The sequence below is a fragment of the Jatropha curcas genome, chromosome 1 (genome assembly GCF_041381405.1).
Source record: "Jatropha curcas cultivar XTBG-Jc1 chromosome 1, XTBG_Jcur_1.0, whole genome shotgun sequence".
Taxonomy (NCBI): Eukaryota; Viridiplantae; Streptophyta; class Magnoliopsida; order Malpighiales; family Euphorbiaceae; genus Jatropha; species Jatropha curcas.
The window spans coordinates 15149799-15221887 of record NC_143151.1 but is presented as its reverse complement, the minus strand read 5'-3'; the positions used below and the strand labels follow the sequence as shown (position 1 = coordinate 15221887).

The following is a 72089-nucleotide window of genomic DNA, read 5'->3' as shown; positions in this document are numbered from 1 at the left end:
GAAGTTTTCCGAGGTCCCTTCCGGGGTTTGGGGATCTCAAAATGGGGGCGAAAACGGATTGACGACTCCGCTGGGGATTCTGCATCCACTAATCCCCGGTTATTTTCAATAATTAAGTGGTTGCAATTAGGAATTGACTCTAAAAGCCTACTTTTTCTATGTAAAATTGAATAGAAAAGCCAATGGAAAATTGTTAATCGCCCGTATGTGCTTAATTGTTTTATTTTCTTTTTTAGGATTTTTGCATTCATACCGCATTTCTCTCTTCTCACCACATTCTACCTGTATCACCCTTCGGTACTGGTGTTAACTTTGATGGTGGATCTAGCCTAAACCTCGCGTTTTAGGTGCATCCATCCGAGAATTAGCATTACTACCAACCGCAAGCCTAGTACCTTAAAGGTGCATCAAAAGGAGTGGGCCCAACAAAGCCCGAATCCTGTTTGCGGAACCCAGACTTTGTAAGCCTAATAAGACCAAAGCGAATGCATATAGTCAAAAACCGTAGTTACATCCCTTAAGGAAACACCCGGTTCTATTTGCTGTTGTTATGCCACATTCATTTCCGAGAGTTGATATCGTCAATCTCAAAACCCCCTGTTGGCTGTCGAGATTAGACCAATTCCTAGGAAACAGATGTCGAAATTTATACCAATGGAATCCGTGTGTGGGAGAAATAAGGTCGAAAGGCATGCATTTCCCAACTCCCGTTCCCCTGTATGTTATAAACTGTGCATATGTTGTGACATTCATGCACCATGTAACAATTTCTTTTTCAGCCATGCATCAATAAGAGCTAATTTTCGGTATGGACATTTGACCTTGGTCTTGAGACTGGACCTCAAATTCGTTTTGAATAATATAATGCAATTACTTATAGCGAATTTATACCCAAAAGAAAAGGGAGATATAAGGGGGTTGCAATTCCTTGGTATTTTTACATTTCTCGCATTATCTGAAAATAAGTGAGAGATTACAAAATTTGTAATAAAAATAAAATGAAATCCTACTTGGGGCCATATGTTCCAAGGCAAAAAGTAAGGATACAAAAAATACACAATGAAATAAAAATAATACAAAAATATCCTGCTCGAAAATTCTTTCATTCCGAGGCAAAAGTTAGGGATTCGAGAGAAAATTGTTGACCGTAAATCCACAAGGAACAGTCGACGACGGATAATGCCCGAAATGTTCAAATACAAAATAAGTTATTGTTGTGTTATTCATACCGAATTTTTGAGTCCAGTCGTTGAAATCGAGATCTTATTTCCATACCGGTCTTTGGCACATTAGAAATGCATTTCTCATCCTATGTGCTTTCATTTTCTCATGCATACATGCAGGACCTGCTTTAACTGAGACGTTTTTTGTCAGAATTGATTCTTCACGGGAAATTGCTTTGAGAACTTGGCACCGACACCCTGGTCAACGCTTAGTCAGAACATCCCCAATCCCCGAACTTACTCCAGTCAAATCTGTGAATTATTCAAGTTTGTCGAATTCAGATTCTGATTCAGACCGGGTAGAAATGGCTGATGATATAGAAAATGAGACCGGGTTCTCTCAAGCCCAGATAAGAACCATTGCTCAGATAGTAGCTGCTGCTCTCGCCCAAGATAGGGCACAAAATCAAACTCCTCCCGCGTCAAGCAGCCAACCTGCGGTTGAGGAGAGACAAATCCCAGAGCCTGCTTCAGATAATCAGGCCTCTGTGGGTAACACTATCCCAGTTGAGAATGATGTAATCAAGCAACTTGCAGAGCTAAAAGACAAAGTTGAGAAAATGTCTGTAGTGAAGAAAAAGGACCCGATCACTAACTTCCATATAACCGAATATGTCTTGCACCCAACCAGCTCCACTTCGTTCAAAACGTTCAAGCATACTGTGTTTGAGGGAGATAACGACCCCCGATCTCATCTGTCTGAATTCCTCCAGGTTTCTCAAATGAACCGATACAATGAGGAGGATGTTTTACAAGCATTCCCACAAACACTACATAAGAGTTATTGGAGGTGGTATGATGGTCTAGATATGGAGATACAGAAGAATTGGGTCAAGCTGCAGACCGCTTTTCTTAAGCACTTTAAGACTGATGATAGTGACAAATTTGGCTTGCGCGATTTGGAGAGTCTGAGATAGGAGAAAGATGAAAGCTTCTCAGACTATTACCGGAGATGGAGAACCAAATTGTTCATGGTCCAAACGAGGCCGAAGGACCAAGAATTAATCAGAATTTTTAGTAGAAGCTTATTGTCCTTCTTCAAAAAAGAGAATGTTGACCCAACCTCTCACTGATTTTGCTCTAGTTCAAAGAGCTGGTTTGAACATAGAGGAGCTGTATAAGGAGGAAAAGAAGAAGAGTCGAGGGTTTGGCAATTATCAGACCTCCTACAATGACAGGAATGTCGGAAGTAGCAACCAGAATCAGTTAGGAAGTAATAATATAGTGGAGGCAGTCAATGAAAGAGTGAGAAGATAATTCACCGACCTGGGAAGGCCCTTGAGTACAGTAATGAGGTCATGTATCAAGAATGGAGTACTTTCAAAGCTGCCGGTCGATCCAACTAAACCTGTGCGTGGAAGGTATATGGATCAGAACTGTGATTACCACCAATGTAAAGGGCATTCAACTAATGAGTGTTTCAAGTTGAGGCATGACATCCAAGATCTAATAAATAGCGAAAAGATAACCAAACCCTCCGAGAGGAACAAGCCCAGCACCAAGAACAATCCACTCCCTCAATACCAGTACAACTATCCGCCCCGCAAGTCTCAGTTGGGAGGATCAGTCAATGCAATCGAAAGTGGATTACCGGAAGAACTAGTGTTGGCAGAGGCTGAGTGGGAAGAATGAATGTGTGCCATGCTAAACATATGGGACGATTGTAGCAGCGATGAAGAAGAAGGCGAGATGCCCGTAAAAACAGAGATTGAGAAGAGCATTACTGTAAAGGTGGGCGAAGTCTCAGAGAGTGAAGACGAGCAGATCCAGCTCGCAATCCAGAAGAGCTTAGCCGATCAGGAAGAGCATTGGTATTATAGCAGCGAAGAGGATGTGAATGAGGTAGGCATCCAGAGCTTAACCCGGAGTGGGCTAGTATACAATCCCGATAGCGGTGTTCAGGCTAAGGGAAAAGAAGTTACTACTGATGGAATGAAAAAGAAGACAACAAAAAAGGGCGGAGAAGAGCCAAAAGAAAAGAAGAAGGAAGAGGAAGTAGGGAAAATGCAGAAGAAGACTGCTGAAATAGGTGAGAATTGTCAAAATCGAGCACCCAGTGGTATAACGGTAAACTCAGTATTGAGTCAGTTGCAGAGGACGAAGGCAGATATTTCATTATGGGATTTGCTGATAGCATCCAAAGAGCATAGGGAGTCTTTGTTGGAAGCCATGCCTTTGTCAGAGTGCTTGCCCGGATTCGGAGTATAGATATGATCAATGTGCTGCAGCGCAGAATTGGCGAAATCACTTTCTTTGATTCGGACCTCCCGCCAGAAGGAAGAAACCACTTCAAGCCCTTGTACATTCAGATTGCCGTTAATGGGCGTGACACCCGAAATGTAATGGTGGATAACGGGTCAGCCCTATGTGTGTGCCCATTGAAGATGCTATCCAAGTTCAAAATTGAGGAGTCAGAACTTGAACCATCAAACATGGTGGTCAAAGCTTACGACAATACAATGCGTAACGCAAAAGGAACTTTCAGAGCGAAGATCTCCACAGGGGCTGTAGAGAGCTGGGTGGATGTGGTTGTTCTTGATATTCTGGCCAACTATGCTCTGTTGTTGGGAAGGCCATGGCTACATGCCCTAGGTGCAATTCCGTCTACCCTACACAAAAAAGTAAAGATTCCATGGGGTACGAAGGTGGTGATCGTTAACGCGCAAGAGGACTTAAATGTGGCAACAGTGGAAGGCTTGGAGGTGGCAGTGCCGTTGTCCGGTTTCCAAGTGGCAGTGATTGATGTGCCTACTAATGAGAGTAAGAGTGCAGTAAACAGAATGAGTCCTTTTTCGAGGAAAATGATGAAAAAGATGCAGTGGCAGTATGGCAAAGGGCTAGGCCCGGACCTACAAGGAAGGTTTGAACCTCTCTCATCAGCATATGGACAACAAGATAGACGCAGGCTGGGATATGCAGAGAATAGAAAGAAGGAGAAGTATGAGATCCGGTCTCCGATTAGAGAGCCAAATTTGAATCATATCTTCTTTGTCCCACAATCTGCAGGAGAATTTCAGAGTAGGGGGAAGACCTACCCAGGCCTGGAAATATTCATGACAGACTTTGAGGAGAAATTGATCAAGTCTCCTGAACCTTCCTTAGAACAGCTGGTTGAAGGAACAAAGTTCATAGTGGGTATGACGCAAGCAGGCACTGAAGCTAAATGGTCGAAGAAGATATCCGAGTTTGAAGACTTCTTGGAGATTGGGGATGAAGCTTCTAAGATGGTGCAAGAGCAGAAAGCCAAGGCACGGATCCTCCAGTCGGTATTAGCTGCTGAAGATGCCGAAGAAGTAGAGAGGAAGGCGCTGAAGATGATAGAGCTTGAAGAGGAGGAAGAGGAGAAAGCAGAAGCTACCCCGGAAGAAGAAGAAGATGCAGATGCAGATGAAGTAATTCAGGCAATAAAGAACAATTGTGACGAATGTATTGAGCAGGCTATTAGTCCTGTATTTTGTTTTTCTGATGTTTGTTTTGAGAACAATATGGATGGTTTCCCTTTGTTGTTTCAATCAATGGAAGTGAACTTTGACTATTTGTTTTCTTGTTTTCCTGATTGTCACGTTCATGGCATTGATTATACCACGCGCATATTTGACATAAATGCATTGCATCATTTTGCATTTAATTTAAGCACCACTGAAGATCCTAAAATAATCAAAATCGGATCAGACTTCAAACCTGAGCTTAGACAGGATCTTCAAGAATGTATCTGAAGAAATTCAGAGGTATTTGCCTGGAGCTATGCTGACATGCCAGGAATTGACAGATCAATAGTAGAGCACTTCATTCCTACTGATCCAAGTGTTAAACCGGTGAAACAGAAAAGGAGACGAGTTAGACCAGAATGGCAGGATAAGAACAAAGCTGAGGTCCAAAAATAGTTGGATGCAGGATTCTTGGAGGTAGTACACTATCCGGAATGGTTGGCCAATACAGTCCCCGTGCTGAAGAAAGATGGGAGGATAAGGGTCTGTGTCAATTACAGGGACCTGAACAAAGCCTCGCCTAAGGATGACTTTCCACTTCCGCACATAGATGTTTTGATTGACAGTGCTGCCGGAATGGGATGTTATTCTATCATGGATGGATTCTCCGGATATAACCAAATATTGATGGCCCTAGTTGACAAGCACAAGACTGCCTTCACCACGGACTTTGGTACCTTTTGCTATAGAGTGATGCCATTTGGATTGAAGAACGCCGGGGCAACATATCAGAGAATGGCTACAACATTATTTCATGATATGATCCATAAAGGATTAGAAGAATATGTGGATGATATGGTGATCATGACAAGAACACAAGAAGAGCATGCAGAAATGCTAGAAAAGTTCTTTGCACGGGTTAAGCAGTACAACTTAAGACTCAATCCCAAAAAGTGCGTATTCGGAGTAACAAAACGGAAGTTGTTAGGTTTTGTTGTAGGACCTAACGGGATTGAGGTTGACCCCGACAAAATAAAAGCCATTCAGGATATGGAACCGCCAAGAATAGAACGTCAGGTGAGAAGCTTCTTAGGAAAAATTCAATATATCAGTAGGTTTATTTCAAGGCTATCCATCACTTGTGCTCCGATTTTCAAGCTACTTAAGAAGAATCAGGCAGTTAAGTGGAACGAGGACTGCCAGAAAGCCTTTGATCACATAAAGAAGTATTTGATGAATCCACCAGTGCTGAGTTTACCTAGACTTGGAGAACCTCTGATCCTGTATTTGTATATAGAGGGTGCAGGAGTTGGAGCAATGTTGGTACAGCCGGACGCTGCTGGAGTAGAAAAGGCCGTTTACTACATTAGCAAGAAACTATTGCCTATCGAGGAGAAATACAATTTAGTGGAGAAAACGTGTATGGCAGTAGTATGGTCGATAAAGAAGCTGAGGCCTTACTTTGATTCCTTCAGGGTCACTTTCGTTTCCAAAATTGATCCTATGAAGTATTTGCAGAAAATGCCTACTCTAGAAGGACGGTTGTCCAAATCGTTGATTCAAATGTCTAGTGTGGATGCAGAGTTTGTAACGAAGAAAACGGTCAAAGGTCGGGTTGTGGCAGAGTACCTAGCTGAAAAACCCGTTGCAGATGACGAATCATGGGAATTGGAGTTTCCAGATGAACACTTGCTGTGTGTCGAAATAGGGACTTGGAAATTGTACTTTGATGGATCAGCCAACAGAAATGGAGCCGGAGCTGGTATTGTTATAGAAGCACCTAATGGCGAGGTCACCACAATGTGCAAGAGATTGTTGTTTCCGGTCACTAACAATATGGCTGAATATGAAGCATGCATCATGGGAATGGAAGCTCTTCTTGCATCTGGTGCTAAGGAAGTCGAGGTAATAGGAGATTCGTTATTGGTTATTGAACATGCCAATGAGAGATGGACAGTAGAAGAAGAGAGATTGAAGCCCTATGTTGAGTACTTGTTGAAGAAGGCAACACTCTTTGATAAGATCACCTTCACTCACATAGGAAGAACCTATAACAGAATTTCGGATGCCCTGGCAAACTTAGCATCAGCTTGGCAGGATTTGAGTAAAGTCCCGAAGAAGCCGTTTATCATTACCGCAGCCAATATCCCGTGCTATGAAGAACGTTTTGTGAACCAAGTGGAATCAGAGGAAGAACCTTGGTTTACGGATATTCTGAGGTATATGAAAGACGGGACTTTTTCTGATGATGCGACGAAAGGAGACTGTGCAATTCTCAGAAAAATGGCTCTGAATTATGTCCTGGCTGATTGTGAACTTTATAGAAGAACTTGGGACGGGATGCTGCTAAGATGCGTGAGCAAGAAAGAGGGAGAAGAAATAATGAAGAAAATCCATGAGGGGGTTTGCGGTACTCATTTAAGCGGCATGAGCTTAGCCAGAAAAATCATGAGGCAAGGTTATTTCTGGATGCAGATGGAAGGTGACTGTGTTCATTATGTGCGTCATTGCAAAGCTTGCCAATATCATGATAATAAAAGCCACTTACCTACTGTTGAACTCCATCCGACAGCTCCCTCTTTGCCTTTTTCTGCATGGGGCATAGACATCATCCGTAAAATCACGCCAGTAGCTTCGAATGGCCATCAGTATATATTGGTTGCAATGGACTACTTTTCTAGATGGATTGAGGCTCAATCTTACAAGACCTTAACCGCCAAACATGTGGCTAGATTCATTGAACAGAACATTTTCTGTCGCTATGGTGTTCCCCATCACATAGTTACAGATAATGGTTCTCATTTTCAAGCAGATGTTGGTCAGTTGTTATATCGATATAAGGTTGAGCATCACCATTCTTCTCCTTATCGCCCTCAGGCTAATGGTGCAGTAGAAGCTGTGAATAAGGAGATTAAAAGAATCCTGTCAAAGATGTGCGAAAAATATAGAAGCTGGGCCGAGAAACTTCCTTTCGCGCTCTGGGGGCATCGCACTACCTTCAAATCAGTAAATGGAGCTTCTCCCTTTGAACTTGTATATGGAACGGAGGCGGTGTTACCGATAAAGCTCGAAAAGAAGTCTCTCAAGGTTTTGGTAGAAGCTGGTCTGACCGAGGAAGAATGGGTCAAGAAGAGGTATGAAGATCTAGTGCTTTTAGATGGAAGAAGACTAAATGCTCGATTCCAGGATCAGATGAGAAAGAGAAGGATTGCTCGTTTCTACAACAAATGGGTACATCCAAGGGCTTTAAAAAATGGAGATTTGGTATTGATCAGATTATTGGATCATGAAGCCCACAATCATCCTGGTGGGAAATTCAAACCCAACTGGCATGGACCATTCAGAGTTCAGAAGCTACTAGCCAAAGGTGCCGCTGAATTAGTTACCATGGAAGGGAAGCCTGTCAACCGGATTGTCAATCAGGACCAAATGAAAAGATTCTATGCCTGAAATGATGATTTCGATTAAAAAAAAAGAAGAAGAAGCTAAGTTGAAAACCCGAAAGGGCGGCTTAGGCAAGAAATGAGCTCGCTAGGTTGAAAACCCGAAAGGGCGGCCTAGGCAAAAGTTAGAGCATAAAAAAAAAGAAGAAAGTAAAGTATAATAATGATAAAAATAAAATTTCGGGATTAACGCGTGATACTTAATTTAAATGCGAAATCTATGCCATGCGTTCGTGACAGATTTGTGATTGATTGCTCAATGCCATCTACTTGACTTGAAGGAGAATAGGAAAATGAATAGTTAGAATAAATGACCATTGTATTAAAATAAAATTTTCTTTACTTCTGTATAATGTTGAAAAGAAGTAAGATTAATAAAGGGTTTGAATTTCAAAGATTTTTCTTCCTTTTGTTCCGGGGATATGGTTAAAGAATGCAACACCTTCCTCTTTGCTTATCTGATCAAGATTGACTCATCTATGTCGAAAATGTTCTGGCTGTTGGTCCTGCCTAAGCAATGAATTCTTTTAAACATTGATCAGGAAAGCGAACACCATTTTCTCAGTGATTTCCCTGGAAGGATCAATATAAAACCATGAATAAAACCTTAGTATGCATACATAAAGAAGTTACATATATTGTTTTTGTTTGATCTGTGCAGGTAATAAAATAGTCACCCCATTCTTTTTGTTTTCCTAGTGTAAGCTTCTGTTTTTTTTTTTACATAATAATTCATTTTTATAAGTTTTCATTAATTAACCTGGGGCAGGAGGCCCAAACAACTAACACAACAAATGATTTCAAAAGAAAAAGATTTGTTGTCTTTTGTTGATTCATGTGTGCAAAAAGCAGGAATTAATAAAGACAGAACTACCAGAGTCATTAATGGAAATAAAGCAGATACATTAATTAGGAGCTCGTGGCCCGAGAATAAGAAAGGACAGGGAAAGCAACAAACAATATTTTATTATAGCAGGGTCTATCATCAGATGCCGATCTTCACAGAACCCAGCATTATCATGGGGTGTAAAACCAGTTGACGTACTCAGGTGTCACAGCGTCCTGCATCACTCCTTCACCTAGGTACCTGGTGTTTCGATTTCGCCAACGGTCAGCCAAGTTAGTCAACAGACGCGGCGTTATGAGACCACTTTCAAAGTTGTGAATTCCAGGAACGCGCTGTATCATTCCATATTGACGACTGATCCTATCTAGGAAATAGGCCATGGAACAATCTAGACTGGCGTACAACACATAGTTGAGGTTCATACTTCCAGTAGTGACCAGTCTGATCCTCCACCAAGGACAAGTCCATCGACTTGTCGGGTTATCCCCAAAGTTGAAACTTCCTCGAGACCGAGACCGGAAGTTGGCAGGGCCATAGGTTGGAATCAAACGAGCCGGGACCAGAAGAATCAGGCTTAATTTGTCTAGAGCCCAGGCTTGCAACAACATTGGACAACCACGATGATGAACATTGAAGTTGGTGACGTGAAGGGCAATATCCCTAACCCAACACATCGTCTCTCCCATGATCATCATGAAGACAGTACGATGATACATTTGCATGTCACGAACAACTGTCAAAAGCCAGAAATCTCCAATTCTAGGTTGGCGATTCTTCATGGCATACACATTCAATAGCAAGAAACAGCAAGCTCGAATCCAAGAGGGATCTATATCCATGGATAAAACCTTACTCAGAAAAGGCTCCAAAGGAAGACCTTGATCCGTGTTTATGTCGTCAGGGAGGTAAACCGGACACAGGGCCATAATCTCGGCTAAATCGTACCTAGGGCCTGGGGGCAAAGCCGGAGTTTCATCTTGTTCAGGATGATGATCCATCACGGCACACATTTCCTCATAAGTCAAAGTTACTTCAGAGTCTTCAAACCGGAAAACCATAGTGTTAGGATTGAAACGTGTGACGAGCCAAGACAAGAAGCCATGGTCGGGTTTTAAGTCTTTGAAATATTTCAGCCAAACGAGCTGGTTCATAGGTGGAATCTGCCATAGGTCGTCAGGGATGGATTGGACGAAGGATGAAACTTGGTTTCTGAAGGCCATGGAAAATTATTATCTAAGAAACGGATGTGCTTTGAATGCTGGAAGTGAAGAAGATGTAGAAGGGAAGCCTCCATTTATAGAAGAGTAAAAGGGTCTAATGAACGAAGCACCATCATTATTTGACCTGATGTTTACTGTCGATGGTTGGAAGGGCATTCAGGTATAGATCGCTCCGATAGTTGGATATTTAAGCCTGCATTAATAAGAAGGACAGTTTGTACAACGAGGAGGTTGAGTCTTTATGACTGCATTAACCGCCCTGTCAGGTAAGTACTATGATCTGCTTCTATTTATGAATTGATTTTTGTCATATTTCATTTTAAGTTCATTATTTTATTCTTTATTTATTTCATTTCATTTATCCATTTACAATAAATTAGTACATTGACTGCTCACGAGGTGGACCACTTTTGTAAATAAATGGGACACCGCTATTTTGTGTTTTTGTGTTTGTGTTTTGTTTTGCAGGAATAAGACCTCACAGTCGTAAAATATAAACATGTAAATGACATAGTAATAAAAGCAAAATACTGCAAAAAAATGTAAATGATATCATAGAATTAATAAAACTGTACAATCATCCTACAAACTACAAAATGTTCAGAAAAGTTCAAAAATGGCTGAAACGTGGAAGTAGGGCTACCGACGCCTCCGGCTTGGACCAGCAACCGCCTGAGGTGGTGGAGACAGTGGTGCGTCATCGGAAGAGGAACCGTCATCGTCCTCCTCTGAGAAGTCCAGCGGGATACCCTCCACCTCTAGCCTCGTCCGGAGCCGATCCACCTCCATCTGGAGTCAGGCCATAGCACCGGACTGGCGAGACTGGTGCCTCCGCAATCTCCCGATCTCCAAATCCTGTAAAAGTAGACATATGTAAGAAGGTTTGCAAAGGAAAAGAAGCAGAAAAGAAAAAGGTAAAGAGATGCATACCCTCTCATGCCGCTCGGAGTAGAGTCGGCCAATGAAGGACCGGGCAAATCCGAACCGCTGGCACAGCTCCTGGTATCGCTGAGCTGGCACCTGCAAGCATAGAAAAGCATTCATTAAAGAACTATTCAGGTAAAATGTTCTTAACTTTGTAAATTAAGTTTACTACTTACGTGTGTGGCATGCTCAGGATCCAGCTCCGGTGGTGGAGGAGCCTGCCGGAGGTCCGCAGGAATGATGATGGCCAACCCCAGGCCTAGATTGGGATCCAGCACCACCTCCATGCCAGGTGGGAACAGGACATCGCCCAGTACTACTCCCGCCGGTCCAGCCGGAGCAGCCACCGCCTCTGCCTCAGCCACAACCTAGGCTCTGTAGTGGGCCGCTGTCTTATGCTTCTTCCGCTCCTGCAACAAGTCACAGAGGAAGATATTTAGTCAGTCGGTTAAACAGTTGAAAAAAAATGATGAATGAATAAGATTGAAGATAAGAAAATCACCTGGGTGTACTCAAAGACCTCTGGAAGCCGAGCCTGCATGCGAGTGGAGAAGTACTCTGCGTAGTCGCCAGCCGACAGAAAGGCACCAACTACAGAGCCCTCATACTCGTCCTCCCTGTCCTCTGCAGTCATGCCCTCCAGCATGCACATATGGCGAGGAGGAGCATGAGGCACTCGCCGTTGTGCCGGGGCCGCCGGGAGATCATAGACTCTCTCCCCCAGGAAGTACCAGTCAAGCCAGTACCCCTGCAGAAGGAATCTAGATCGGGTGTACAGCTCCGCGACCTCGCGACCCGGAAAAGTCCTCCAGGCTTCTCCCTCCCAGGGAGTCAGAAGCAGCTGCAAAATAGAAGAATCAGTAATCATACAGTAAGAGAAAGAGGGGAAAGAAAGCTAAGTTATTCAGAAGGTTTTTTGTACTTACATCAGACAGCGCCCTATCATTAAGGAAGCTCCTCCAGTACTCGGGATCCTTGGTACTGGCATAGGTATGGTGGCAGTGCGCCAAATACCGAGGGATCCGCTGAGAGTCCGCAGGACCGTCACTGCTCGGACCGCCTGGGTAGATACGGTACTCGTAAGCCCACACCTGCAATAAAGATCACAGCAATTCAGTGTACAGTTGAACAGTTGAAAATAAAATGACAAAGGAGAAAGGTGAAGAGAATTTACCTCCAGTGACCGGATGAACTGCCAGTTATTATTAAACCAAATTTTGACAATAAATATTCAATAGTATGCCTAAAAGGCTAATATTTTTGGTCCTAGGTCGGAATCCCGGACTGGGGGCAAAAATATAATCTTTTACCCTAATGCAAATTTTTTAATTTATGATTAGTGCATGGGGGCATGTGATGTCCCAACATTTTTCTAACAAAAGGCAAGGTCTGTTTGTACAGAGATATTGCTCTTTTTCTTGTGAATAATTTTTCAGGCCAATCGGTGATGGTTTTTCGAAGCCGATAGGGTCCACCGAGTAGTGATGGTGTATTGCGAAGCTGTTCGGATCATTTTTCTCGATTAGTGATGGTGCATTGCGAAGCTGATCGAATTAATTCTCCTACTGATTAGTGATGGTGCGTTGCGAAGCTGATCAGAACAATTTCAACCTCCAAACAGTGATGGTGTATTGCGAAGCTATTTGAACTCCCTTTCTCGGTCAATGATGGTGAATTGCGAAGTTGACCAGGACAAAACCAACATCCTTCAAGCCGACCAAATCGAGCTTCGAAGGTATCTTCATCAAACCAAATTTTGGATATCACTACTGATCCGACTGGAGCCGACAAAAGCCAATCAAACCGAGCTGAGTAGGTGGCTAGATGATCAAATTAAAACCCTTCGAGCCGACCAAACCAAGCTTCGAAGGTATCTTCATCAAACCAAATTTTGGATATCACTACTGATACGACTGGAGCCGACAAAAGCCGATCAAACCGAGCTGAGTAGGTGGCCAGATGATCAAATTAAAATCCTTCAAGCCGATCAAACCGAGCTTAGAAGGTATCTTCATCAAACCAAATTTTGGATATCACTACTGATCCGATTGGAGCCCACAAAAGCCGATCAAACCGAGCTGAGTAGGTGGCCAGATGATCAAGTCAATTCAACATCTCTCAAGCCGATCAAACCGAGCTTTGAGGATGATTGCCAGATTGAAGGCGCGTCAATGCACCACTTTAACATTAATCGTTTATACAATTAATGATAAAGTGGGGGGGCAAACTGTTGACGCGTGTTCTTATGCCCCCGCCTAACCCAATGATGATATAAGGATGCGGAATAGGGAATCAGGGTCAACCAAAAGTGTTTTTAACTAAAAATTGATTTAAACCGGTTCAAGGAGTCAGACCTGTGTTAGGGTTGCGTCACGCAGCTATAAGTTGCGTGACGGCACTAGTAGTTGCGTCACTCAACTCTAACCAGGATGACATCATTTGGACAGGCCCGTGTAACGGTCTGCACTGTTTGTATGGATACGTGGCAACTGTACAAAAAGTAAGCTGCGTCACGCAGCTCGCGGGTCCGTCACGCAGCTGTTAGTTGCGTGACGCAGCTCTGTTTTGTTGCCCTATCCATATAAATACAACTTTTTGTGTTTTAAACGGGACTTTTTTTCTCTCTAGACTTTGGATAATCTGGACTTAGAGATTTTAAGAGTTGAGGGCGGCTAGGGTTTTCTCTAGGAACTCCAGTGAGTTATCTTGAAGAAGATTAAGCCATTAGAGATCATAGATTGAAAAATACAAAACAAAAGTCATAAAAAGAGGAAAAAGAGAGAAAAGAAGAAAAGAAAGCTTTTATTGTTAAAACTTGGTAACAAACGCTTCTGGGATCGTGAAGCTCCATTCCTGAATCATCTAAACCGTATGCAATCCTCGAATCTGAGGGTTAGGTAACTATCCAAACCTCCCTCTTCATTTGTTTAGTTATTTATTTGTTAAATATATTGTTTTCTTAGTGTTTGGTTAGTTTGGTGTTGATTAAGTAACGTTCTTCCTGTTATTGAGTAATTCTGAGTTATATTAAACATCTGTTAATAAAAAGAACACGTAAAAAGAGTAGTTTGAAAGGTAGTTACGGACCAGAGTACCTGCGTCACGCAGCTACTACCTGCGTGACGCAACTGTTCATGTCCAAAAGAACATGACTTTACCTGGACCACCTGCGTGACGGAACTGTTCGTGCGAGTAATTTTCATTTCGTTTTTTATGTTTTTATTTAATATTATGTCTTAAATAAGTAGTTAATGAAACTGGAAATTTTGATAAGGTCACGAACAGATGCGTCACGCAACTAGGAGTTCCGTCACGCAACTAGGAGTTCCGTCATGCAACTGTTCTAGGGTTCCAGAATACTTTTTTTTATTTTGTTTTAATTTCATGTCATCAAATAAATGTTTAATTTTAATTCAAGAAATGACCAATAATGGGCAGATTGTGTTCTAATCAAGTCAAACAAGTTAATTTACTATGATTTTGAGATTTTAGGATTTAGTATTTATATTGTTTAAATTGTATTATTAAATCCGGTTTGTGGCCCGCCTTTAACCATAAGGCAAGAGCGGGTCTTTTAATTATTATGCTATGGGTGGATGATGGATGTGATTATGAATGATTATGAATGCAAATGAATTAATCTATTTGGGACGGTTAATTAATTTTCCATATAGGAACTCGGTTCGATTTATTCGAGTTGGGTTTAGTTAAATAAATTGGCTTTTCTAAAATAAAAATAAATTAGAAATTGTAGGTTAAAAGAGGCCGGTTTTTCTGAGCGTCGGCTTCCAATGGGCCGACGTACCCAATTCCCTTACCTAGAACCGCACACGGTGCGCCTGACCAGTTCTTCAAATAATTGGCCTTACATAAAAATTGGGTTAAATAGAGTCATTTTTTAAATTAAAATTGGAAACGGTCCCATTGCCGAAATAATGGGTGGCGACTCAAATATTTTATAAGACCGATTTATCGGCACCGTATTCCCAAAAGGTTTTAACACCGTTTTCCAATAATCATAATAATAATAAGGAAGTTTTCCGAGGTCCCTTCCGGGGTTTGGGGATCTCAAAATGGGGGCGAAAACACCTCTACTTTGAAATTCTCCTGAAGCTTGTGGGACAAAGAAAATATGATTCAGATTTGGCTCTCTAATCGGAGACCGGATCTCATACTTCTCCTTCTTTCTATTCTCTGCATATCCCAGGCCGCGTCTATCTTGTTGTCCATATGCTGATGAGAGAGGTTCAAACCTTCCTTGTAGCTCCCGGCCTAACCCTTTGACATACTGCCACTGCATTTTTCTCATCATTTTCCTCGAAAAAGGACTCATTCTGTTTACTGCACTCTTACTCTCATTAGTGGGCACATCAATCACTACCACTTGGAAACCAGACAACGGCACTGCCACCTCCAAGCGTTCCATTGTTGCCACATTCAAGTCCTCTTGCGCGTTAACGGTCACCACCTCCGTACCCCATGGAATCTTTACTTTTCTGTGCAGGGTAGACGGAATTGCACCTAGAGGATGGAGCCATGGCCTTCCCAACAACAGAGCATAGTTGGCCAGAATATCAAGAACAACCACATCGACCCAGCTCTCTATAGCCCCTGTGGAGATCTTTGCTCTGAAAGTTCCTTTTGCGTTACGCATTGTATTGTCATAAGTTTTGACCACCATGTTTGATGGTTCAAGTTCTGACTCCTCAATTTTGAACTTGGATAGCATCTTCAATGGGCACACACATAGGGCTGACCCGTTATCCACCATTACATTTCGGGTGTCACGCCCATTAACGGCAATCTGAATGTATAAGGGCTTGAAGTGGTTTCTACCTTCTGGCTGGAGATCCAAATCAAAGAAAGTGATTTCGCCAATTCTGCACTGCAGCACATTGATCATATCTACACTCTGGATCCGGGCAGGCACTCTGACAAAGGTCATGGCTTCCAACAAAGACTCCCTATGCTCTTTGGACGCTATCAGCAAATCCCATAATGAAATATCTGCCCTTGTGCTCTGCAACTGACTCAACACTGAGTTTGCCGTTATACCACTGGGTGCTCAATTTTGACTGCTCTCACCTATTTCAGCAGTCTTCTTCTGCATTTTCCCTACTTCCTCTTCCTTCTTCTTTTCTTTTGGCTCTTCTCCGCCTTTCTCTGTTGTCTTCTTCCTCATTCCATCAGCAGCAACTTCTTTTCCCTTAGCCTGAACACTGCTATCGGGATTATATATTCGCCCGCTTCGGGTTAAGCTCTGGATGCCTACTTCATTCACATCCTCTTCGCTGCTATAATACCATTGCTCTTCTTGATCGGCTAAGCTTTTCTGGATTGCGAGCTGGATCTGCTCGTCTTCACTCTCTGGTACCTCACCCACCTTCACAGTAATGCTCTTCTCAATCTCTATTTTCACGGGGCTCTCGCCTTCTTCTTCATCGCTGCTACAATCGTCCCATATATTTAGCAAGGCACACATTCGTTCTTCCCATTCAGCCTCTGCCAACACAAGCTCTTCCGGCAATCCACTTCCGATTGCATTGATTGATCCACCCGACTAAGACTTGCGGGGCGGATAGTTGTACTGGTATTGAGGGAGTGGATTGTTCTTGGTGCTGGGCTTATTCCTCTCAGAGGGTTTGGTTATCTTTCTGCTATCTATTAGATCTTGAATGTCATGTCTCAACTTGAAACACTCATCAGTTGAATGCCCCTTGCACTGGTGGTAATCACAGTTCCGATCCATGAACCTTCCACGCACAGGTTTAGTTGGATCGACCGGCAGCTTTGAAAGTACCCATTCTTGATACATGACCTCATTACTGTACTCAAGGGCCTTCCCAGGTCGGTGAATTCTCTTCTCACTCTTTCATTGACAGCCCCCACTGTATTATTACTTCCTGACTGATTTTGGTTGCTGCTTCTGACATTTCTATCATTGTAGGAGGTCCGATAGTTGCCAAACCCTCTGTTCTTCTTCTTTTCCTCCTTATAAAGCTCCTCTATGTTTAAACCAGCTCTTTGAACTAGAGCAAAATCAGTGAGAGGTTGGGTCAACATTCTCTCTTTAAAGAAGGGTAACAAGCTTCTACTGAAAATTCTGATTAGCTCTTGGTCCTTCGGCCTCGTCTGGACCATGTAATAGCTTTGTTCTCCACCTCCTGTAATAGTCAGAAAAGCTTTCATCTTTCCCCTGTCTCAGACTCTCCAAATCACACAAGCCAAATTCGTCACTATCATCAGTCTTAAAGTGCTTAAGAAAGGCGGTCTGCAACTTGACCCAATTCTTCTTTATCTCCACATCTAGACCATCATACCACCTCCGATAATTGCTTGATTACATCATTCTCGACTGGGACAGTGTTACCCACAGAGGCCTGATTATCTAAAGCAGGTTCTGGGATTTGTCTCTCCTCAACCACAGGTTGACTGCTTGATGCGGGAGGAGTTTGATTTTGCGCCCTATCTTGGGCGAGAGCAGCTGCCACTATCCGAGCAATGGTTCTTATCTGGGCTTGAGAGAACCCGGTCTCATTTTCCATATCATCAGCCATTTCTACTGGGTCTGAATCAGAATCTGAATCCGACAAACTTGAATAATTCATAGAACTGCCTGAAGTAAGCTCGGGGATTGGGGATGTTCTGACTAAGCGTTGACCAGGGTGTCGGTGCCAAGTTCTCGAAGCAATTTCCCGTGAAGAATCAATTCTGACAAAAAATGTCTGAGTTAAAGCAGGTCCTGCATGTATGCATGAGAAAATGAAAACACATAGGATGAGAAATGCATTTCTAATGTGCTAAAGACCGGTATGGAAATAAGATCTCGATTTCAACGACTGGACCCAAAAAATTCGGTGTAAATAATATGGCAATAACTTTTTTGTATTTGAACATTTCGGGCATTATCTGTCGTCGACCGTTCCTTTTGGATTTACGGTCGACTATTTTCTCTCGAATCCCTAACTTTTGCCTCGAAATGAAAGAATTTCCGAGCGGGATATTTTTGTATTATTTTTATTGTGTATTTTTTGTATCCTTACTTTTTGCCTTGGAACATACGGCCCCAAGCAGGATTTCATTTTATTTTGTTACAAATTTTGTAGTCTCTCACTTACTTTCAAATAATGCTAGAAATATAAAAAATACCAAGGAATTGCAACCCCCTTATATCTCCCTTTTCTATTGGGTATAAATTCACTATAAGTGATTGCATTATATTATTCAAAACGAATTTGAGGTCCAGTCTCAAGACCAAGGTCAAACATCCATACCGAAAATTAGCTCTTATTGATGCATGGCTGAAAAAGAAAATGTTACATGGTGCATGAATATCACAACATATGTACAGTTTATAACATACAGGGGAACAGGAGTTAGGAAATGCATGCCTTCCAACCTTATTCCTCCCACACACGGATTCTATTGGCACAAATTTCGACATCTGTTTCCTAGGAATTGGTCTAATCTCGACAACCAACAGGGGGTTTTGAGATTGACGATATCAACTCTCGGAAATGAATGCGGCATAACAACAGCAAACAGAATCGGGTGTACCTTAGGGGAAGTGACTAAGGTTTTTGACTATGTGCATTGGCTTTAGTCTTTATTAAGTCCGGGTTCCGCAAACAGAATTTGGGCTTTGTTGGGCCTACTCCTTTTGACGCACCTTTAAGGTATTAGGCTTGCGGTTGGTAGTAATGTTAATTCTCGAATGGATGCACCTAAAATGCGAGGTTTAGGCTAGATCCACCGTTAAAGTTAACACCAGTACCAAAGGGTAATGTGGGTAGAAAGTGGTGAGAAAAGACAAATGCGGTATGAATGCAAAAAATCCTGAAAAGGAAAATAAAGCAATTAAGCACATACGGACGATTAACAATTTTCCATCGGCTTTTCTAATCAATTTTATTTAGAACAAGTAGGCTTTTAGAGTCAATTCCTAATTGCAACCACTTAATCATTAAAAATAACCGGGGATTAGTGGGTGCAAAATCCCCAGCAGAGTCGTCAAACTGTTTTTACCCCCCCCCCCCATATTATTTAGGAGTTGAGATCCCTTAAAACCCCGGAAAAGGACCTCGGAAAACTTCTTTTTATTTGTTTAGGATTATTATTGGAAAACGGTGTCAAAACCTTTTGGGAATACGGTGCCGATAAATCGGTCTTATAAAATATTTGAGTCGCCACCCATTATTTCGGCAATGGGACCGTTTCCAATTTTACTTTATAAAAATGACTCCATTTAACCCAATTTTTATTTAAGGCCAATTACTTGAAAAGCTGGTCAGGCGCACCGTGTGCGGTTCTAGGTAAGGGAATTGGGTACGTCGGCCCGTTGGAAGCCGACGCCGGGAAAATCGGCCTCTTTTTAACCTACGATTTCTAATTTATTTTAATTTAGAAAAGCCAATTTATTTAATTAAACACAACCCGAATAAATCAAACCGAGTTCCTATGTGGAAAATTAATTAATCGTCCCAAATAGATTAGTTCATTGCATTCATAATCATTCATAATCACATTCATCATCCACCCATAGCAAAAATAATTAAAAGACCCGCTCTTGCCTTATGGTTAAAGGCGGGCCACAAACCGAATTTAATAATACAATTTAAACAATAAAAATTAATCCTAAAATCTCAAAATCATAGTAAATTAACTTGTTTGATTTGATTAGAACACCATCTGCCCATTATTGGTCATTTCTTGAATTAAAATTAAACATTTATTTAATGATATGAAATTAAAACAAAATAAAAAAAAGTGTTCTGGAACCCTAGAACAGTTGCGTCACGCAGCTGTTCTATGAAGAACAGTTGCGTGACGGAACTCCTAGTTGCGTGACGCATCTGTTCGTGACCTTATCCAAATTTCCAGTTTCATTAACTACTTATTTAAAACATAATATTAAATAAAAACATAAAAAATGAAATGAAAATTACTCGCACGAACAGTTCCGTCACGCAGGCGGTCCAGGTAAAGTCATATTCTTTTGGACATGAACAGTTGCATCACGCAGCTGCTCTGGTCCGTAACTACCTTTCAAACTACTCTTTTTACGTGTTCTTTTTATTAACAGATGTTTAATATAACTCAGAAATACTCAATAACAGGCAGAATGTTACTTAATTAACACCAAACTAACCAAACACTAAGGAAACAATATATTTCACAAATAAACAATTAAAAATGAAAAGCAAGGTTTAGATGGTTACCTAACCCTCAGATTCGAGGATTGCATACGGTTTAGATGATTTAGGAATGTAACTCCACGATCCCAGAAGTGCTTGTTAACAAATTTTAACAATAAAAACTGTCTTTTCTTTCCCTTTCTCTCCTTTTCTCTTTTTATGACTTTTGGTTTTTTAAGTTTCAATCTATATCTCTAATGGCCTGATCTTCCTCAAGGTAACTCACTGGAGTTCTTGGGGAAAACCCTAGCCGCAATAAAATTTCTCTAAGTCTAAAAAATGCCAAAGTCTAGAGAAAAGTCCCGTTTAAAACACAAAAAGTTGTATTTATATGGGTAGGGCAACAGAACAGAGCTGCGTCACGCAGGTAGCAGTTATGTGACGGACCCGCGAGCTGCGTGACGCAGCTTACTTTTCGTACAATTTCCGCGTATCCATACAAACAGTGCAGACCGTTACACGGGCCTATCCAAGTGATGTCATCCTGGTTAGAGTTGCGTGACGCAACTACTGGTGCCGTCACGCAACTCATAGCTGCGTGACGTAACCCTAACGCAGGTCAGACTCCTTGAACCGGTTTAAATCAAATTTTGGTTTAAAAACACTTCTGGTTGACCCTGATTCCCTATTCCGCATCCTTATATCATCATTGGGTTAGGAGGGGGCATAAAAACACGCGTCAACAGGGACTTCCTTTCAGAGGGCAGTCTGTTGTATTTGATGATGAGTTGAGGACCCTGGACCGACGAGGCCTGCGTGAGAGTCTTCAAGCTGTGATAAGCATGGAGCTTACCATTTTTGACAAGAAGGTGCAGTATGAGAGCATTATTTCGCACTACCAGGCCATGCCCGAAGAGGGCATAGCTGAGCAAGATGTTGATGTGGTGGCATAGGCTTTCTTTTTCTACCTACTGTCGTGACCTTATTTACTAATCATGGTAACGACGCAGATTTGGTAATTTTACCACCGCTGCAGGATATGGACATGACTAGGCAATTTAACTGGGGTGCCGCTACCTTGTCCTACCTTGTCCTATCTTTATTATAGCATGGCCTTGTGCATCTGCGGAGCACACCTGAAGGTCGGCCATCGGCGAGCCATTGAGGTATAAAATCACATCTTTTGATTTTTCTCCTTCTTTCATGCCTTTTAATGCTTTCTACATTACTTATTTTTGCATTATTTGTGTAACAGATCTTGGCTTGTGAGCATCATGTCCTTCTAATGCTGAGGTTACATGGTTTCGATGCTGATACTAGCGTGACATCTCTCCCTCGAGGCCGGGCATGGAAGTTTAGCTGAAAGTATGCATGCACCACTTCAGAGATCGCAGTGTTCCGGCAACTCTTAAACGGCTTGACCTAGGACCGAGTAAGTGTGCCACCTCACATTATCTTTTTTCCTTTTTCTCCCTTTTCTTTTCTTCTCATTTTTCTTTGTCTCTTTTTTTTTTTTTTATTTACTTTTGCTTTTTGCAAATAGTGAAGTTCTCGTGGGGTGATGTGGCTAACTACCCTAATTTCGTTCAGGCTGCCATCGTGCACCAGCAAAGGTGGCTTCTCCTTCCCGGTATGTTTTATGACATGTACTACCTTGGCGATAGGGTGTACGAGTGGGAATTAGGCCAAGACTAGAGGAGAGTGCCTCACGACGTGCCATATTTTATGCTATCCACCAGGTCTATCCAATTGGAGCAGGACATTGCAGCTGCTCAGAGGGGGTCAGCCGCCACGGACCTATCACGCCCGACTCTAATCACCAGAGGAATTGTCTGCTTTGGATCAAGCTGAATCCATCCCATACTGGATTAGCAGGATTTGCACGGTTTTGTCCCGCAGGTGAAATGGGAAACTTCCTAAGATGTCACCCATCATAGGATTTCTGTTAAGCGAGCACATTTAACCCTGGAGTTCTTATAACTCTCCATCCATTCCACCAAAAGGTGCCTCTAATGATTAGTTTCGCCCCTTTTGATATATGATTCGATTCATTCCTATGTCCCGCGTTCCACTACCCATAGCTAGCCTACCATCCTAGAAGCTCGCCACGACCTTCACTCTACCCGCCCTCTTAGGATCGCTTTGCCAGGTCAGGATGTCACAGGCCCACCGGCTTCCGTGTGGTTCATCCTCGAACCATACATCTACTGGAGGGGGTCCAGCACTGATACCAACTGTCACGCCCGACTCTAATCACCAGAGGAATTGTCCACTTTGGATTAAGCCGAATCCATCCCATACTGGATTAGCAGGATCCGCACGGTTTTGTCCCGCAGGTGAAATGGGAAACTTCACAGGAGGTCACCAATCCTAGGATTTCTGTTAAGCGAGTACGCTTAACCTTGGAGTTCTTACAACTCTCCAGCCATTCTACCAAAAGGCGCCTCTAATAATTAGTTTCCCCCTTTTCGATTTATTCCTATGCCCTGCATTTCACTACCCATAGCTAGCTTGCCACCCTAGAAGCTCACTAGGACCTTAACTCTACCCGCCTTTTAGGATCGCTTTGCCAAGTCAGGATGTCACAGGACCATTTGGCTGCGTTTATACCAGGCACCTATGCTATCTTTGCACGAACCCAACTCTTAGTCCATCTTCCTCCTCACGCTGAGTATGATCCATTTGTAGAGGCGGAGGAGTTAGATAGGGGCTAAGAGATGTCTCAGCACATGTGAACTTACCCACTCTTGTTACTTTGTATTCGACTTTGGCCTAGTATCTATTTTTCTTTTATTCATTGGATGTGTTTTATTCTCAGAGAAAAAGCAGCGCGGCAAGCGCGTGAGAGGAAGCTCTGACTCTAGGGTTCTGGATACGACTGTCATAGTTAGCAAGCCGGAGTATGGACCGGGTGCATCCATCTCTTTTATCTTGGACCACACAGGTCAACTTGCTCAAGGCATGCTGGAGACACATCTGGTGTGTCTATACCGGATGTCTCCTCCTGGCTGCACCCTTGTGAGTGATCTTTACTCTTTTATTCTGCTCATTGCTTTTCATTATCCTGTTTTCTTATTGTCTGCCTCTATTCCACTCTGTAGGTTTCCATTGCTAACTATAATAGGGTGAGCCAACTGTACGAGGCAGCACGTCTCAAGCTTGGTGTGGCGAGGCTCTTCGACAAGCATGTCTCTATAAGTATAAACAGCCTCAAGAGGAAATGTGCAATGCATATGCCATGTATATGTGTAATGCAACTACTATTATCTATTAATGTGTGCAAAGAGCTAGCATGGCGCCTCTAGCAAGTTGAGGTCAGGGAGCTCAGTAGGTCTGGTCTAATTGAATATTTGTAATACTTGATTTTATTATTAATGAATTATATTTCTCCAAAAAATAATAATAAAGAGAATGAAAATTATCTAAAATCATTCTAAGTATAAAAAATAAAAAATCTATAAAATTAATTATATAATAAGTAAAGTTAATTCCAAATAACTATAAAATATTATATACTAATAACTAAAATTAAAATTAGATAAATAAAAAATGTTCAAAAAAAAATAAAAATTTAAATAATTTCAAACAATAGAGCTCCACATTGGATTAGAAAACATCTCATTTGCAAGTTTGAAGACCAAAATTTTACATCCTGGAAAATCAAGTCTGGCTTTGAGACCTAAACCAGTTGAGCCAAAATCAGTATGAAATACGTCAATTATCGACATTGATTTGAAAATAACTTTTTCTCCGGGTATAATTCACCCACAGACTCAACATCAATGAAAATTAGACACCGAGAGCTTTGTAACAATAAGCTTTGTAATGACACTTTACGGGTCGAAGTCGGAGGTCAAATGGCCTTAAACCGGCCAAATCAGTGAAAATCAATCCAATCAAATCAGACCAGCAGGAAAACCGAGCTGCGACCAGCAGGAAAACCGAGCTGCCCACCCGGGTTAAGGCGGTTGACCGCCCAGTGTTGAGTTTGTGGTTTAGTTTGTTTTAATTATGAAAAAAATAATCATTACAAATTTATGAAAGGTCAAGGCAAGTAGAAGAAGAGGAAACGAAAAATGACGGTAAATGTATTTATTTGTGTAACCAGCTCCACTAATTGTTGAATACATGAAAACTATATGGTGGGTGCTTCCATGGCAATTCCTGCACTGTTTAAAAGCACCTGAACTTTCAGAACGCCCTATAAAAATTACAGCATCATTTTATCAAATTCCAACATGTGATGTAAACTAGACATTGAAAATAAGGGATAAAAAAAAAGAGCAAAAAGAAAAATTATATGCACAAATGTGTAAATATCAATTTTGGACAAAATGAGCTTCCGTGAAGATAACAGATCATCTGGGACCAGACAATTCATCTGGAGGGATGTGGGACGTGGAATCGACAATCCAATTTGTGTTGGGATGGTGAGCGTGGTTGAATTCTTGCCGGAACATTTCCTCTTTCTGCCACTCCTCCCATCTTTCTGCCAATCCATCACCTTCCAGCATTCTCACCACCTCTGACATCTTGGGTCTTTCCATTGGGGAGCTTTGCGTGCACAATAAGGCCACTTGGATCAACTGCTCCACTTCATCATTCACATAATTACCCTGCAGATCCGCATCTACCAATGTTTCCAACCTCTTATCTTTTAGAAGCCCTTTCACCTGAAATTCGTACGTGATGTTAAAGAGTTAGGAATCATGCAACATTTGGAAATCTGGATGGTAGCCAAATTATAAATATACCAAATTAAGAAAAGACAGACGACCTAGTTATTAAACAAATGCCAACAAATAGCCCTTAAAAGCTTGATGATGCATGAAAGATGAGGCACCTAGCACCAATACAAAAATGGCATCAACAATAAGTAGCCTAGTATAGGTGCTCAAGTAAGTTAAGACTGGCGTAGAGGCACCAGGCAACACCCTCATGCATGGGCCAGAACAGGCAATACTACAAGGCAACAATTGACTCTGCATGTGGACCAACCAGTTGCCAACAATTGGGAGATTAAAGGCTAAGCAGTTGACAACAGTTGGTTGAAGAAACCGTTTTAGCCTCCGCCCACTACCAGTCAGTTAGCATGCTCAGTTATGTGATTCTATGCTTTGTGTTAGCAGCAAGATTCAATGTAGAAATCCATGGGTCATTCCCTGTTGTTTCTAAGGAAAAACCAAAAGGGGTTGGGAAGTTACTTCCCACATGATTTGAGTCAGCTCCTATTATTGCTATTCTTATATTCTCTAAAAAGCCAAAAGTACACCAAGAGAAAGCACGTTCCCTAAAGAATTTACAACAATAATTGCTCTCCCATTTCCAGCAACCTGAATCCTCAATTATCATGAGACGGCATCCTAAACATTATTAAAGGAAATCCACCAGCTACAGAGCTGCCAAGAGAAGATCCAGCTATTCAGTAATAAAGTTTAACAAAGAATATGGACGGAAGCTTAACTAATAGCCTTTTGGTCAAAAAATAAATTTTCGCATCATGGAAATGTTTCATCAGCTGGAAAATCCCCCCCCCCCCCCTTCTCAATCTAACTCATTTCTATTGCATCCCTTTGTCAAACATGGAAACATCAGCAAAGTGCCATCACCTTTATAATCTTGTGCATCCTATTTTTGGACGTCATGTTCCTATTTATTTATTTGGAGAACTAAACAAAACTAAGGATAACGGTGATGGTAACACAAAAACACAAAAGGAAAAGACAGTGATGCATACCCAATCAAGTAACATGACGTCATCATCATTTGCCAGTCGAGCAAGATCAAAAGCCCTCTGTCCAGTTATCAATTCAAGAAGCATGACACCATACCCAAAAACATCAGTTTTCTCTGAAGACTTCCCAGTTGATAGGTACTCAGGGGCTATATGCCCAATTGTGCCACGCACTGCAGTAGTTACATGAGTATCTTTGTAGTCCATGAGCTTGGCCAATCCAAAGTCTCCAACAACCGCTTCAAATTCTTCATCCAACAATATATTTGCAGCTTTCACATCACGGTGAATAATCTTAGGATCGCAATGATCATGTAAATATGCCAGTCCCCTTGCAGACCCCAATGCAATTCGCTTCCGTATTGACCAGTTAAGTGGGGACTGATCTGCAGGACGCTCTACATAACAACACATGAATAAGTTATGAGCAATAATTTGCATAGAAGTGCAAATTTCCGTCCATTCAAAGCAGCACGGAAATGGAAACAGGGTAATGACATTCTTCAAAGATACAAGAAATGGAAACACGGGCAAAATGAGCAAGTATAAAAAAAATATATTGGGGTATTTTTGTAAATACCAAAATTTCACACAAGTATAAATGAAGTATAAGCATTCTAAAGAAAAGTATTTTTTCAAACAAATATTGTTACACATTATTATTTTTCTATCAAATTAATAAACTTCCAAATTCATTATCAACATTCTAAAAGAACAAAAATTATCAAATTGAAAAATTGAAACAAAAGACAACATAAAGCCTAAAGGAATAAAAAAGAGAGCTGCACGGAATGATATAGTAGAAATCACGCATGCGTTGAAACAAACGAGAGACAGAAAGACGAAAAGCAAAGAGACATCAAAAACCAGGAATGAGATAGAACCAGGCAGAGGCGCTGCCCCCACCTGCAACAGGATTTCGAGAGAGAGACCTGTTCTGGCGCTTTAGCTGGTTGTCAATGATACTGAAAGTTGATCGCAGGGAGCATAACAGGCATTTTCTTTTTTTTTTTTTTTTTTCTTTTTTTTTTTGTTCTTTTTTTTCTCCAAATGCTGATCACAACAAACGGTTCATTGTTTAATTTCAGATGGATCATTTATTTATTCATTGAACGACACAACACACCTCTAAATGGGAAACCTAAAAGTTTAGATGGTTCATTCATTTATTTATTGAATGACAGAATCGCATTTCTACATAGGAAACCTAACTAGAAAAGTTGAGAATAAAGGTTTCAGTGCAACCTAGGTAAAATAGAATATTAATTGGACCAAATTATTCACCAAATATAAAAAATGAAGGGAAGGGCAAAAGCAGGTACCTCTTAAACATGAAGCTACACTTCCATTGACCATGAAAGGGTATACAAGCAATCTTTCTGTTGGAGTCATGCAAAAACCACGTAAGCGAAGCAAATTTCTATGTACAGCCATGCTGATCATTTCAACTTCTGTTTGGAACTGCAGCTCCCCACCCTGTGTGCGCTCCTCTTTCAATCTTTTCACTGCTACTAGAGTACCATCAGCTAAGCGTCCTTTATAAACCTTTCCAAATCCACCCCTACCTAAAATGTTTTTGTTGCTAAAATAATCTGTTGCAACTTGTAATTCACGCAGCGAAAACCTTTTAAGCTGACCAAGATGGACTTCTGGATCCTCCTCAGCTGTAAACAAATGTTGACAGTGTAAATCAATCTAACAAAAGCAACTTCCTAATTAATCAAAACATCTGCTTCACAAAATCACTAACCAGGTACATCAAAGAAATGATCCTGTGGTTTTCTTCGTCGCCAATAAGCGAGAGCAATAGCAGGGGCAGCAAACAGCAAAGCAGCACCAGCAGCAACTCCCCCCGCAATAGCTCCGGTCGCACTGTTACCTGTTCACATGATATTTTTTAAATATAATACACCAAATTTATGCCATCAGGCAACAGCAAGAATAACAAACCGGTGTCTTTTTACTTGAAAATGCCATCAGTGGATGAAACAATTCACTAAAGTATGCAGGAAGATGTAACTCCAGCAGACAATCCAGAACCTAATCACTACCACAAATCACAAGACCTAGTCTAAATGTCTTCCTAACAAAAACTTGAACTTATTGCTTGTTTGTTTGTGAACAGCGCACAAGCATAATTTATCTTCAAACAATTTTTCTTTTCATTTATTTTTAACTGCGTCTTTCAAATGAAAAGTTTTCATTCGTAGGTTTTCTGTGGTTGCATGTGCAAATGGACTAACTCACTTTTTCATTCTTTTGTTCATTCATCTACTTGTTTGGTTGTGTATGTTACCATATTCCTCTTTACCTCATTTATTCTTCCATTCTAATTCTTGTCATGAGAGGATCTGGCAGGTCGGACAAATTTGGTAGAGAAAGGAATTTATACAACAAAAGCACAGAAGAAATAGTCTGTAGTTTTGTATTAACTCAATAAAGGAATCTAAAAAAGATGATTAAATTCAATACAACCTGACTTCATAAACAGAAAATAAAAAGAACAGTAGAAAAGATGACTAAGAATAGTCCCTAGGATAATATCCTGTGCAGAATAAATCTGCCCCCAAAATCAGAGGTGCCAAAATAACATGACCCGTAACTAATCATCTTCTCATTATATAGCGCTGGGCAGTTATAAATTCTTCTAACTAATTGCTGCCATGTATAATATTCCATTTGTTCCATTAGCTGCATTCAAACACATCCTTTTCTTCCAATAAAAGATTATTCCCCTCCTATGCTGCATATCTATCTATTCCTTCTAGAATATAACACGAATGGTCTTGGGCCTACTCCTTCCCTATCAGTATGTGCCCCTAAAGATGCTTGTTCAAAACTTCAAATTATTGCTGGTAGTTTTGTGAATGTTGTTTTCATCCAAGAAACTATATCTACACATGGGCATGTGTTGGCATCTTAGATGATAAGCACGGAAAAATGTGTTAAGAGGGGTTGGGGGGAGTAGAACCTGGTGTCATCTTCCTATATTTATTGCATTTGCCAGTTGAAGGACCAACAAATTATTTAATGAAAAAGCTTGCTCTTTGCAACCATATAAAGGAAAAATTAAGTTCAATAGATAAGCGCTCTAGTAAATGACCCATCTTCAAGGGCTAGGTAAAAAGGGGAAAGCAATCATAATGATTGTCAATTCAGAGAAAAGTTGAACAAGGAAATAAAATGAGAAGCTAAGCTATGCTAAGAATGAAATGACATCACTAAGCATGCAAAGAGAAATCCAACTGAGTACTAATGTGAAAAACAGCACTGAAATTAACTGCTAATATCACTACTAACCACTTGAAGGAGCAAGCGAAGATGGAGTCAGAGGAGGAGATGGAGAAACTGGAAGAGGTTTGAGTGGATTATTGGCAAAACTGCAAAAGGAATACTGTAGTTAGTAAACATTTATTTGGTCATCTATACCCATGAAATTGATACTGAAAACATAACTATTGCAATAAACCTGATGGGAGTAAACAAGGAAAAGGAGCCATTGACTGGAATATCTCCTGTTAGATTGTTATTTGAAAGATCCCTGCATTTAACATGGCAGTAAAAATTCACTCACATAACATATAGTCCAGATCCGTTTTATAGTATTAAACAATAATGCAGATGTTAGAAATAACAAGATCAACATAATACTACTCACAGGACTTGCAATGTTGTAATGGTAGTTAAAGACACAGGAATCGTTTCCGACAAGGTGTTGTTGTTGAGACGCCTGTTCCACAGAACAGAGATTGTCATTTTTAAGATATTTATGATGCTGCATATCATTAATCATAAATCACAATGCTTCAGAGTTCCAGATGGGCCTAGCCATTATTAATAGCAAACTATATCGACAGATGCCTGCGTATCAATAAACTCTGTATTTAATATGTTTTGGAGAACTCTATCTAACTTTATCAAAAAAAATGACAGAAATTGAACATTGCAATCTAGTAAGACATTATTTCCCATTTCTTCTCTTTTTTTGTCAGATTAGGATATAGATAAACTTTTCTCTTCTTTCTGTAAATTTCACATTGTTTAAGAAACACATTGCTAAACATTGGTAGAGAACTATTGGAATATAAACCTTCTCAATAGACAGAAAAATATACAAAAACACAGTGATTAGCATAAAACCCAGACAATTTACTAATAACAGACAAAAAATAGAAAAAGAAAGATGCATTTTCATACAGGAAGCGGAGTCTTTGAAGCCTGCCCAGCGTCGGTGGAATTCGACCAGTTAACCTGTTCAAGTAAAGATCCAAGCTCACCAAGTTTGTCAAATTCCCAAGCTCGTCTGGAACTTTTCCACTTATGTTATTACTATAAAGTTCCCTGTACAAGAACTAGATTTAGTAATCCTATCGCAAAGCTAAAAAAAGGAAATATAGAACTATTCTAATTTCCTATTCAACATTAAAAATTCATGTGTATAAATATAAATGAACAACGTTTGAATCAAATAAGTACTCATAGGCTTAGTTTACCAGCAACTGCATACAGAACCCGTGCTACGTCCCCTCCCACAGAAAAAATATATTGTGCCAAATAATTTACACATGACAATCTGGGTGCATTCAAGAGCAGAGGGAAGAGCGCACACGCGAGAGAGAGAGAGAGAGAGAGAGAGAGAGTCCATGCTCTTGGATGCAGAAGCACACATTTACAACTGCCTGTGCATGCGCTTACATGGATACGGAGTCTATGATAAAGCAGTTACCAGTCACCTTTTATGCATCAATTGTTCGACGTACAAAACCATACCATTTAAGTTTATTCAAACACATTAATTCAGGCTATACTGAACAAAAGTACTTGTGGGCAACATGACAAATACTTTTGATTTCAACAAAAGATAGCATGTACAACCAAGAAATACTGGTCATCCACACAACTTTTCTTGTGTTGCAAGCTCTGGGAAGCGTCAATTATGTAGCCTCCCCCTTGTAACAAAGCAAGGCTTTTTCTATGGTTTGAACCTATGACCTCGACCTATTCTTGATGGAAGCATAAACATGATTCATTATTGGAAAAGAGTGATTGTCATTACCTCAAACGAATTTGACATGCTCAAATCATAGCCACAGTCCTCTTTAGCTTTTAACAACAGTATTTAGGTAAGATCTTAATGGAAAGAATCTATGCAGATTGGATGGATGGATTTTAATGTCAAAATGTGAAGCAGAGATTACTCGTTTCCCATGCCTAATATCTTGGGATGTAGGGCAATGATGGCAATCAAGTGAACCAGGTAATGCAATGCTTGATGATGATGCTGTTTAATCATCTGCATTAGAAAAGAAAATGTGATACAAGGGGAACTCAGTGGCTTGGCATGTAGCCCGGTTATGTTTGATATATTTTATAAGGATGATATGAAGGGAAGGAGGCAGATTCGTGGAGAATCATCTATTCATAATAGTAAGATGACTTTGAAATAGATTTTTCTTGGCGAGCAAAGCCAGAAAGATCATGAATCCGTCTCTCCATTTTTGGAGCATTTTTATGCATTGCCTACCAGGCAATTAGTTTCTTTCTTTTATCTTTCTGCAAGCCAGTCATTCTATTTCCTATATCTTTCTGTAATTATTTTCATAATGTTGCAGTTGATGCACCATTCTTTGCATGTGTATGTCTGTGTGTGTTGGAGATAAAGTAATGAAAACAATGTGTCTAATTTCAGAAGATCCCAGTTAAAAGTTCTAAATTATTTTATAGGTTCAATACTCCATTCATAAAAAAAGATGAAACCCCATTTGCAGTTATGAAGGCACTAAGGCTCTGCCCCCAAGGCATGCAAAGCCACTATAATCGGATATCACGCCACGAACCTCGGAGAATGCCTAAATTGCTTCGGCCAACAGGTAATTCCACCCATGATCAATGCACTATGCACTAGATTCTATTATGTTCATATTGAGTTTGCTACAATTGTTCTAATCAAATTCAATCAAACTGATTTTAAGCAATCATACAACTAGAATGCAAATGTAGCACACTGAACCATTCTTTTAAGCTTAAATTAGATAATTTGGGACCAAAAGGTATATTTCATCTAAATGTCTCTCTCCTTGTCGCCCAACTTTCTATGTCCTAATCATCTAAATTAGACTATATGATGCCCCCAAATGATATGATTTTAAGTTTTTAAAAAAAATAGTGTACTTTGCAATTTTAACATTATCAAAACTGAAAGTAAAGTGAACTAAGTGTAGTTTTTGTACCATATAGAATAGGGGGTAACTCAATACACGAAGCATCCAACATTTATAGAATCTAGTTCATAATTTAATGACCATGCATATCCAAAGAAATTTTGTACCTCAATAGAATCTAGTTCATATTTACTGACCATATAATACCCAAAACATAACCATGAAAAGCCGTAATAATAGTGAGGAGGTCAAGGGATTCAGAAACTTAAGGCAATTTCTACAATAGTACACAGATTAATACATAAGAACCAACTCATCTTTCAACATATTTAATCATTTAACTATAAATACATAATCTCCAAATACTCATCAAGGAAATATGGAAGTTTATATCACTCAATCAGTGGAAAGTACTTGTCCAGAGAGTTGCATGTGAATGAACCATATTTCTATGTGATCTATTTACCATTAAAAAAATTCATTCCACATTGAATAGAGTCAAACAAAATAAGTGGGAACAAACTAAGAAGAATATTCATATTTTGATATCATCATTAGCAGTGAACAAAGCAATCTATTCAGTGAGTAGTCTTCAATCATGATTAACACAAGTTGCAAAGCCCCTATTTTTTAAAGCGAGTACTGTTGAACTTTGTTATTCTATTCTAATTCTAATCTAGTTTTAATAAAGGGGCGTTCCTTTCATTTTTTCAAAAATATGAGTTTTGACATGTTTACCTGTAAATTTTTTTTTTTAAAAAAAAAAAAAAAGCATTAAACTTATCAAACGAACTTCTCATAGATGTAATCGAGATTCAACTCAAAGCATTGACCCATAAGCAACTATTAAGAAAGCAAAAAACTTCAACATGCATACAGTACTACTTACAAGTACTGCAAATTTGTAAGCTGACCAAGCTGTGGAACCAGTTGACCTGATAGATTTGCATTTCCAAGGTCACTTAAAAAAAAAAAAACAGAGAGAGAGAGAGAGAGAGAGAGGCATATCAGTACCATAGTCAAGTAAAATTCAGAAGAAAACTATGCATAATGACAGGAATGGAAACTGCTAAAGAATATACAAACTTACACTCGGGTGACACTATTTTCACTATTGCAAGTAACGTGAAACCAAGTGCAGGGATTAACAAGGGTAGGATCCCAACTCTGTAGGACATTGTTAGGATCCGCCAAATTGGTCTTCAATGCATTCAAAGCGTCGCCTGTCTTACGCAAACAAAAACAAATCATATAGAGGTAAATACATACATAAAATAATTCAAACATCCATTACTTATGCTCTAGTGGGTTACTGTGGATAATTTTTAACTACGAACTTATAGTTCATCTCAAGGAGAAGGCATAAGTTAGCCGGAATTTTCACCAAAATCTAAAATATCACGAACAAAATACTAACTTGAATCGCATAGCAGATTATTATACCATTATAAAACGATCAACCCACACAAAGTCCACGAAAATTCAGAAGCTAAAGAAAAAATAAAATCAAGGATTCTCAACGAATTTCAAGTTTGCTTTACATTTCCTAATGTAATATTGGCAACCTAATAGAAGATTGCTGTAACAGCCAATCCCACTAAACGAAATAAGAATTAGACCCTTGAATTCAAAAGGTCAACAGAACCAAATCCCAAGAAACCCATATCCAAAATCTAAGAAAACTTTAACTAAACGAAAAATTGTACGCAAAGAATAACAAAGAACAACAAAATCAAAACATACCTTCAGCATTACTTGCAACTTTGAAAACGAAATAAAACAGAAAAATCAACCAAAATAAGGCCAAGCGCCAGATCGCCCACATCTTTTGCTCGATTACGCACCAAAATTTCTCATACTGGTTTCAAAGCAGACGCTCAAAATATCAAGAAGAACAGAATCCCAACTTCAGAGTCCCTTGACTTGTATCAAAAACTAACGTTGACCCAGAAAATAACCAAAAAGGGTAAAATCCAAATATAAAATGTTAATATTTTGCTGGGTTCTGGTTGGTGTAAATGGGGAAATTTAAGGAGAAGGATCTATCAATCAATACAAGCTATGTTTGGAGAGACTTTTGGTAGTTAATAGGGGCAAGTTCTTGGTGTTTGGGGCTTAAGATTTGATGGACTCAGTAGTACTGGTAGTAGAAGGAAGGGAGAGGGCGCTTAGTCAATGGGAGAATCCTTGCACCATTTAGTAATGTAATTGTAATATAATAGCGACAAAGTAGAAATTTCTTTCTACATTTGCAATTTTTTTTCTTTTTTTCTTTTTTTCTTTTTTTTTTTTTTTTTTTTTGAGAATGCATTTTTTTCATATTTAGTATTACTACAATTTTAGTGTGTTAGTGAGGTATTACTACATGGAAAACTGATATTCGAGGGAAAGAGCTTTTAAGTTTTGAACTATTCAATCAATTGCCTCAAAAGACTGTTTTTATAATCGTTCCATAATGGGATATTTGACATGACATATGAAAATTATTTTTCTAAAAACATCTTTTAAAACATAGTAAATTATTACTCGGTTATTCAACTACACTCAAATATATTAATCATGATTCATATTTTCAAATTTTAATTATATAACTCTTTTATTTTATATCTATTACACTATTTAATATTTATATTAAATTCATAATTAATAGTTTCAAAAAGAGAATGTCAACATTTACTATTTAATCAGTCTTTTCATTAATGTAAAAAAAAAAATGGGAGGTCTTAAATTAGAGCTCTCTTAATTCTGTGAGTTCTCACTAATTTTGTGAATTAGGGAAAGGGTTATCAAAAAAAAAATTCAAGTAATGTATTTATCGTATTAAATGCATAGAGTTTTTAAATGAAATTAATCCCCCGCTTAATTAATTTTATTATATGTTAATCAAATATGGTACTTTTAGTCTTATCACATTGGAACAATATATAATGAGTGAGAGTCGAAATTTTCTCCATCACAGTTCGGTGAATATCATTTAAAAAAGAGAACGATCTCAATTATTTAACCGGTTGATTTGACATCTTATGAATTGAAAAAAATAAAAATGTTATATTTTCCCAAGCAAGAATCCAAAAAGATAAAATATTTACCATTCTCACGTATAATCAAAGCCTGAAATTTCAAATTGAATCTTTTTTTGCTTTTATTGATAGACTAGCTAGGATGAAATAATAGTATTATTTAATTAGGAGAAAGGAAAATCTAAATTTTATTAGGAAAAAAGAAAATGAGAGCTTTAAATAATAATACTTTTTTAGCAAAGTCACGTCATAATAGCCGGGTCAAATACGCACGCTCAACAATTGACCCCGCGACCCGCCCGCCTTTTATCTATCAATTAACAATACATACAGATATGGTATATTGAGATTGGCGAGTATACTTATAGAATAGTCAACTAATCTCCACTCATCTACTATTGTAATTTTTTTTTTTTTCCCGTTGGTGTCCAAAACTCATTGGTTCAGTTAATACGATTTGCGTTTGGCAGACCCATAGAAAGAGACAAAGCGTATGAAGAGGTAAAACACTCACTCTCAAGTCTTTAAAGAAATTCCATAAAACTTCATATTCATGATTTAAATTCGAGACCTTTAGTTAAAAGTAGATGGATTGTTGCTATTATATCTCATCATGGTTCCAGAATTGTCAATTTCAATTAACAAAAAGGTGGAACCGAAATCAAATTATTTTTAGGCAATTTTAAGATGGTTTTGAAACCGTCAGTTTCAGTTTTGGATAGAAATTAAATAATATATTTTAAAATTTTTAAAATGTTATTTTTTGATTTGTAACTTGAATAAATAATAATAATAAATATTATTATTGAAACTAAATCAATTTAATAACAATTCTTAAAAGTTATTTTAAAATATTACAAAAAAACAAAAAATAAGTTGAGAATTTCTTTAAGAACATATTTTTCATAGTTTCAAACTGTAACCGCTAGTTTTAAATCAATACTGTAGGATTCAGTTTCAAAAAATGAAAAACTGAAATCAAATCGTGTCATCCCTAATCTCATCCCTCAAAGGTTATCTGTAATACCCCAATCCTGTAAGATATTGTCTACTTTTAATCAAGCCCAACCCCAACTCCCTCACAGCTTGCATTTGGATTCAAAAAGACCTCTTACAAGTCTAAGGTGTGTTAACACTTATATATCCACATGTGAAAATTGCCTTGTAACACTCTAATCCTGCAAGTTATTATCCATTTTGGATACAGCCCAATTCCACTTCATCCACACAATGCTATTTCTAAAAATGACAATCCATCATATTCAAAAGGCCTCTTACAAGTCTAAATTGTGTTAATACTTATATATCCACCTATTCTTTTACACTTATCTAATGTGGGATCGCCTAAGGATAATCTAACATCTCAAGTTAGCACATGGTGTGGATGTTACATCATCTCCTATTCTAACTTTAGTGATTAATAATCAGTAAAGGCGAAAACACGACTTATTATTTATCTGAGTTAACATTAGTACATTTTATGATTCCTAAATTTTAATTTGTGAGATAAAAATTAACCAATATCAATTTATATAACAATAATATATATTTTTAAAAGATTTATTAGAAAATTAAGGTGAATGCATATTAAGCATAATACTATTTTTTATCCTCGTCAGTCATGTTTGTTTCTCTCTTTTGCATTATCTGTATAATTAATGAAAAGTGAGAGAAAGTTATTCTTCTAAAAAACATAAATAGATGAATAAAGAGAAGATGTAACATCATTGTCCAATTCATCATTGTCTATTATTCCTATTATGTCCAATCCATCATCGTCTATTATTCATAAATGAATAATGTAAATTAGGAATTAAAACACAATTATCCCTATATAAGATAACTTAGTAATTTCAAGTGAAAGGATCATTTAAACAACCATCACTTGAATATTCATAAACATAAGTAACTCTCCATATGGAATTCTCAGATAAATGAATTCAGTGGACTTTTTAAATAATAAGCACCTATTAATTCTAGATATGACATATATCTCAGCTTATGGGAACAACTGCTTCCCTTCACAAAGGAAAGAAAATAATATGAATCAAACTCAATAGCTCTAATCATCATCCAATAAATAAGGAGAATATTGACTAGTAATATTTAAAGGCATTGCGTTAATGCAAAAAAAAAAAAAAAAAAAACTCATAATTATAATCACCTTATAATTTATTTTGCAAAACAATATTGTCTTATGGATTTTTTCTTTTACCGAGATTTATTTAATAGAATATAAATAAATAAATGTCTTTTAATAATAATGAAATACTTATTATGACGCGGAACCCTATGGAAATAAATTCCATGAACTCTATGACAAGTTTTGGAAGAGATCCAAGATCAAACTAAACCATCCTCTATGGCACCCAAAGCTTAAAGAAGCAAGAACACCAATAATAGAGTAAAGAATAAGATAAACGCCACAAAAGAATTGATAAGTTTACCTTGATTCTTGATGCAATTAGAAGAATGCAATCTCACACTCTCTCCAAAGCAAGGAACACGCCTAAGCATGAAGTTGAAGAAATTCTATTTTATTGATTAATTGATTGAATAATGTGTCCAATAATTACAAAATAACAAGCTATTTATACTAATCTAAGAGGTCCAGATCCTTAAAGGATTTAGAGTTAGCTAAGGATTAGGATTTAGCAAATCTAAACCAACTAAGGATATGACTAACAAAATCATAACAACTTAAGGATAAGGATTAACTAATCCAAATCAACTAAAGATTAGCTAAAATAAATTAACTAAAGATTAGCTAAAATCTAAACAAATCTAGGATAAGGAATAATTAATCCAAACCAACTAAGGATAAAGAATAATTAATCCAAACCAACTAAGGATAAGGAGTAATTAATCCAAACCAACTAAGGATAAGTAATAATTAATCCAAACCAACTAAGGATAAGGACTAACTAATCCAAACAAACTAAGGATAAGAAATAATTAATCCAAACCAACTAAGGATAAGGAATAATTAATCCAAACCAACTAAGGATAAAAATTAAAAGGGTGGCCCAATTTATTGGTGGCCCAACCCATTAACAACATTACAACTCAAAACTAACAAAGATGGGCTAACTTATTACGCCAAAGTGAGGCTCTAGTATGGCCAGGGCATGCCATATGCTGGAATTTCAGATTCCATCTCAACATGTGGTTCCATTAATGTGAGAAACTTAGGTGTTCTCCATGCTTCCTTGAGATCTATGGTTGAGTGGTAGCGATTCCGTATCATTCCCCCTTTCCTCGAAAAGATTCGTCCTCGAATCTTAATTAGAAGTTGAGGTATCCATGCTTTCTTGATCTCCGTGGTTGCTCCATATTTCTTTGCACGACTTCTTGTAATTGATCCACTAGGTAGCACTAATGGATTTTTGATGTTGTTCTCCTTGCTCCCTTGAGTTCCATGGATGAGTGATGGCAGATTCGTATCATTCCCCCTTTCCTCGAAAAGATTTGTCCTCAAATCTGCATCCATGTCAAAAGGAGACAAATCACTAATATTGAAAGTAATCGAAACACCATACTCACCTGGTAAGCCTATCTTGTAGGTGTTGTCATTAACGTGCTCCACGACTTGGAATGGACCATCTCCACGTTCATCAAGCTTAATCTTTCCTTGGTTGGAAAACTTTTCCTTGCGAAAATATACCCAAACCCAATCTCTAGGTTTAAACACATCATGCCTTCTTCTCTTATTGGCACGGTTGGCATAGCCTTTGTTTTTCATGTTCATATGAACCCTAGCCTTAGCGTGCATCTCCTTCACCAATGTAGGCTTCTTCTTACCATTAGGGAATCCCTGCAACAAAGAAACAGAACTAGAAGGTAGAGAAGAAGTGTCAATGTTAATCAAATTACGCAAAAAATCCTTAAACCGAATCATTAGGACCGGTCTACCTTCACTCACACTGTTTTGGATCTCTCTCTTTTTTCACATACACAATTTGTTTCTCTTTTTCACTCACAATTGGGCCATTAATTTGTTTTGTATCTTTTGTGGCCTCTTTCTCTTCTTTTTCTTCACTCTTTTCACATTCTAGTTCTTTTGAACTCGAAGCCTCACTCCCATCTTCTCTCAAAGTTGAGGTCACTTTCTCAGGTAGCTTCTTTTGGTCATCATATACTTTAGATTCTTATAAAGGATCAACAACAACACTTGACAAAGATGGTTTAGGATCATTGATGGTTAAACAAATTTCTTTGCACAAAGGTACAAATATAGGTTGAATTTGTTTTTCCTTTTCTTCTCCCTCTTTCTTTTTATTTTCACTTAGTATGTTTTCACTCATTTTACTTTTACACTCTTTTTCTTTACTGACAGCTTCAAAACTCATCTTTTGCTTTTCACATGGGTTTTCATATACTTCTTTTGAGGAACAATTTCCATATGTGATGCATTGTCAAGAAGATATGCTCTAATCACTACTCTTAGTTCTAAATTGCTTGGATTTGAGTATGTTAAAGACTTATATGAGAATGATTCTGACTTTGGCAACATATATGTAGCATGTGAGCATGGAGCATTTGATAAGTTCTATAGACATGATGGATATTTGTTTAAGGGCAGCAAACTTTGTGTGCCTAAATATTCTATGCGTGAATTGCTTGTGCTTGAATCTCATAGTGGGGGATTGATGGGACACTTTGGGGTACATAAGACTTATGATATGTTGAATGAACACTTTTATTGGCCTCAGATGATTAAAGATGTAGAAAGAGTTTGTAATTCTTGTATTGCTTGTAAACAGGCCAAATCTAAGTCTATGCCTCATGGATTATACATGCCTTTACTTGTTCCTAGTTCTCCTTGGATTGATATATCTATGGACTTTTTACTTGGTTTACCTAGGACTAGGCGTGGTAAGGATAGTATATTTGTTGTTGTTGTTGATAGATTTAGCAAGATGGCTCATTTTATTCCTTGTCATAAAACTGATGATGCCAATAATGTTGCTGATCTATTCTTTAGAGAAGTGGTAAGGTTACATGGGGTACCACGAACTATAGTTTCTGATAGGGATGCAAAGTTCCTTTCACACTTTTGGAGAGTTTTGTGGGGTAAGCTTGGAACTAAATTGCTTTATTCTACAACTTGTCATCCACAAACAGATGGACAAACTGAAGTTGTAATAGAACTTTAGGAACATTGCTTCGTGCCATTGTGGGTAAGAACTTGAAAACTTGGGAAGATTGTTTGCCATTCATTGAATTTGCATATAATCATAGCATACATTCTACTTCAAGTCTTAGTCCATTTGAACTTATTTATGGCTTTAACCCACTAACTGTATTAGATCTTGTTCCTTTACCTTTGAATGAACTTTCTAATTTAGATGGTGATAAAAAGGCAGAATTGGTGAAGTCTTTACATGAAAAGGCTAGAGCCAACATAGAAAAGAGGAACAAGCAATATGCTAATAAAGCCAACAAAGGCAGGAAGAAGTTGGTGCTTATGCCAGGAGATTGGGTTTGGGAACATTTTCGCAAGGAAAGATTTCCAAACCAAAGGAAGAATAAGCTAGATGCACGTGGAGATGGTCCATTCCAAGTCTTAGAGCGCATCAATGACAAAGCCTACAAAATAGACTTGCCAGGTGAGTATGGTGTTTCTGCAACTTTTAATGTTAGTGATTTGTCTCCCTTTGACATGGATGCAGATTTGAGGACAAATCTTTTTAAAGAAGGGGGGGATGATGCGGATCCATTATCACCAACCACATATGGAGCTCAAGGGAACAAGGACCACAACAATGGCAATCCATTAGTACTTCCTAGTGGGCCAATTACAAGGAGCCGTGCAAAGAAGTATGGAGCAACCATGTCCTTATATATTCAAGAACAAGTCACACAAGAGCTCCATGATCTTGCTTTCAACAAGTGCTATGAAGAACTTGAAGAAACACCTAAGTTTCTCACATTGATGGAAGCACATGTTGAGATCAAATCTGAAATTCTAGCATATGGCATGCCCTGGCCATAATAGAGCCTAACTTTGGCGTAATAAGTTAGCCCATTTTTGTTAGTTTTGAGTTGTAATGTTGTTAATGGGTTGGGCCACCCTTTTATTTTTATCCTTAGTTGGTTTGGATTAATTATTCCTTATCCTTAGTTGGTTTGGATTAGTTAGTCCTTATCCTTAGCTGGTTTGGATTAATTATTCCTTATCCTTAGTTGGTTTGGATTAATTATTCCTTATCTTAGATTTATTTAGATTTAGTCAATCTTTAGTTGATTTGGATTAGATATCCAAATCCTTAAGTTGTTATGATTTTGTTAGTCATATCCTTAGTTGGTTTAGATTTGCTAAATCCTAATCCTTAGCTAACTCTAAATCCTTTAAGGATCTGGACCTCTTAGATTAGTATAAATAGCTTGTTATTTTGTAATTATTAATACATTATTATTCAATCAATTAAAAAGAGAGATCTTCTTCTTCATGCTTAGGCGTGTTCTTGCTTTAGAGGGTGTGAGATTGCATTCTTCTAATTGCATCAAGAATCAAGGTAAACTTACCAATTCTTTGTGGCGTTTATCTTATTCTTTTACTCTATTATTGGTGTTCTTGCTTCTTTAAGCTTTGGGTGCCATAGAGGGGAGTTTATTCTAGATCTTTGATCTCTTCCAAAACTTGTCATAGAGTTCATGGAATTTATTTCCATAGGGTTCCGCGCCAACTTACCTCACTCTGGAAACCGCGCATCGCGTCGATATTGTGTCGAATCAGAAAATTGGAGCCCGGTGCCGGAAGAAATTGAAGAGACCGCGTACCGGATGTAAAAAAGAATGAAAAGCAAAAGGTTATTTATAAAGGAAAAGGGTTAATGGGCCCGAGCCCACTAAGAATCCATCAAAACCCAAGTCGGCTTATTTAGGCAATTTGGAGTCGGTGTGCGGCTCGTATACTTCAATAATTCCATCTACTCGCCACACAGGGGGCAAAATCATCAAAATCATCAAATACCCTGAGGTAAGTTTTTCTTTCAACACCGCATCAGGAAGGGTATACCTAAAAATTTAGAGCTAGAAAAATTTAACAAAATTTTTGCTAAATTTTCAAAAATTTGTGCAATGGATAAAAAATAAAGTTTTCACGGTTTGCTTAAAAGATAATATTTTTGGTTCCAGGACGGGTTTCCAGACCGGGGGCAAAAATAAAATCTTTTGCCCTGATGCAAAATTTCAAATTTCAAAGTTTATGGTTATTAATGCGTGGGGGCATGTGATGCTCCAACATCTAACAAAGGCAAGATCTGTTTGTACACAGAAATTGTTCTTTTCTCTTGAAAATATTTTCAGGTCAACCGGTGATGATTTCACGAAGCCGTTTGGTCCCACCGAGTAGTGATGATGTATTACGAAGCTGTTTGGATCCTTTTCTCGATTAGTGATGATGCATTACGAAGCTGATCGAGTCAATCTTTTTCCTAATTAGTGATGGTGTATTACGAAGCTGATCAGGACAATCTCAATACCAAACCCTCCAAAGCCGATCAGACTGAGCTGAGGAGGTGAATAACAAAGCCGATCAGACTGAGCTGAGGAGGTGAATAACAAAGCCGACCAGACTGAGCTTTGATGTTTAGATCGTTTTCTCGATTCGTGATGATGCATTACGAAGCGGATCAAGTCAATCCTTTTCTTGATTAATGATGGTGGATTACGAAGTTGATCAGGGCAATCAAATCAAAATCCTTCGAGCCAATTAGACCGAGGTTCGGAGGTGACTTCAGAACCAATCAGACCAAGCTTTGAAAATGATCACAGATCCGACTGGAGCCAACAAAGCCGATTAGACTGAGCTTTGTTCGTGACCAAATGATCAAGATGATCTCAAAAGAACCTTGGATGTGACCAGATGACCGCTGATGCTCAGAACGCTGATGTAGTCTGACTGGAGCCTTCAAGGTGACACAATAAAATCCTTCGAGCCAATCAGATCGATCTTCGGAGGCATCTCCAAAGCCAATCAGACCGAGTTTTGGAGATCGTTACCGATCCGACTGGAGCCAACAAAGCCGATCAGACTGAGCTTTGGATGTGACCAGATGATCAAGACAATTTCAATCAAAATCCTTCGAGCCAATCAAACCGAGCTTCGGAGGTGCCTTCAAAACCAATCAAACCGAGTTTTGGAGACTGTTACCGATCCGACTGGAGCCAATAAAGCCGATTAGACTGAGCTTTGGATGTGACCAGATGATCAAGACAGCTACTTCATTCAGCCCAGGGTTGAAGGCACGTCAATGGGCCACTTTAACATTAATCGTTTACACGATTAATGATAAACTGGGGGGCAAACTGTTGATGCGTGTCTTTAGGCCCCCGCCTGATCCGATGATGATACGAGGATACGGATTGTCTTAATGGTATCTATAAGTCTTTTGATCCAAAGATTTAAACAAAAAAAATTGATTTTAAGTATGTGACTAGGTCAGAGCTGCGTCACGCAACTATGAAGGTGCGTGACGGCACTATGGCTGCGTCACGCAGCCCTTATACAACTCAGAGTTGCATGTCATCGTCAAGAATGACGACATGCCGTTTTTTATGCTAAAACGACACATAGTTGTGGTCCAACAAGTGAGCTGCGTCACGCGTCTGACTAGATCCGTCACGCAGCTGTTAGCTGCGTGATGTAGCTATGATCTGTGACCTACTTTTATAAATAGATCATTTTCTAATTTTTAGGGGAACATTTTGAAAACCCTAAAAACATATTGTGCGGCCACATTTTCCTCCAGAAGCTCTTTTGAGTTCATTTGAAGGAAAGTTGCCATTAGATATCAATTTTAGGCGAATCAAACCATAAAAAAAAAAAAAAAAAAAAAAAAAAGAGAAAATCAAGAGAGAAAAGAAACGAGTGTTTAAATCCTTATCGACAAAGCTTCTGGAGCGCCTTAACCATCATTCGTTAAGGCATTTAAACCATTCACAATCCTCAATCTGAGGATTAGGTAATTTCTTTACACTTTTTGTGTTCTTTTATTTATTTATTTATTATTTATTTCATTATTGTTTTAGTAGTTTAATCTTAATTAAATTGTATTTTGTTCATCCGTGGTCATTTTTTATTCTCTTAAAAGCATATTTAAATAAAAAACGATCTAAACAAATAATATAAAACAGAGCTCGGACCAGAGCAGCTGCGTCACGCAGTCAGTAGATCCGTAACGGATCTGGCAGATGCGTGATGGAGCTATTCATGTCCAAAATATCGTTTCTTTACCCAGATCAGTTGCGTCACACAACCACTAGATCCGTAACAGATCTGGCAGATGCGTGACGGAACGGTTCATGTCAAAAATTTGTATTTTCATGCCCAGTATTCTGTTTTCCAGGTTATGAACAGTTAGGTCACGGAACTAATAGCTACATGACGCAACTGTTCTCAGAAACAATTTTTAACAGTTCCGTCACGCGGCTATTGGATCCGTCACGCAACTGTTCTTCCAAAGAACAGCTGCGTGACGCGACTGTTCTATGGTTCCAGAAATAATTTTTTTTAAATAATAAATTGTGTACAAAATAAAATTTAATTTTTTTAATAAATCCGAAAATGACCAATTATGAACAGATTGCAATTTAATTAAGTTTAGAATACTAAAAGGTAATCTTGTATATTTACTTGTGTGAATTTTACAATTTTTGGTTGAATGCAAAATGAAATTAAATTAAATAAAAAAAAAATAAAATGTGATTTAAATGTTAGAAAATAATTATGCATGATTTTGGTTTGAGGGTTTTTTGGTTTGATTTCGAATTGGGTAGAATGTATTTTTAGGTTCGGTTTGTAGCCCTCCTTGAACCATAAGGCAAGAGCGGGTCTTTTATTTTTTTGGTTTAATTGCTTTGATTTGAATGATTGTAATGTGATAATTAGATTTGATTGGGACGATTAAATGATTTTCCACATAAGAACTCAGTCCGATTCATTTGGATTGGGTTTAAGTAAATAAATAATTTGGCTTTTCTAACTAAAATAAATTAGAAATCGTAGGTTAAAAGAGGCCGGTTCTTCCGGGCGTCAGCTTCCAACGGGCTGACGTACCCAATTCCTTTACCCAAAATCGCATTGGTGCGCCTGACCAGTCATTTTAATAATTTGGCTTTAAATAGAATTGGGTTTAAAGTGGAGTCATTTTTATAAAATAAAATTGGAAATGGTCCTATTGTTGAAATAATGGGTGGCGACTCAAAAATGTTTTATAAGACCGATTTATTAGCATCGTATCCAATAAAATGTTTTGTCATCACTGTTCATAATAAGATCATTTTCCATCAAAATAAAAAGGGACGTTTTCGAGCCATCCGGGGGCGATCGGATGTTAAGATATAATATTATGAGGAGGTTTTAGTCTAAGATTTATGTAGTGGCTTTGTGCCTTCGTCATAAAATTGTGACACTTATTATCTAGTCTTGTGGGACCGAATAATGGGTGTTGTAATTTTCCATCAAACAACCATATACCAACATGTGTTCTCAAAATCTCATGCATTTCATTCACACACTTCAGTTATAAAAGCTTTTTATACATCTAAGGCTAATATAAAAAATGTTTTCCTTTTTCACATGGAAAAACGAAACGCACTTTCCTTGAGAGTTCATTTCTCTCATAATCATAAAAATTTAGAAATCATTTTAGGAGTAAAATTTACTCCTTTCAAAGACATAAATCCAACACATATGACCAAGAAAACAAAGAAAAGTTATAATAGAGGTTGTATGGCCTAATCAGCTAAACCATGGACTTAACCTACCTAAGTTTTCTTTTACATTGAAATCATTTAAAACCTTAATTTATAGGTTAGAATCATAAATGCAAAGGTCCTTAATATTTTCGAAAATTCCCAAATATTTATCATAGGATTTTCCCTCATTTTAAGAATTCAACCGAGGCTTCAAAGCAAAGTCGCGTCCACATTCTAAGAAGCATTTTAGAAGGAGGATTATCAATTAAAAGTAAAGAAAAACACAAGCATTCTTCCTCTTATGGTTCGGCCAAAGGTGGGAGTCAAGCTGGAGAACCAATTCTCCATATTACAAGCATATCGCATCATTAATCAAGCTTCAATTAACATATTTAATCCATTAATTAATCCAATTTCAACTTAAATCACAAAATCATTTATTTAAGTAAAAAATCCTAGAATTTTCTAAAATAATAAATTTGAAGAAAAGATAAGAGAATGTAAGCACAAACCTTAAAAACCAAATCCTTAGAAAGAAAGCTAAGAATCCCCCAAATCAAACCTTACCTTTCCTTTATCAACCTTAAAAGGCTCACCAATTTCTAACCAAGAAAACAACCATAGCAAATTCAAAATTCATCATGTTAGAATAAAATCAGATTATGATCCTAGTATCTAAATTCAATCCCAGTATTTGAATTTGATTCTAGTATCTAAATCTAATCCTAGTGTATCTGAATCTGATCGTAATATATCTGATCTTGATCCTAATATATTTGATTATGTATCTTATTATGATCCTATTGTATCTAGTTATGATTCCTTAGACACCTATATAAAGGGTGTTGTATAATGTAAATCACACAATATACAATATAAATTCCTTCTTCAACTTGGTATCATAGCCTTTCTGGGTAATTACTTTTTTTCTTTTTACAGGCTTTGGCTCTTCTCCTGCGAGTCTTCACTCCTTCTACAGCCACCTCAAATGTCTTCTTCCTCTTCTGGTATTGTTCGTCCCATTCAACTTGTTTTAGATGATACTAATTATCATTATGGGAAACAACAAATGCAATGGTTCTGGCAAGGTAGCAAACTTTGGGATTATGTTTTAGGCAATATCACCAAACCAGTATCCGCTGCTACTGACTATGCCACCCGTATTGCTGATTGGGAAGCTAATAATGCTAAAATTATGAATTGGATCACCAATACAACACCACCTAAAATTAATTAGCTGTTTGGCTCTAGGAAAACAACTAAGGATGTTTGGAATTTTTTGGCAACCACTCACACTGTCACTGATTAGAGTTCACAATATTAGATTGATCAAGAACTCCTTCATCACCGTCAACTTCCAGGTCAGTCAGTTCAAGATTTGTAACACCCCTTCTCGGTCCACCCGTAAACCCGAATAAACCGAGCCGAGACGCTACAAACTGGTTGACTGAATGAACTGACATGCTGAAATCATAATGTATAATGAATCTAATATCATGCTGAGATTGCTTATAGTAATAATGTACTGAATATTTATAAGACATGATACTGTTTACAAAATGGATTGGGCCCAACTGTGTGCCCTGTACATGCCAAAAAAAAAAATAATTAACAAAATGAGTTTCTACCCTGAAGACCGAGTCTTCTATAGATGAACGGCAGCAGTTGTAAACGGACCCTCTACGGACCAGTCTCAAAACCTGCGAGTTAAACAGGTAACTCGCTGAGCAAATAAAGCTCAGTGGATATCTCAACAAGGAAAGAAACAATAAAGCACATACTTGTATATAAAGAAGTATGTAGGCACACAAGGCACATATAAGCACACATATCATGATATCTTTCATTTATCTGTATGATATATGCAATATTATATCCAGATATCTGTATGGCTCCATAAGGTTATAACGAAACCGAGGTGATAAGAAAAACTGTATAAACTGGATGAATACTGTATACTTGGCTGCTATGGCCCATATAATCATATCCACTCAACGGCCTGTAGCCGGAGTAACAAACTGTATGAGGCGCAGATCTGCTATCCTATGTCGCGACATGGCCTTATCGACATGGTTTCTACCTAACCTCAATGGAGCATAATGTTGGTATGTCAAATGTATAACACAACATCATAGTAATAGTTCATCACTTCATAAATTATAATGTTCATGTGATTTCACATCATTTGCATGCTTGGATGTTGTTTTGATACATGTTCTAATGTTGTCTTTTTGTTTTGAAATGATTGGATGCATACAAGTTGAGCAAAGAACCCAATTACATAGAAAAAGAAAGTCCAAAAATGCAAGAAAAACCAAGTCGCGAGCGCGCCTGTGGAAGTCGCGAGCGCGAGATGCAGAAAATAAGAGACAGTGTGTTATCAGGCACAAGTCGCGAACGCGTACTTGAAAGTCGCGAGCGCGTAGTGTGCCAGATGAGAGACAGTGAGTTTTCATGCCAACTACGCGAGCGCGCACTTGAGAGTCACGATCGCGTAATATGCTAATTGAGAGTCAGAGAGTTTTCATGCCAACTACGCGAGCGCGCAGTGCAAGTCGCGAGCGCTTCCAGGCCAAGGGCCAACTTCGCGATCGCGTCTTGCAAGGTCGCGAGCGCGAGAAGAGCAAAATGAAAGTCAGTGAGTTTGAAGTGGAAGTCGCGCGCGCGCAGTGCAAAGTCGCGAGCGCGCGACGTGCTTCCAGCCTACGCAGTACCAGGTCGCGACGCGTTTCCAGCCTGTGCAGTCTGCACTCTTTTGGTCATATCTCTCAATATACAAATCCAATTTGGGTGATTCAAAAACCCATGCAAAGCTAACACATAGAGGAACAAATAACTCTTCTATGACACTTCCTAATTCCCTCATTAAATGGGGTCAAAATCAAGATGAAATCCTCCCCTGTTTTCAACATAAACTCAATACCTCCCCTGTTTTCTCACCACTACCATTCTCCAACATAAAGCAATATATTGTCTCAATAGCAACACACTTCACAAATTCTCATGCAAAGAAGATGATAAAAATCAAGAGATATCAAACCTTTACTCCAAAAACGCGTGAGCTCTGTTCTAGCTTCTCTTTTCTGCACCTTTTGAACTTTCTTCTCTTATACACAAGAATTCTCATAACTCATCTCCAATAGAACTAAATGGAATAGGAAATAACATCACACTTCAAGGAATTCTACTTACTTGGAGAGAATTGAGGTTGCCTAATGGGATGGAGAAAGAAAGGAAATGAAGGAGATGAAGAAGATGGCGATAAAGATAAACAAGGGAAAGTAAAATGATGATTACGGGTAAGTCATCACAAAATCAAGATAAATGATGGAAACTTACTACATGGTACCTCAAGTGGGTAAAAGCTACAACTTGATACTCAAGCTTGTTCTTTTAATGCCATTAAATCCTAATCCTTACACTTTGCTCTTTTTCTCTCAATCAAGTAAGTCCACTAATAATCTCATTCTACCCCAACCGGGTTTGGTTTCAACTCGACTCAACTCAATGCAAGACTCGACTCAATGCAAAGACTCAACTCGGTAGGATGTCACAATTCTCCCCTCCTAAATAAAAACTTCGTCTCGAAGTTTACCTGTTGTGAACAACTGCGGATACTGTTGTCGCATGGTTTCTTCAGATTCCCAAGTTGCTTCTTCTATCTTATGATTCCTCCAAAGAACTTTTACCAATGCTATTTTCTTGTTCCGCAGTTCTTTCATTTCTCTTGCTAGGATCTGAACTGGTTCTTCTTCATAAGTGAGATCCGGCTGAATATCAATCTCTTCTGCTGATAACACATGTGATGGGTCTGATCTGTATCTCCTTAACATTGATACGTGAAAGACATTATGGATTCGATCTAAGGTTGAAGGTAATGCTAGGCGATAGGCCAATGGTCCGACACGTTCAACAATCTCGTATGGACCAATGAACCTAGGGCTAAGCTTACCCTTTTGTCCAAACCTTAGGATCTTCTTCCATGGTGAAACTTTCAGAAATACTTTATCACCGACCGAATACTCAATATCCCTTCTCTTTAAATCAGCATAAGACTTCTGTCGATCACTTGCTTCTTTCAGCCGTTTTCTGATAATCTCCACTTTCTCTTCAGTTTCTCTAACCAAATCTGGACCCAAAATCTTCTTCTCACTAAGTTCTGTCCAACACACAGGTGTCCTGCATTGTCTACCATACAATGCTTCATATGGTGCCATTTTAATGCTCGATTGGTAGCTGTTGTTGTAGGCAAATTCCATGAGAGGTACATATCTGTCCCAACTGCCTTCAAATTCTATGACACATGCTCTCATCATGTCTTCCAGGATCTGAATGACTCTCTCTGATTGGCCATCTGTTTGAGGATGAAATGCAGTGCTGAAATGCAATTTCGTTCCTAATGCTTCCTGCAGTTTACCCCAAAACTTCGATGTAAACCTTGGATCACGATCAGATATAATGGATGATGGAACTCCATGTAGTCGAACTATTTCTCTAACATAAATTTCGGCTAACTTGGCTAGAGAATAGTCCATCCTAACTGGTAAAAAGTGTGCAGATTTAGTTAATCTGTCCACAATCACCCATACTGCATCATGCTTCCGCTGCGTCTGAGGTAATCCAGTAACAAAATCCATCGTGATCTGATCCCACTTCCATGTTGGCACTGTTATTGGATGAAGTAACCCAGATGGCAGTTGATGTTCTGCTTTTACTTGTTGACATGTGAAACATCTTGTTACAACATGTACAATATCGTTCTTCATGCCCGGCCACCAATAGCCTTTCTTCAAATCTTGATACATCTTGGTACTACCGGGATGCATTGTATATGGACTGTTATGAGCTTCATGCAGAATCCTTTGTCTAAGCTCTCCTGTCTGCGGCACAACAACTCTGTCTTCATAGAATAAGACTCCACTGTTATCCACTCTGAATTTCCCACCATGATCTTCCTGTACTTGTTTCACCCATAGTGCTGTTTGTGCATCTTTCTTCTGTGCTTCTGCAACTTCCGGAACCCAAGATGGCTGTATTTGCATCTGTGCTAGAATCACTCCCTGATGTTGCAACTCCATGCGAATTCTCATTGCTTTCAAAGCAAACAATGATTTCCGGCTAAGGGCATCAGCTACCACATTAGCTTTGCCCGGATGGTAATTAATGACATAATCATAATTAGCCAGAATCTGCATCCACTTCCGTTGTCTTGAATTCAAATCTTTCTGTGTTGGTAAATACTTTAAACTTTGATGATCCGTGTAAATGTGACACTTTTCACCATACAGATAATGCCGCCATACTTTGAATGCTAGAACAATAGCTGCCAGTTCTAAATCATGGGTTGGATAATTCAATTCATGTGGCTTTAACTGTCTGGAGACATAAGCTACCACCTTCCTGTCTTGCATAAGTACACATCCTAACCCAATATGAGAAGCATCACTGTAAATCTCAAAGTCTTTACCTGACACTGGCTGGGTCAACACTGGTGCTTCAGTCAACTTTTTCTTCAAAGTGTCAAAACTCTGCTGACATCTATCATCCCATTGAAATACAACTGCTTTCTTCAATAATCTTGTTAAAGGTGATGAAATGATAGAGAATCCCTTTACGAACCTTCTGTAATAACCGGCTAAACCCAGAAAACTGCGAACTTCTGTAACATTTCTGGGTGGTCTCCAATTAACAATAGCTTCAATCTTCTTAGGATCCACTCTGAAACCCTCCGATGATACCACATGTCCTAAGAAAGAAACTTCTTCCAGCCAAAACTCACACTTACTGAGCTTGGCATACAGCTGTTTATCCCTCAATGTCTGAAGTACGATCCGCAAATGTTTATCATGTTCAACCCTGTCTCTGGAGTAGACCAAAATGTCATCTATGAACACCACCACAAACTGATCTAAATATGAATGAAACACGCGGTTCATGAGGTCCATGAAAACCGCTGGTGCATTTGTGAGCCCGAATGGCATGACTAAAAATTCATAGTGACCATATCGGGTCCTGAATGCAGTCTTAGCGATATCTTCTTCCTTTATCCGCACCTGATGGTATCCCGACCTGAGGTCGATTTTAGAAAACATACCTGCACCCTTTAATTGATCAAACAAATCATCAATGCGAGGCAATGGATACTTATTCTTGATTGTCAGTTTGTTCAGTTGTCTGTAGTCAATGCACAATCTAAATGATCCATCTTTCTTCTTTACAAATAATACCGGTGCTCCCCAAGGTGATACACTGGGTCTGATAAAGCCTTTGTCTAATAACTCCTGCAGCTGAATCTTTAACTCTTTTAGCTCTGCTGGTGCCATTCTGTAAGGGGCAATTGATACTGGTGCTGCTCCAGGATAAACATCTATAGTAAACTCCACTTCCCTCCTTGGTGGTAACCCTGGTAACTGTTCTGGAAATACATCTGGATAATCACACACTGTTGGTATATCTTGCACTTTTGACTGTTCTTTCTCTGCTTGTAATGCACATACCAAGTATGCTTCACAACCCTTCTGAATTAATCTCTTTGCTGTCATGGCTGATATCACATTACCCAGAAAATCTCGCCGCTTCCCGACTACTATTATCTCTTCCCCTGCTGTAGTATATAATGTCACCCTTTTCTTTGCACAATCAACTATAGCCTGATGTCTGGCTAGCCAATCCATACCCAGAATAACATCAAATTCTCTAAATGGCAACTCCATAAGATCTCCTGGAAACTCTTTTCCATGTATAACAATTGGGCATCCTTCGATCACTGTATGGGTTTTTACTACATCACCTAGTGGATTAGTAACTACCATACCCTGACTCACATATGCAACTTCTAACCCTTTAACCCAAGGTTTAGGTACACTAATGTATGAATGTGATGATCCAGGATCAATTAAAGCATAAACTGTATGACCACATAGAGAAAACTCACCAACTATTACATCTGGAGCTTCCTCCTCTTCTCTGGTTCGCATAGCATAAACCCTGGCTGGACCTCTAGTATCAGGTCTATCCACAGTCTCTGATTGTTGTCTCTGCCCTCCGGAGCTCTCACCTCTACCTCTGCCTGCTATGAACTGTGTAGGAACTCTTGCCCTCTTAGGACAGTCTTTCTTCTGATGGTTTGATGCTCCGCATATCCAACATTTACCAGTCACCAACCAACAATCTCCACCATGCCGTCTGCCACAATGCTCACAAGGTGGAAAAGGATAACTGGCCGTCTCTGCACCTCTACTGGTGCCTCTACCAGTTCCTCTGCCTGAACCTCTACTACCACCGGCGGAACTAGCCACAACTGATACCGCTGGCATGTTAGCACCCCTAGCTGCGCCTTGGCTAAAGGAAGGTCTAGAACCAGCTGAACTACTAGCACCTCTGAATCTCTTACTTTCTGACTGATAGCTACTAGGTGCACTCTGAGTTTGGTCTCTCCTCTACTGAGTCCGCTGGCGCCTGGTACGCTGATTAGCCTGAATTCGCTCTATCTCTTGAGCTGCCTCTACCAAGGCTGAGAATTCTCTGAATCTGGAAGCTACCACTCCCATCTGAATCTCATCATTTAGACCTTCTTGGAACTTTTTACACCTTTCGGCTTCTGTAGCCACTATCCCCTTACCATACCGGCTGAGCCTGGTAAATTCTCTTTCATATTCTGAAACTGACATTCTGTTCTGTCGCAGGTATAAGAACTCCTTCCTTCTCGCATCTAGGTAAGCCTCGGTGATGAACTTCTTCTTGAATTCATCCAAGAAGAATTGCCAAGTCCGCTGATCTGCTGTTACTCTCTGTTGCACAGTGGTCCACCATGTATATGCCTCTTCTATTAGCAATGAAGTGGCACAAACCAACTTGTTTTCTGCTGTACACTGCAATTGTTCTAGAACTCTCGATGTCCCATCTAGCCAGTACTCAGCTACTTCGGGACTATCGTCTTTGCTCGCTTTGAATTCCTTTGCACCATATTTTCTAAGCTTCTCCAGTGGGGGCTTTCTGTCTCTTTCTATTATGACTGGTGCTTGAGGTATCACTCCTGCAATCTGTCTGAAAGTATCTGCAAGTTGCTTTAATAATGCCTCTTGACCTGGTGCTGCTGGAGCCTCACCCTCCACTGCTCTGGAGGCGTGTGACTCACTCTCACCCTCTTGTGACATCCTCCTAAAAGAACAACAACTGCTTAGTTCATCAGGGTAGTCATGGCATGTACACTATACTGACTTATGAATGCAAGCCCAGGGAAACTGAACCTAGGGCTCTGATACCAAAATTTGTAACACCCCTTCTCGGTCCACCCGTAAACCCGAATAAACCGAGCCGAGACGCTACAAACTGGTTGACTGAATGAACTGACATGCTGAAATCATAATGTATAATGAATCTAATATCATGCTGAGATTGCTTATAGTAATAATGTACTGAATATTTATAAGACATGATACTGTTTACAAAATGGATTGGGCCCAACTGTGTGCCCTGTACATGCCAAAAAAAAAAATAATTAACAAAATGAGTTTCTACCCTGAAGACCGAGTCTTCTATAGATGAACGGCAGCAGTTGTAAACGGACCCTCTACGGACCAGTCTCAAAACCTGCGAGTTAAACAGGTAACTCGCTGAGCAAATAAAGCTCAGTGGATATCTCAACAAGGAAAGAAACAATAAAGCACATACTTGTATATAAAGAAGTATGTAGGCACACAAGGCACATATAAGCACACATATCATGATATCTTTCATTTCTCTGTATGATATATGCAATATTATATCTAGATATCTGTATGGCTCCATAAGGTTATAGCGAAACCGAGGTGATAAGAAAAACTGTATAAACTGGATGAATACTGTATACTTGGCTGCTATGGCCCATATAATCATATCCACTCAACGGCCTGTAGCCGGAGTAACAAACTGCATGAGGCGCAGATCTGCTATCCTATGTCGCGACATGGCCTTATTGACATGGTTTCTACCTAACCTCAATGGAGCATAATGTTGGTATGTCAAATGAATAACACAACATCATAGTAATAGTTCATCACTTCATAAATTATAATGTTCATGTGATTTCACATCATTTGCATGCTTGGATGTTGTTTTGATACATGTTCTAATGTTGTCTTTTTGTTTTGAAATGATTGGATGCATACAAGTTGAGCAAAGAACCCAATTACATAGAAAAAGAAAGTCCAAAAATGCAGGAAAAACCAAGTCGCGAGCGCGCCTGTGGAAGTCGCGAGCGCGAGATGCAGAAAATAAGAGACAGTGTGTTATCAGGCACAAGTCGCGATCGCGTACTTGAAAGTCGCGAGCGCGTAGTGTGCCAAATGTGAGACAGTGAGTTTTCATGCCAACTACGCGAGCGCGCACTTGAGAGTCGCGATCGCGTAATATGCCAATTGAGAGTCAGAGAGTTTTCATGCCAACTACGCGAGCGCGCAGTGCAAGTCGCGAGCGCTTCCAGGCCAAGGGCCAACTTCGCGATCGCGTCTTGCAAGGTCGCGAGCGCGAGAAGAGCAAAATGAAAGTCAGTGAGTTTGAAGTGGAAGTCACGCGCGCGCAGTGCAAAGTTGCGAGCGCGCGACGTGCTTCCAGCCTACGCAGTACCAGGTCGCGACGCGTTTCCAGCCTGCGCAGTCTGCACGCTTTTGGTCATATCTCTCAATATACAAATCCAATTTGGGTGATTCAAAAACCCATGCAAAGCTAACACATAGAGGAACAAATAACTCTTCTATGACACTTCCTAATTCCCTCATTAAATGGGGTCAAAATCAAGATGAAGTCCTCCCCTGTTTTCAACATAAACTCAATACCTGCCCTATTTTCTCACCACTACCATTCTCCAACATAAAGCAATATATTGTCTCAATAGCAACACACTTCACAAATTCTCATGCAAAGAAGATGATAAAAATCAAGAGATATCAAACCTTTACTCCAAAAACGCGTGAGCTCTGTTCTAGCTTCTCTTTTCTGCACCTTTTGAACTTTCTTCTCCTATACACAAGAATTCTCATAACTCATCTCCAATAGAACTAAATGGAATAGGAAATAACATCACACTTCAAGGAATTCTACTTGGAGAGAATTGAGGTTGCCTAATGGGATGGAGAAAGAAAGGAAATGAAGGAGATGAAGAAGATGGCGATAAAGATAAACAAGGGAAAGTAAAATGATGATTATGGGTAAGTCATCACAAAATCAAGATAAATGATGGAAACTTACTACATGGTACCTCAAGTGGGTAAAAGCTACAACTTGATACTCAAGCTTGTTCTTTTAATGCCATTAAATCCTAATCCTTACACTTTGCTCTTTTTCTCTCAATCAAGTAAGTCCACTAATAATCCCATTCTACCCCAACCGGGTTTGGTTTCAACTCGACTCAACTCAATGCAAGACTCGACTCAATGCAAAGACTCAACTCGGTAGGATGTCACAAGATTATTATAGTTCCATGGCTATTCTCTTGTATAAGTAATCTTATCCTAAATAATGCACCGCCTACTTGGTTTACTATAACGTTGCTTGGGATAACAAACGTGTTTGTCAATTCTGATGGGTTTATTCGATGAGTATGAAGATAGATGCTCATCTATCCTGAATCAGACTCCTACTCTATCTTTTGAGACAGCTCTTGTTGAGATGAAATCTGAGGAGACAAGGAAAAGGGCTGTTGCCTCCCTTACACTTCCACCTGGTTCTATTTCTTCTCACACTATAGTGGTTTTTCCCTGCCCTACTTCTTCGGTTCTTGGTAAGAAATGGTGCTATTACCATAGGACATCTACTCATCATCACTCAAAATGCCGCACTTTATAGAATTGTGATCGTAACAAATAGAAATCTTTTTCGTACTCAGCTGCTGCTGTAACGGACACTGCTCCTTCTATTGAGACTTCTTCTTTCACCAAGGTGCAACTCACTTCAGATGAACTAGCAGTAATTGCTCAGCTTCATTGGTCCCTAAATGGTGGTGGAAATGGTATTTCTAACTCTTCATCTGATAGTTCTTCTGCTTTATTTGTTACAACATGCACCCAACATTGATTACTTAACTCTGCATGCTGTAACCACATGACATTTGATTCACACTCTTTCTCACATAAGTCACGTACTGCTTCTATTCCACCTATTCACACTACTAATGGCACCATTTTACATACTTTTCATGTTGGCACAGTCTCTATTGATACGGATTCGCTACCACTCAACCATAGAGCTCAAGGAAGCATGGAGAACACCTAAGTTTCTCACATTGATGGAAGCACATGTTGAGATGGAATTTAAAATTCCAGCATATGGTAAGCCCTGGCCATACTAGAGCCTAACTTTGGCGTAATAAGTTAGCCCATTTTTGTTAGTTTTGAGTTGTAATGTTGTTAATGGGTTGGGCCACCAATAATTGGGCCACCCTTTTATTTTTTATCCATAGTTGGTTTGGATTAATTATTCCTTATCCTTAGTTTGTTTGGATTAGTTAGTCCTTATCCTTAGTTTGTTTGGATTAGTTAGTCCTTATCCTTAGTTGGTTTGGATTAATTATTCCTTATCCTTAGTTGGTTTGGATTAATTATTCCTTATCCTTAGTTGGTTTGGATTAATTATTCCTTATCTTAGATTTGTTTAGATTTAGCTAATCTTTAGTTGATTTGGATTAGTTAATCCTTATCCTTAAGTTGATAAGATTTGTTAGTCTTATCCTTAGTTGGTTTAGATTAGCTAAATCCTTATCCTTAGCTGATTTAGATTAATTATTCTAAATCCTTTAAGGATCAGCACCTCTTAGAATTAGTATAAATAGTTTGTTATATTGTATTGATAAATACAATTTATTCAATGAAATAGAATTTCTTCACCTTCATGCTCAGGCGTGTTCCTTGCTTTAGAGAGAGTGTGAGATTGCATTCTTCTAATTGCATTAAGAATCAAGGTAAACTTATCAATTCACTTGTGGCGTTTATCTTATTCTTTTACTCTATTATTGGTGTTCTTGCTTCTTTAAGCTTTGGGTGCCATAGAGGGGAGTTTAGTTTGATCTTGAATCTCTTCCAAATCTTGTCATAGAGTTCTTGGAATAAATTTCCATAGGGTTCCGCGTCAATTTGGTATCAGAGCCAAAGATTAAGGTAAATTCTTATTTATCTTAGTTCTAGGGTTTGTGATTATTTGTTTTCTTATTTTTCTTGTTCTTGTGTTTGTTTTCTTGTTTTGCTTAGTTTTAATTTCGAGTTTGCATCAATTAAGTTTGTCAATTTCGTTCTTGTTTTAATTCTGGAAGTTGTGATCTTAGATCTTGTTGATTAGGTTTGCAAAAAAAAAAAAAAAAAAATCGTCCACCATTAAAAGATTGTTTGTGTTGTGTGGATTTTGTTCCTAATTCCTAGGGATTTGACCATATTTTGTGAGATTTGTTCCTAATTCTTAGGGATTTGACCATATTTTGTGGGATTTGTTCCTAACCCTTAGGGATTTGATCTTATTTTGTGGGATTAAGTTTATCCACTATAATCTTGTGATAAAATCTAAATCTTAACTACTTTGTGGATAAGGTAACAAGAATTAGTTGTCCATACCTTTTGAGATTAAGCATATCTACTACAATCCTTGTCAAAATCTAATCCTACCTAAATTAGGTTATATTGAAAGAATAAAGGAGGATTTAATTCAGCACGCCCATGCTTCACCTCAAGCACACCCGTGCTCGGTTCTGACTTTCAATTGTTGGACCAAGCTATACATGCACGCCCGTGCGTCCATCTAGCACGCCTGTGCTCGATTCTAACCCTATAAAAAAAATTTTCTTTTTTTGGATTTTCTTTGATTGCTTGCTTTGTTTTTGGGTAGAATTAATTAGATGCATATTTGGTTTGCTTTGTAATAAGCTAAATTCATACAATATATCCTGAAATTGTCTTTAAATTCTAGTTTCCTTATTTTTGTTGAGCTTTCTTTTGCTTCTATTACATTATTAGGGTGTGTTTGCTTGTTTACTACACTCTAATTGATAATTAAGTAGTGCATTGGTTTTGTTTTTGTGCTGCTATCCATCTCATTTTTTGTCTCTTTCTAGAATTTGTGCTTGCTTTTTATTGTTAAGATTATTCCTTGTTTCTAAACGTGCTTTTGAGTTGCTTATTGACCTGAGATTCTGAAGTACAATTGGAACAATTGCAAGGAGTGACTAAAGAGTGCAAACACGTGAGGGAGTGTTTATTATAAACTCAAATCTTTTTTTTTTTTGTTTTCTATTTTGAATACTAACCATAAGTGCAGGCAAGTTTGGAGATAATAGTGAGGATGAATGTCAAATAGACGATTCCCAATTAAAACTTGTAATGGAGTCAATCCAAGAATAGTTTAGAAGCTACAACAGTTTCCTCCAAGATATGAGAAAGGATTTGAAGGAAATTAAAGCCGCCCGATGCTCTAATACAACAAGAGCTCGTCCTAGTACTACATCGACTGGATTTCAAACTCCTGAAGATGAGGAGGTCGATAATCCTAATCATTACTTGAGGAATTTGAACAATAAGTTAGGAAGGGTGCAAGGAAGTAAAAATGTGGATTACCTCAATAGGTATTCATTCACAAAGGATGAGCGGAAGACCATTCTAACACCAGTTTGGTCAAAAGAAGTGTATAAAGACCGATGTGAAAAGCAAAAGATGAGTTTTGAGGGTGTCAATAAAGAAAAAGAGTGTAAAAATAAAATGAGTGAAAATATACTGAATGCAAATAACAAGAAAGAGGGGAAAGAAAAGGAAAAACAAATTCAACCTCTTCTTTGTTTGACCATCAATGATCCTAATCCATCTTTGCCAAGTGTGTTTGTTGATCCTTTGCAAGAATTTGAAGTAGATGATGATCAAAAGAAGCTACCTGAGAAAGTGACCTCAACTTTGAGAGAAAATGGGAGTGAGGCTTCGAGTTCAAGAGAATCAAAGAGTGAAAAGAGTGAAGAAAAAGAGGAGAAAGAGGCCACAAAAGATACAAAACAAATTAATGGCCCAATGGTGAGTGAAACACTAAGAGAAGAGAGAAAGAAACAAACCTTTTATGCGAGAGCTGGAGAGGTTAAGAGTGCTATCGCCTTGAAGCAGCCCATGTTGCTTCTTAGGTTCAAGGAGGTTTTATTTTCTAATGCTGACATTAACCTTAATAGTTTGCCTTCCGTGTTTGTTTCTGTGTTGCAGGAATTTCTGATGTCATTCCTAATGAGTTACCTAGTGATTCGCCACCTTTAAGAGGAATAGAACATCAAATTGACTTCATTCCTGCCTTCACCATTCCAAATAGACCGATCTATAGAAGCAATCCAACGGAGACAAAGGAGTTGCAAAGGCATATTCAAGTTCTAGCAACCAATGGAGTTCAATATGGTCTAAAAAGGAGAACAAGAGTACAGGAAAAGGCATGGATTCCAAGAAGTGGTCGGATTCTGGCAAGCAGAAAGGTACCTCAACTTTTAACTAAGATTCGAGGACAAATCTTTTCGAGGAAAGAAGGAATGATACGGATTTGCTACCACTCAACCATGGAGCTCAAGGGAGCATGGGTACCTCAACTTCTAACTAAGATTCGAGGACGAATCTTTTCGAGGAAAGGGGGAATGATACGGATTCGCTACCACTCAACCATAGAGCTCAAGGAAGCATGGAGAACACCTAAGTTTCTCACATTGATGGAAGCACATGTTGAGATGGAATTTGAAATTCCAGCATATGGCAAGCCCTGGCCATACTAGAGCCTAACTTTGGCGTAATAAGTTAGCCCATTTTTGTTGGTTTTGAGTTGTAATGTTGTTAATGGGTTGGGCCACCAATAATTGGGCCACCCTTTCATTTTTTATCCATAGTTGGTTTGGATTAATTATTCCTTATCCTTAGTTTGTTTGGATTAGTTAGTCCTTATCCTTAGTTGGTTTGGATTAATTATTCCTTATCTTAGATTTGTTTAGATTTAGCTAATCTTTAGTTGATTTGGATTAATTAATCCTTATCCTTAAGTTGTTAAGATTTGTTAGTCTTATCCTTAGTTGGTTTAGATTAGCTAAATCCTTATCCTTAGCTGATTTAAATTAATTATTCTAAATCCTTTAAGGATCAGCACCTCTTAGAATTAGTATAAATAGCTTGTTATATTGTATTGATAAATACAATTTAGAGAGAGTGTGAGATTGCATTCTTCTAATTGCATCAAAAATCAAGGTAAACTTATCAATTCACTTGTGGTGTTTATCTTATTCTTTTACTCTATTATTGGTGTTCTTGCTTCTTTAAGCTTTGGGTGCCATAGAGGGGAGTTTAGTTTGATCTTGAATCTCTTCCAAATCTTCTCATAGAGTTCTTGTAATAAATTTCCATAGGGTTTCGCATCAGTTAATGATACGAATTTGCCATCACTCATCCATGGAGCTCAAGGGAACAAGGGAGCATGGGTACCTTAACTTCTAACTAAGATTCGAGGACGAATCTTTTCGAGGAAAGGGGGGAATGATACGGAATTGATACCACTCAACCATAAAGCTCAAGGAAGCATGGGGAACACCTAAGTTTCTCACATTAATGGAAGCACAAGTTGAGATGGAATTTGAAATTCCAACCATGGCATGCCCTAGACAATGCAAGGTTAGCACGCCCGTGCAAGGTGGCACGCCCCAAGCCATGCAAGCCTCTGCCTCTCGCGAGCAAACACTTGATTTGTCGCACACCCGTGCCAACTGGCACGCCCAAGACCGTGCACACCTCTGACTCTCGCGAGAACAACACTTGATGTGAAGCACGCCCCAGACCGTGCACGCCTCTGCCTCTCATTAAACTAGTTAGCTTATTTTGAGTTTTTTGCAATGTTAATGGGTTGGGCCTCCTATAATTCGGCCACCCTTGATTATTTAGCCTTATTTTGATTAGATTTGGTCAATCTTTAGTTGATTTGGATTAGATATCCAAATCCTTAAGTTGTTAAGATTTGTTAGTCAACTCCTTAGTTGGTTTAGATTTGCTAATCCTTATCCTTAGCTGATTTAGACTAACTAATATAAATCCTTTAAGGATCTGGACCTCTTAGAATTAGTATAAATAGCTTGCTATATTGTAATTATTCATTATTCAATTAATCAATGAAATAGAATTTCTTCTTTCATGCTTAGGCGTGTTTTGCTTTAGAGAGAGTGTGAGATTGCATTCTTCTTATTGCATCAAGAATCAAGGTCAACTTATCAATTCTTTATGGCGTTTATCTTATTCTTTTACTCTATTATTGGTGTTCTTGGTTCTTTAAGCTTTGGGTGCCATAGAGGGAAGTTTATTTAGATCTTTGATCTCTTCCAAAACTTGTCATAGAGTTCATGGAATAAATTTCCATAGGGTTCCGAGTCAGTTTGGTATCAGAGGTCCAAATCCTTAAAGGATTTAGAATAGTTAGTCTAAATCAGCTAAGGATTAGGATTCAGCAAATCTAAATCAACTAAGGATATGACTAACAAATCTTAACAACTTAAGGATTTGGTTAACTAATCTAAATCAACTAAAGATTGACCAAATCTAAACAAATCTAGGATAAGGAATAATTAATCCAAACCAACTAAGGATAAGGAGTAATTAGTCCAAACCAACTAAGGATAAAGAATAATTAATCCAAACCAACTAAGGATAAAAATTAAAAGGGTGGCCCAATTTATTGGTGGCCCAACCCATTAACAACATTACAACTCAAAACTAACAAAAATGGGCTAACTTATTATGCCAAAGTTAGGCTCTAGTATGGCCAGTGCGTGCTACATGCTGGAATTTCAGATTCCATCTCAACATGTGCTTCCATCAATGTGAGAAACGTAAGTGTTCTCCATGCTTCCTTGAGCTCTATGGTTGAGTGGTAGCGAATCCGTATCAACCTTAATCGATACTATACAGCAGAAGTGCATGGTCCATTTATACAAGAGGTTTGCAAAAGCAGCTACATGGAAAGGAAGAGTTACACCAAAATGCAAGGAAAGTCTCAATAAGTTGATCAAGGAAAATAGGGTCTGTATGATGCTACCAAGTAATTCAGAAGAGTTTGATGTGATAGAAGGACCAATTACATTTGCTCTGAACTTGAAACAGAAAAGTTGCCCCTGCCATTGGTGGGCAATATCTAGCCTTCCTTACAAGCATGTCTGTCTTGGAATTGCATATAAGAGGTTTAACATTGAAGATTTTTGTCATGAGTGTTTCACAATTGAAAGGTACATTAAGGCATACTCTGGAGTGATATACCCAATACCACAGTATAGCCTTCCCTCAATTTCCTAATCTCAAACCACCACCACTAAAAAGAAAAGTCGAGAGGCCTAGAGCAAGGACAAATCTACAAGAAGGTGAGAAAGCTCCAAGTAATTGAAAGAGGTCTTGGACTGTCAGGTGTTGCATTTGCAAGTAGCTTGAACATAACAAAAGAACCTACAAAATACCCTACCTCTAAACTCATAAGTATCATATGCACTGAAGTCATATTTTTAGTCATGTTTTTAATTTGTTTAATTACAGATTAATTGCATGTATTTTTTCATCTTATTTGCATAAAAACAAAAAGAAGCAGGTACGGTGAGAGGAATCAAGTTTGAGGAGTTAACAAAGCTTCTGCTGGAGCATAGGCTAATTGCTATTTGTTGAACTTCTCTTTTTGGATAAAGATTACATAGGCTGCTATTTTACCTTTTGTAATCGACATCAAAATATTTTGTCAAGTTTTGGACTTTGTTCATTTTGATAGCAAACTGATGTAATTATTGATATTGACTTCTTGGAATACATTATGATCTTTTAAATGTTGTTTTTGTTTGCCCAATTTGAATTGCTTTTGATATATACAAGTCTGTCATGTGCATCATTTTGGCAATATTTGTTGTGCATTAGATACTTACAAAGGACTTAGTTGATATATGTTGTATTATAGTCTCTTGTGTGATTTTGAGACCTGCAATTTGCTGAAATATGATGCTTTATATATAGCAACAGCAACAGTTGAAGTTATATAACAGCAAAACCTGTCAAATTTGCAAAAATGTTCATGGTCCAGATGCGGTTGAATTGTTAGAACAATGTAATGAGTTGAATTTGCATAATGTAGGAACTACAGTTCCACATGTACACGCACACAACAGTTCTTAATGCCTATATTATCTACTGCAGTTTTTACAAAACATACTGAACTTGTTGCTACTATCATTGGAGTTTGAGGTTGCTATCTTTTCTTTACTGTTGTTAGCGTATGATTATGTTTTTGATACAATTGCTAAAGAAAATAAAAAAAAAATACTACCAAGCAAAGAAGAACCTAAATCTGACGCAGAACCCAATGAAAATAAATTTCATGAACTCAATGACAAGTTTTGGAAGAGATCAAAGATCTAGAATAAACTCCCCTCTATGGCACCCAAAGCTTAATGAAGCAAGAACACCAATAATAGAGTAAAAGAATAAGATAAACGCCACAAAGAATTGATAAGTTTACCTTGATTCTTGATGCAATTAGAAGAATGCAATCTCACACTCTCTAAAAACATGAACACGCCTAAGCATGAAGAAGTAGTCTTTAATTCATTGAATAATTGATTGATAAATTGATTTACAAAATAACAAGATATTTATACTAATCTAAGAGGTCCAGATCCTTAAAGGATTTAGAGTTAGCTAAGGAGTAGGATTTAGCAAATCTAAACCAACTAAGGATAAGACTAATAAAATCATAACAACTTAAGGATTTGGAGATCTAATCCAAATCCACTAAAGATTGACTAAATCTAATCAAAATAAGGCTAATTATTCAAGGGTGGACGAAATATTGGAGGCCCAACCCATTAGCATTGCAAAAACACAAAATAAGCTAACTAACTAATGAGAGGCAGACAGTTGCACGGTCCAGGGCGTGCCAAGGCGCACGGGCGTGCGCGCATGTATGAGTGTTCCTCGCGAGAGGCAGAGAAGTGCACAGCCTGGGGCGTGCTGATTGGCACGGGCGTGCGCGCATGTATGTGTGTCCCTCGCGAGAGGCAGAGAAGTGCACGGTCTGGGGCGTGCTGTCTTGGACGGGCATGCTTCTACAAGCCTTCAAGTCAAAGTTACTCTAGAAAAAAGTCAAATTTACTATAGCAGACGTGTCCAACTCAACATGTGCTTTCAATAATGTGAGAAACTTAGGTGTTCCCCATGCTTCCTTAAACTTTATGGTTGAGTGGTATCGATTCCGTATCATACCCCCTTTCCTCGAAAAGATTCATCCTCGAATCTTAGTTAGAAGCTGAGGTATCCATGCTCTCTTGATCTCCATGGTTACTCCATACTTCTTTGCATGATTTCTTGTAATTGATCCACTAGGTAGCACTAATGGATTTTTCATGTTGTTCTCCTTGCCCCCTTGAGTTCCATGGATGAGTGATGGCGGATTCGTATCATTCCCCCTTTCCTCGAAAAGGTTCATCCTCGAATCTGCATTAATGTCAAAAGGCGACAAATTACTAACATTGAAAGCAATGAAAACATCATACTTACCTGGTAAGTCTATCTTGTAGGTGTTGTCATCAATGTGCTCCACAACTTGAAATGGTTCACCTCCACGTTCATCAAACTTAATCTTTCTTTGGTTGGGAAACTTTTCTTTGCGAAAATGTACCCAAACCCAATCACCTGGTTTAAACACAACATGTCTTTTTCTCTTGTTGGCATGGTTGGCATAGCTTTTGTTCTTCATGTTCATATGAACCCTAGCCTTAGCGTGCATCTCCTTCACCAATGTAGGCTTTTCTTCACTTTGAGGAAATCCCTGCAACAAAGAAATAGAACTAGAAGGTAGAGAAAAAGTGTTAATGTTAGTCAAACTATGCAAAAACTCCTTAAACCAAATCATCAAGACTGGTCTACCCTCTCTCACACTGTTTTGGATCTCTCTCTTTTTCACATACACAATTTGTTTCTCTTTTTCACTCACAATTGGGCCATTAATTTGTTTTGTTATTTTTGTGGCCTCTTTTCCTTCATCCTTACTCTTTTCTCTCTTTTGTTCTGTGGCTTCTTCCTCCCCTTTTTCTTCACTCTTTTCACACTCTGGTTCTTTTGAACTCAAAGCCTCATTCTCATTTTCTTTCAAGGTCGAAACCTCTCTTTCTCTCTCAATTATCTTCCTTTGATCTTCATATACTTCTTGAGGTGATAATGGCACAAGAACCACCTTTTTCCCCTTATGAATCAAAGAGTATCGATTGTGGAATCCATCATGATGTGCTCTTCTATCATATTGCCATGGTCTTCCCAACAATAGATGTCCAGCTTGCATAGGTACTATATCACACAAAATTTCATCTTCATACCATCCAATAGAAAATGGCAAAAGTACCTGTTTAGTCACTTTGACTTCCCCACAATCATTCAACCATTGCAACCTATAAGGCTTAGGATGCTTGAGACAAGTTAAGTTCAGTTTGTTTACCATGTTTACACTAGCAACATTAGTGCAACTACCCCCATCAATAATAAGAGTACACACTTTTCCACTAATCAAACATCTAGTGTGAAATATGTTCTCACGTTGCTCAAGGCTTTCTTCTTTGACATGCATGTTCAAAGCACGTCTAGCAACCAAAGCTTCTCCATGTTCAGGAAGTATTAAATTTTCTGAATCATCATTATCATCATCTAAATTAGGCATATCATCATAATCACTACATTCAGATTCAGAACTAATATTCCCATCATCTTTAGCAATCATAACCCTTTTATTAGGACATTGAGATGCATAATGCCCTTTCCCCAAACATTTAAAACATTTAATTTCTCTAGAAGGGGTTGTAGAGTTAGAAGTACCTTTGTTGCTTTTGAATGGAGCTTGGATAGCCTCTTTACCTTTTGAAGTTGAATCTGTCCTTTGGGAATTAGAACCCTTAAATTCCCTCTTCTCACCTTCTTTAGGCCATTTAGATCCCCATGTGTTGCTGGAATACTTGTTGGTGGATCTCCCTTTTTTCTGTCTTTCAAGTTTCATGGCCATATCTATCATATCCTCCAATGTATCATACCTATACATCTCTAAAGCATCAGCAATGTCTTTATTGAGACCTCCAAGGAATCGTGACATGGTGATTTGCTCTTCCTCTTCAATCTTGGCCCTTGCCATGCAAATCTCCATCTCCTTGTAGTACTCTTCCACACTCCTTCCTCCTTGCACCATTCTAGCTAATTTGTTATGTAAATCCCTAAAGTAATGAGTAGGGACAAATTTTTGATGCATTAGCTCTTTCATGAGATCCCATGGTGGTACAGGTCGTAATCCCTTCCTTCTTCTTTTCAATAGCAATTGTTCCCACCAAAACATAGCATATCCTTTGAATTCAACAGCAGCAAGATTGATACGACCCTAGCCAATTAACAAGTACTCTTGCAAATCAACAAGGAAGATCTAGCGGAAAGCATGCAATCACGGAAGTACCCGACAATCCCTATAACCCCCAAGTACTCTTGAAGAGAGAAAGCAAGGAATTTAGAACAAGAATCAGAAACTTACCTTCAAGTACTCTTGAAAACAACTCTGAAATTCTTGGTGCAATTAATCTTGTAGAACTCACAAGCTTAATTACTAAGGATATTTTGGTTCTATGAAAAACACAATCTGTTCTTGAAAGAACAAGAAGAAAACGTTTTGTTTTGATTTCAATTCAATGGTGGCTAAAAATCCCGTTTTACATCTTAAGGAGGCTATATATAAGCCCCAACAAACATAACCCTAAAGAAGAGCATCTAACTAGGCTGCCCTAGGGCCAAAACACATGGGCTTAACTCTAAAACACAAAATAAAGTCATTTCCAGCCCAAAACAAACAACTAGATATTGGGCAGATTGCATGCATCATAAAACCAACCCAAAACAACTTAAATAAACACTATGAGCCCATATCCCTTACATAATAATTAGACCAAAACAAGCAACAAAGGATAAGAACACATCCAAGCCCACTAGGAAGCACCAATGGATCCATATCATTCCCCCTTTCCTCAAAAAGATTCGTCCTCGAATCTTAGTTAAAAGTTGAGGTATCCTTTTGCTTGCTAGGATAAGTCCACTTCTCCTTAGAATCCATGCCCTTTTCTTTACTCTTCTTCTCCTTTTTAGACCGTATTGAACTCCATTGTTTGCTACAACCTGAATATGCCTTTGCAACACCTTTGTCTCCATTGGATTGCTTCTATTGACTGGTTGATTTGGAATGGTGGAGCCAAGGATGAAATCGATTTGATGTTCTATCCCTCTCAAAGGTGGCAATCCACTAGGCAACTCTTCAAGAAAGACATCAGTGAACTCCTCTTTCTCTCTCTCAAGCAACTTTTTCTGATTAATATTCACTTCTTGAGGTGTCACTGGTGCAAGAACCACCTTTTCACCCTCACATGAAGATTGGGCAATCTCTTCTGGAACCACATGTTCAAAGTCCTGCAAAAGATCAACAAACACACTTGGCAAGGATGGGTTAAGATCATTAGTGGTAAAATAATCTTCTTTGCACAAAGGTACAAATATAGGCTGAATTTGTTTTTCCTTTTCTTCCCCCTCTTTCTTTTTATTTACACTCAATATATTTTCACTCGTTTTATTTTTGCACTCCTTTTCTTTATTGACAGCCTCAAAACTCATCTTTTGCTTTCCATATTGGTCTTCATCCACTTCTTTTGAGGAAAATGATCTTGGAATGGTCATCCACCCATCCTTTGTGAATGAATACCTATTGAGGTAATCCACATTTTTCCTTCCTTGCACCCTTCCTAACTTATTGTTCAAATCCCTAAAGTAATGATCAGGATTATCAACCTCCTCATCTTCAGGAGTTTGAAATCTAATTGGTGTAGTACTAGGACAAGCTCTTGTTGTACCCCTCCTTGTGGCATTGTGGTCATGTCTTTCCGTCTGTTGTTCTTGAAGCTCTAATCTGTCATTAAAGCTCTCCATAAACCTAGTGATTCGTCCCATCTCTCCAGAGAGAGCATCTAGAAAGGCTTGTAGATTTGGATCTTCAATTTTAAGAGGGCTGTCATTCTTATCTCTAGATGAATCAGACATCCTGAAATAGAATACAAACACAAAACTAAAGGAAATGGTTAGTTTATCACTCCCTCACGTGTTTCTCTCTTTATTTGGCTTTTTTACAATATGTGGGTTTCACTCCAGCCTTTTACCACTCTTTCCACTTGAATAATTGCACTTCAGAATCCTAAAGTTGCTACAAAAGTCAAGAGAAAGTTAGGAAAAACAAAGAATATAATTAAGTAATGCACAAACTCTATCAAGAAATCACAATGTTTGAATGTCAATACAAGAATAAGAAAGGTGTATTGCAAGAAATCAATAAACTAAAGTGTAGGAACAAGCAAATAACACTTTAGCAATGTTAAATGAAGCAAAGATAGCACACAAACAAGAAATTGAAACTAGAATTTAAAAGACGATTTAGGGATACAGTGTATGAATTTAGTTCGCTACAAAGCAAACCAAATATGGACCTAATTAATTCTACCCAATCAAAGCAAGCAAACAAAGAAAACCCAAAAAAAAAAAAAAAAAATTTTTTTTTTTTTAAGGTACTGTAGCAAGTTTGCTTCTGAGTTCCTGTAGCAAGTTACTGTAGCAGACGTTTTAAGGTACTGTAGCAAGTTTGCTTCTGAGTTCCTGTAGCAAGTTACTGTAGCACAACGTTTTTGATTTATATCCTCACTTAACCTACAAATGTGACCCAATTTAGGTAGGGTAAGGGTAAGACAAGGTATAAGTGGATGGTTTGTGTCTCCCAATTCAATTTAGGTAGGTAATGACTTAGTCCAACAATGAATTTTGTGTCTCCCAATTCAATTTTAGGTAGGTAATGACTTTGTCCAACAATGATTTTTGTGTCTCCCAATTCAATTTTAGGTAGGTAATGTCTTTAACAACCAATTCAGATCCAGATTTTTTTTTTTTTTATCAAGAAATAAGCAAACAACAAGAATATTCAAAGATAGATCTTGAATTAGTCAAAGGGTAACTAGAAAATGATGCAAACAATAAGAAGATACAAAGAGAAAACTAGATTCAAGAAGATTTAACAAGAAAATTCTAGATCCAAGAAGATCTAATGAGAAATTGTCTAGACCCAACAAGATCTAAAGAGATAATGTCTAGATCGAACAATATTTAAAGATTTTTTTTTTTTTTTTAAGTCCCTAACCCTAGGATAGATTGAAATCCACAACCACAGTGCTCTGATACCAGATGATACGACCCTAGCCAATTAACAAGTACTCTTGCAAATCAACAAGGAAGATCTAGCGGAAAGCATGCAATCACGGAAGTACCCGACAATCCCTATAACCCCCAAGTACTCTTGAAGAGAGAAAGCAAGGAATTTAGAACAAGAATCAGAAACTTACCTTCAAGTACTCTTGAAAACAACTCTGAAATTCTTGGTGCAATTAATCTTGTAGAACTCACAAGCTTAATTACTAAGGATATTTTGGTTCTATGAAAAACACAATCTGTTCTTGAAAGAACAAGAAGAAAACGTTTTGTTTTGATTTCAATTCAATGGTGGCTAAAAATCCCGTTTTACATCTTAAGGAGGCTATATATAAGCCCCAACAAACATAACCCTAAAGAAGAGCATCTAACTAGGCTGCCCTAGGGCCAAAACACATGGGCTTAACTCTAAAACACAAAATAAAGTCATTTCCAGCCCAAAACAAACAACTAGATATTGGGCAGATTGCATGCATCATAAAACCAACCCAAAACAACTTAAATAAACACTATGAGCCCATATCCCTTACATAATAATTAGACCAAAACAAGCAACAAAGGATAAGAACACATCCAAACCCACATATCCTTTGTTGCTTGTTTTGGTCTAATTATTATGTAAGGGATATGGGCTCATAGTGTTTATTTAAGTTGTTTTGGGTTGGTTTTATGATGCATGCAATCTGCCCAATATCTAGTTGTTTGTTTTGGGCTGGAAATGACTTTATTTTGTGTTTTAGAGTTAAGCCCATGTGTTTTGGCCCTAGGGCAGCCTAGTTAGATGCTCTTCTTTAGGGTTATGTTTGTTGGGGCTTATATATAGCCTCCTTAAGATGTAAAACGGGATTTTTAGCCACCATTGAATTGAAATCAAAACAAAACGTTTTCTTCTTGTTCTTTCAAGAACAGATTGTGTTTTTCATAGAACCAAAATATCCTTAGTAATTAAGCTTGTGAGTTCTACAAGATTAATTGCACCAAGAATTTCAGAGTTGTTTTCAAGAGTACTTGAAGGTAAGTTTCTGATTCTTGTTCTAAATTCCTTGCTTTCTCTCTTCAAGAGTACTTGGGGGTTATAGGGATTGTCGGGTACTTCCGTGATTGCATGCTTTCCGCTAGATCTTCCTTGTTGATTTGCAAGAGTACTTGTTAATTGGCTAGGGTCGTATCAAAGATGAGATTTCTTTTCTTGAGAATAGTTATGGCATTCAAAGATTTGTTCTACCTTCCTTTCCCATTCAAGGTACTCTTCAGCATTGTTGTTGCCTTTGAATTCTGGAATCCTCATCTTAATTGATCCCAAGTCCCCATCAAGTTTATTAGGATTGGTCTCTTCACTCTCTTCAACATCATGGTCTTGAAATCTGGTTTGTGGATGAGTTCTAGTTGTATTAGAGCTTTGTGAAGCCTTTATCTCTTGCAATTCCTCCCTCATGTCTTGGACAAGATTATTGAAGGTTCTAAACTGTCCTTGAATTGCTTCCATGAAGAGTTTTAATTGAGGATCTTTAATTGGAATTCCATCATTACCATCTCCAGATTTGCCTGTACTCATGGTTAGTATTCAAAAGAAAACACAAAAGATTTGGGTTATTGATAAATCACTCCCTCACGTGTTTACACTCTTGAAATCACTCCTTGCAATTCTTCCAATTGAACTTCAGAATCTTAGTTCAACCAACCAACTCAAAGATCACGTTTAGAACAAGGAATAAAACTTAACAATGAAAAGCAAGCACAATTCTAGAATGAAGACTCAAAAAAGTGATGGATAGTAGCACAAGAACATAAACAATGCACTACTTTAATTATCAATTAGAGTGTAGTAAACAAGCAAACACACCCTAACAATGTAATAGAAGCAAAAGAAAGTTTAAACAAAAATAAAGAAAACTAGAATTTAAAAGACAATTACTGGATATAATGTAAGAATTTAGCTTACTACAAAGTAAACC

General features: G+C 38.5%; 1 protein-coding gene across 2 annotated transcripts; it reads right to left on the bottom strand.

Moving 5' to 3' along the window:
* Positions 1 to 24296: 24296 nt before the first annotated feature.
* LOC105640356 (BRASSINOSTEROID INSENSITIVE 1-associated receptor kinase 1) lies at positions 24297 to 34308 on the bottom strand. Of its 2 annotated transcripts, none has more exons than XM_037638803.2 (11): positions 33858 to 34308; positions 33205 to 33341; positions 33004 to 33075; positions 30151 to 30294; positions 29612 to 29683; positions 29423 to 29494; positions 29254 to 29333; positions 27704 to 27832; positions 27276 to 27617; positions 25957 to 26351; positions 24297 to 24892 (listed from the first exon to the last, which is right to left on the bottom strand). In XM_037638803.2, the coding sequence occupies exons 1-11, from the start codon at positions 33864 to 33866 to the stop codon at positions 24578 to 24580; spliced, it is 1767 nt and encodes a 588-aa protein (XP_037494731.1). In that variant the 5' UTR covers positions 33867 to 34308; the 3' UTR covers positions 24297 to 24577. The 2 variants fall into 2 exon arrangements, with proteins under 2 accessions (XP_037494731.1, XP_012080070.1); XM_012224680.3 differs by having other exon boundaries at positions 33205 to 33337.
* Positions 34309 to 72089: the final 37781 nt, after the last annotated feature.

Bases quoted from the DNA above. Each gene is read 5' to 3' on its own strand.
- LOC105640356 (XM_012224680.3), bottom strand. From the start codon at position 33,939: ATGTGGGCGATCTGGCGCTTGGCCTTATTTTGGTTGATTTTTCTGTTT. The intron at 29,495-29,611 runs GTGAGTAGTATT...TGTTAAATGCAG, and splicing joins ATTACAACATTGCAAGTCCT to GGATCTTTCAAATAACAATC. The intron at 27,833-29,253 runs GTTAGTAGTGAT...TCATGTGAACAG, and splicing joins TTCGCTTGCTCCTTCAAGTG to GTAACAGTGCGACCGGAGCT.